The 64,527-nt window shown below is 36.6% G+C and overlaps 2 protein-coding genes and 1 pseudogene across 2 annotated transcripts; all 3 read right to left on the bottom strand.

The window, feature by feature from the left end:
- Window positions 1–3,921: 3,921 nt before the first annotated feature.
- On the bottom strand, window positions 3,922–12,760 carry VIP (vasoactive intestinal peptide). Its single transcript, XM_024747996.1, has 7 exons — window positions 12,584–12,760; window positions 11,267–11,383; window positions 9,042–9,164; window positions 7,999–8,103; window positions 7,096–7,227; window positions 6,187–6,274; window positions 3,922–4,763 (listed from the first exon to the last, which is right to left on the bottom strand). Exons 2-6 carry the CDS (start codon window positions 11,371–11,373, stop codon window positions 6,229–6,231), a joined length of 513 nt encoding a protein of 170 aa, XP_024603764.1. The 5' UTR covers window positions 11,374–11,383; window positions 12,584–12,760; the 3' UTR covers window positions 3,922–4,763; window positions 6,187–6,228.
- A 16,396-nt stretch (window positions 12,761–29,156) lies between these two features.
- LOC112401558 (mitotic checkpoint protein BUB3 pseudogene) lies at window positions 29,157–36,262 on the bottom strand (annotated as a pseudogene).
- A 4,164-nt stretch (window positions 36,263–40,426) lies between these two features.
- Window positions 40,427–57,207, bottom strand: MYCT1 (MYC target 1). Its single transcript, XM_024747841.1, is given in 3 exon segments — window positions 40,427–42,940; window positions 57,025–57,087; window positions 57,090–57,207. Coding segments are annotated over 3 exon segments (693 nt in total). The 3' UTR covers window positions 40,427–42,428.
- Window positions 57,208–64,527: the final 7,320 nt, after the last annotated feature.

Raw genomic sequence — 64,527 nt, 5'->3', positions numbered from 1 at the left:
TATATATATATATATATATATATACTTTTCTCACATCTTCAACATCTCCTCACTTATTCTTACTCTCAGCTATTTCTCTGAAAGAAAAGACATAATTAAAAGAGGCATTCCATAGGCTTCTATCACTTCATCTGTTCATTCATCTGCCTTTGACCCAGACACTGTGCCTGTTGCTTTTGGTGAAGAGTATTTGTGCCATGCAAATGTCAATGTCTACTGTGTATCATCCAATTTCTCTTCTCAAGGATATCTCTCAAGCACAATCTCCCTTTACCTACAGCGTCACCAGATTTCCCTTTGTTGGATCTTTCCCTTTAGCATGCAAACATGCTCTTGATATTTCTTCCACATAAAAACAAATTATTTGACCTCTTTTTTTCCCCACCAGCTCCCTCCTCTTTTCTTTGCTCCTCTATGCAGGAAAACAACTCTAGGAGTTGTAGATGTTCACAGTATAGACCCCTCCCTCCCCATTCTCTTGGGACCGTACTGACCTGGCTTTCACCCACATCGCTGGACCAGGATGATTATTGTGAAGGTCACTGGTGACAATCAATTCTTTTAATGGCTTCCCATCTCATTCAAAATAAAAGCCAAAATTTTGCTATGACCTATAATGTCTTATTTGGCCTGGTTCCTCATAATCTCTCTTTCTCTCTTACATCTTCTCTTAATCATTCTGTCCACTTCTGCCAAACTGGTCTCCTCTCTGCTCCTCACAATGTTAGGATCGCCCCACCCCAGGGCTTTTTTTTTTTTTTTTTAATTGGAGTATAGTTGATTTACAATGTTGTGTTGGTTTCAGGTGTACAGCAAAATGAATCTGTTATACATATACATATGTCCACTCTTTTTTAGATTCTTTTCCCATGCGGGCCATTACAGTCTTGAGTAGAGTTCCCTGTGCTAAAAAGACAAATATCATATGATATTGCTTATATGTGGAATCTCCAAAAAAAAAGAGAGTACAAATGAACTTATCTACAAAACCAAAATACAGTTACAGATGTAGAAAATAAATTTATGGTTACCAGGGGGTAAAGGAGGGGGAGGGATAATTTGGAAGACTGAGATTGACATATATACCCCAGGGCTTTTGCATCTGGAGTTCCCTCTATTTAGAATAATCTTCCCATAGAGACTCACAGCTGATTTCCCCACTTCTCTCAGGGCTAGTCTCAAATTCACCTTTTTGTGAGACCTTCTCTGGGAACCCCATCTAAAAGTTTAAACTTCTTTTTGAACACTTCGTATCCTCTTTCCCTGCATTAATTTTTCTCCTATCACAATCATTTTCTAACATAATATGTGTTTTACTTACCCATTTGGTTTGTCTATTTAGTTTGTTTCACTCAATAGAATGCAAGCTCCATGGGGGCAGGAATTTGTGTCTGTTTTGTTCACTCTTATATCATCAGACCGAGAACAATACTGGGCACATAGTAGATTCCTTATAAATACTTGCTTAAGAAATCAATAAACTAATCTTATTTCACATAACAGCAGCATTTAAATCTGTTAAGGATGCCTTCTTCCTTGAAAGGTTTTCTTCACTTGTTTCCCAGATTTACACACTTTCCTATCTTTTCTCCTATTTCACTAGCTTCTCTTTTCAGTCCTTTTTACATCATGTTTTCCTCAACACCTCAGCCTATTAATGTTGGCATGCCTCAGTGTTATGGGTTGACTTGAGTCCCCCAAAATCCATATGTTGGAGTCCTAATCCCCGGTCCCTCAGAATGTGACGTTATTTGGAGACAGGGTTTCTACAGAAGTAGCCAAGTTAAAATGAGGTCATTAGGAAGGATTCTAATCCAATATGACCGGTGACCTCATTAAAAAAAGGGGGGGAAATTTGGAGACACACAACACAAAGGGAGAACACCACATGAAGATCAAGACAGAGATTGAGGTAATGCTTCCACAAGCCAGAAATTGCGGGCAAACCACGGGAGGCCAGGGAAGAGGAGCCAGTTCTCCTTCACAGTGCTTAGAAGGAACCAACCCCGCTGACACCCTGGTCCAAGACTTTTAGCCTCTGGAATTGTGAAACAATCCATTTCTATTGCTTAAGGCTCTCCATGTGTGGTGCTTTGTTATGGGAGCCTGAGTGAATGAATACACCCAGGGGTCAGGTGTTGAGATTCTTCTCTAGCCTCATTCAGTCCCTGGGTGATCTTACTGTCTTGTGCTTTTAAATCCCATCTGCATGCTGAAGTCTCCCAGTAGTTTATCTCCAGCCCAGCATCTCACGGATATCCCCAACTCTACACAGCATCAGCTTTCACCTGTCCAAAATGGACCTCATCTTCACCAGGAGCCTCCTTACCCACAATCTTCTTCATCTCATTTAATAGAGACCTCATCCTTCAAGTTGCTCAGGTCATTTACCTTGGAATCATTCTGGACTTTTCTCTTTCTTATCTTCCATTTATCAGCAAAAAACTTGACTCTACTTTCAAGATGTATTCAGACTCCACTTCTCACTACCCGCACTGCTGGTGCCCTGGTAGTCGCATCATCTTTCGTGTGATTTATAGCAGTAGCCTCCTCATTTGTGTCCCAACTTCCACCCCTAGAACCCCTTCACCCTATTCCCAGTGTAGCAGCCAAAATGATCCTGTTAAAAAGCATTTCAGAAAATCCAAAACTCTGCAATGTCTCCTCATCTCACTCATCAAGTCCTTGAGGTGGCCAGTGAAGCCCCACAAGTTCCGACCTTTGGTAACGTCTTTGACCTCATCTCCTCCTCAGCTCTCGTCCAGCTCATACTGCTCCAGCCATACTGCCTTTCTTGTTGTGCAGATGTGTCAGGACTGTTCCCTCACTTGCACCTGCTCTTGCCTATGCCCAGAACACTCATCTCTCAGATAACCACCTAGTACATCATAGTCATTCAACAAATGTTTCTTGAAGGAAGAGGAAATCAGTTGAAAATATTGCCATTAATAAGATAAAATTAAAACTCTTTAGATTCACATTCACATTGCACTACAATTATGCCCCCATTTGATCTTGATAAGCTCCTTGTGTGCAAATAACATCTAGATGTTTTCTGTTTTCACTGCAGTGATTCGCATAGAAAAGTCATTTAACAAAGATCTAATAATTTGCAGAATCAGATATGAACAAAAGGTATAGTCCAATTCACTTCAACTTGTGTAAACTGTTTTATAATTACTAGTAGTTCTAGATTAGTCTCTCCTTATATAGTCATTTGTTCTAATTCTAGCAAATGAAACCAAGCAAAGTTTTGCCTGTGATGAGGATTCGTCATTAATAGTTAGGGTCTACCTGACCCCCACTTTCCTTGTCATTTCATTAAGCTTTTTTGGTGACAATTTAAGATGCATAGCCTGAGATTTTCAAAAATCCCTGTATGCATCTCTTCTTTCCTTGTTTTATATTCATAGAACCCCAGTCTTTTGCTGAGCACATGACCATCCAGAAAAAAAATTCCCAGCCTCTTTTGCAAATGACTGTGACCATAGAATTCTATTATACTCAAGTAAGATATCAGTTAGGAGAGAACCAGCATGTACTCTTTGTTCCCTTTTCTTCCATGCCCCTTCCTCCATCCTGCTGCCTGAAATGTGGGTATGATGGCTGGATCTCTAGCTGCATTTTTGGATCATGAAGAAAAGAGCCTTGTCCTAGGAAATGAGGGGTGATCTGGAAGCGGTTTAGATTACTGAGGACTTCATGGAGCAGAACCATCATACCAACCCTTGACATTTTACTTCTGGCCTTGTATGAGAAAGAAATTTCTCTCTTATTTAAGTCACAGTTAGTTTAGGACACACCCAAAATCAAACATAATCCTACCTCAAACATCACAAAAACTATCTAGTTCCTGGAAACTTAGAGCTAAAATGAAGTACTGCTGCATCGTTTAAAAGAATCAAAACAATAGACAGTGTATGCAACGATAACCAAAGGTCTTTATTTTCTATATTTAATTTCTTACAATCATTTTGGAAAAATAGTTGTTTCTCCAAAAGTGCTTTCACTGAAGAAAGCTGATATGACCTAAGCATTATTTGAGAGATTATGGAAAAAATATTTATCACTGAAAAACAAATGTTCCTTTCAGTTTACATGTTACACATACTTAACACGAGCATAAATGAAAAGTCCGGTGTCAGAAGTAGAGGCCATTCTCCTTAACTGAAACATTCGATCTGAAGAGAGTTTTTGGCAATAAGAGATCCAAAATTGAGAGATGTAAAAATCTCATTCAAAATGAATGCTGCCTAAGAATGCGGAAACCTACAACATTTTCTGAAAATCTTTTTTGAAGAATGTCTCTTTGTTTTTGGTATTCTCTTAGACACTCTGAAGTTTATTTAACACAGCATCCTATCTGCTCAACATTCAAATTTAGATGTGCTGATTCTCTGCTCCACTCTTTTGAATAGTTAAGTATGTCCTATAAATAAACACATCAATTTTGCTCTATTACTACCCTTCCAAAAAGCCTCATATAATTGGAAGTAACTTAGTATTTACTTATCATTAAATATATTTTTGTTAGAAAGGATACACAGCATATGAAATCACAGGATTCTCATGAGTTAAAGACAAATTTTAGAACTCACAAATAATATTTACAATGTAAACATCACAGTTACTACATCAGAGTAAAATAAATCACAACATTCACAACACGGCATATCTTATTTGGTTTTGATATTGAAGTTGTTTTCTTGAATTACTTATGTAGAACTCAGAATTACTTTGCTTATCGTTTTCCTTCAAGAATTCTGAAAAAGAAAGTAATGGTGATTCAAGCATGAAAACATTTTTATTTACAGCCTCTTACTTTCATTTACTTCTCCACTCATTTGATAAATATTTCTCCTAGCCCCTCATCGGCAGCTTTTGAGAGGGGATCGCGTTTTGGGATATCAAGAGAGACTCTTCCAAAGGACTTATTGTTGCAAAGGAAGCCAGAATGTGAAGGGGTTCTCTAATTAGTCATAAATAATTACCCATTTGTAATTTTCACAACTGGTTGACCAACAAAACTTCCTGTTAAAAGAATTTGTCCAATGTCACCCATTCAAAAAGGCAAAGAATGAAGGATGGAAACTCATAAAAAGACAGAGTAATTAATCCTCCTTTATATTGTAGTGCCTATTGTATTTCTTAATTTATTGGAAAAACCTTATTTTTATAAACATTTTTTCGAGAAGCTATATGTAACTCACTTTCTTTTTTGAGCATTTGAGGAATTTGTTTCTCTGAAATGTCTGTGCATGGTGAGGAATAAGCACATATAGCACCCCTGACCATGTATCTTACAGGTTATCTCTCATGTGACAGTAGCAGAGTTGAGCAGGTGTTACAGAAACCATAGGATCCACAAAACCAAAAGTATTTATTTGGAGTCCTTTAGAGAAATTTTTGACAACCTGATATAGTGATGCTATAAAATTTCATTAAAGGCTTACCAAGCATTATAAAAATATTTTATGAGCTAATGTAAACAGTAATGTAACTCAGGAAAGAAATATGCCGTGTATCCATGTTCACATAAAAACAATTTTGATAACAATCTTATCACTTAACAAAGGATAAAATCTATTCGTGTTTTCTCTACTCAAAAAATGTTTTACAGTGAATATTATTAGAGTCGTTGTACCTACATTCACTTCATAGGTAAAATAAGCTAAATTTGACTTTCACTGCATGAGGTTTACTATGTTTTAAGAAACACAGTGAGACCCAGACTCTCTTGGTATTTTCACAATAATGAGCCACGCTGTAATTTTATGGTATTTCCTTATACTTAAATTAAATGAGACGCTAATAGTCAATCACGGGACTAGACCTTAAATTAATAGAAGCAGCATGGCTTGACTATCAAAGAGAAAGCCAGTTTTTCTCATTAGTGTGAGTCAGTCTCCTTTTTTCATATCTCATCAGAAGGATAGGAATAAGTCTGTGGAAGCTAGGAGATACCAAACTGTTTACTCATTGTGAGATTTCTCTCTCATGCTATCAGAACACTGCATGAATCGTTTCAAGCTGTTTACTAAGCTGGGGTCCACTTCAGATAGAAGCGTCCTTCTTAGATGAGGTCTCACTGAGAGAACTCTAAGATGTTTTTCACCAAGTGACTCTTACCTACTTAAATAGTTAGATGATTGCTACTAGAATATAATAACGCACAGTGATACTCACCACCGGGAAGCTGTCAGCAGCTTTGCTCCAAAGAACTTTTCATCATTTTTCTATCACTTCGAGAAAGTTAGGAGATTCTCCCTCACTGCTGCAGACCAGAAAGAGAGAATCGTGCATGTTAAGGCTCTTGGATGAGAAAGCTTCTAAAGGAGAGGTGATGTGTGACCCAGGTTGTTCTAGGTTCTCTGTAAAGTGCACTAAGAGCTAAACAATTCTCCTTCAGGTGAGTCATTACCTATGAATGGTTCTTCAATCTTCAAGTGTCTAAAAGTTTTCTTACAGAATTATAATCTGGTGGGCAAAAAGAGTCATCTTGCCTGATTTCACCCGAACAGAATTGTCCTTCATACTCACCATCTAAACAAAAATAATTGGAATAAAAAGAGAGAGTACCACATGTCCTATATATTGTGCTCCGATATTTACACACCACGGAGAGACATAGGTTTTACTGAATCTGAGAAGACAAAATAATTCATGGTTTAATTCGGTAAAATGCAGATATTAAATATGCAGGTAAAGGGAATTCCATGTGGTACCAAATTGCTAGTTGACTGCCCTTTACATGTTTTAAAAATCAGCACTTTTGATAAAACCTGTTCCCAGACTCAGACTAGATGTCTCTACAGTCATCCTTTTTAACCCTGGAAGCACGGTAGAAACAACTGGAGAACTCTTAAAAAATACCAGGGTCTAGAGCCGCATCCTTAGAACCACTAGTTTCCTGGCACTTGGTCTTGGGTTAGGCTCAGACATCAGTATTTTTTAAATTCTCCAGGGTAGTCTAATGTTAGCCAAGGTTGAGAACTACTGCTTCAGAGCTAGAGAGAGAGAGACATCTCCATATGCAGCTTCTATTTTGAAAGTCGTTTACAATTTCTCATTTTAGCAAGCTCTCTGTTTCTTTACCTCCGCTTTCCATTTAGAATTGAGTTCAAGTATTTCTTTACAGCCATTTGTTTTCGAAGGCGGGTATAGTTGTCAGTGAAGACTGCATCTGAGTGGCGTTTGATTGGTCCCTGGTCTTCTGAGATGCTGTTGCTAAGAAATGAGAGAATAAGGAGACCAAATAATTTTAACAAGAAATGATAAAGGTACCAAAGGTCTGAATTTCTTGGAGTCAGATAAAAATGAATTCCAACACCCAACTCATTTTCTATCACAAAAAGACTGAAAGAAAAATGCATCTAAGCCTAAGGATAGGGGAGCAAGGAATAATCCAACATACTTTGGCCTTTACTGGGAGTGCCTTTAGACACATTCTGTCCTAACTGAGCAAATAATTTATCAAAAAAAAAAAAAAAAATGGGGACTACTTGAAGTTGTGTTCTGCCATTGGAAGGAAAAGTTCTTTAAAAAATAAATACTTCTTTATGAAGCTATGCCACTCTGAGTAGTATCTTCTACATATTCAGTTATTGGCCATTTAAAGACAGAATCTTCCAATGTTTGCTTTGAGCAGGAAGTAAAACACAAACACTAAGGTTAACCTTAAAATTTGCTTCAGTTTGTACTATGTCTTATTTATTTTTTACTGTGTCTAGTTCAGTTTGTTTGCAGATTTATAAATGATTATTATTTAAGAAAAACAAGTGTGTCTGGAGCCAATGAGTATGATATTACTAGGAAAACTTTTCTTAATCCATGGGCCTGGTACATTTTATTGAAGAATATAAATTATTTGATAACTAAATTAAACATTATCAAGAGTTATCCATTTCAAATAAAGAAAATTAGTTGTTTACAGTGAAAATATAATTGTCAAATTTAATAATCATAACATGTTTTTAAAAACTAATAAACTCTCTTTACCTAATTCGTTTCCCAATAAGGGACTCAAGGTACTTTTTGGCAGAAAGTTGACTTAAGAGTCTACTATAGTCACTGGTGAAAACTCCATCAGCATGTCTGACGTTTCTGAAACAAGGAAGAAAGAATAGTCATTATTTTGTAAATAGTTTGCTAAAATATCATTTTGGCTCATTAGATACAAAAGAAACATCAACTTATTTGAGAGCTCCTCATGTAAACTTAAATCCAAAAGGAGGTTTTCTAACAACCCAATAAACAATATAATCTATTGACTTATTCTAATGACTTTTATCTATATTTCCAGCCCTACAGTTTGAAAAATTAAAGAAATTAGCTTTTTTAGAAGCATATCTCAATATTAAAATAATATTCTCTGGTAGAACCTATAAAACTAATTCTCTCCTAAGAAATACTGGTGGGAAAATATATTTAGTTTCTATTTATTTATGGTGTTTTATTTCTTCTATTCTGAATAAAGCTATATGCAAAGGGAAATTCTCCTGATTTTAGCAAAAAATCCTCTTATGGCTTTTGCTATTTCTTCTGCCAAAATATTTGGAAAGAAAATCTCTTAAGATAGAAGGGATCACAGAGCATATCAACCAAATTTTCCATCCAAATGAGAAATAGTTTTTGCTTTGTCTTTTGTATAGAGTTACCCTGTCTACACTGGAATGCTGCTCTGGACAAATGGTTCCGTGAAATGCATAGCTTTTATTATTAGACACCTTTTCTTTACATAGAGGTGAAACTCTTGAATGCTATAAATGCTATAGTTTTACAAGAATTGGCACACCTTCTGATGTTAAAAATTTATGCAACAGAATATAAGTGGATGAGTTTCTCAGCCTGGCCTGTTACAACCTCTCTATGTGAAAATCATGTACAGCAGCAAGAGCTTCAACAAATCAGGCTGAATGAAGCCATGATACATGGAAACTTGTAGTGCTATGCTGTGAGAGTAGCTTCATGGTGACACAAAAACAAAATGTTTAGATTTCAAAAAAGCATTTTCTAAAATAAAACAATAAAAATGAACTCACCTGGATACATCATAATAAGGTGTGTCATTTTCAGCTAATGCATTTTGTAAAACGTCAGTGTCTGCTTTTAATGAAATTTGATCAGGTTCATTTGCTCCTTCAAAAGGTATTCTGTCACCCACCCTGTTAGGAAAAAATACTGTAAAGTGTAATACATTCCTTTCTCAGAAGCTACTGCTTATGGCTTTACAAACATTTGAAATGAGTTATTCAAAATCTTAGGATATATCACCCATTCACAATATATGGATAGCATAATTGATTTAATGGCTTCTATGGTTTACGAGAGTATAAATAGTGGAATTTCTGTTTACCCCATAAAATACATGCCATACAACTTTTACAGGCTTTATGTACCAGAAGAGCTACTTAGTTCAGTCTTTCAGAGCATGAAGCAAAGTACACTTCCTTGGCAATAGCTTCACTTTGCAAAGTTCACAGGTAGAAAGATTTTATGCAAAATAGAAACTTTGGAAAATTTTTTATATTCAATATGAAAATTGGGAGCAATTCATGTATTTGTTGATGGTCAGTATTACTTGTCTCAACATCTCTCAAGAGCTGAGTATTAACTATCTTTCCTTCTCTAAGTCCCTAAACTTTGTTTCAAAGATCCACCTTGGTGCGATGTATTTCTATGTATTGACCAAGTCTGAAGACTTTCTCCATCTCTGAATAGTTACTCAAATTCAATGAATTTTGTCGAGCTTTTTTGTTTCAATTCTCACACAGTAACGCAATTTTAATAAGGGATATACAATGCTTTACTGGGAGACTAAGCATAGACGAGACATCTCTCTATAGACACGGAATATGATTATACTTGTGAATGAATGCACATTTTGAACACCAGCACACTGTAAAATTATGTGTGTGCATGTTTTCACTGTTGGGGTAAACTTCTAAGGAGTGTGTCGCCTGCCGGGCACTTGTGTATTTTTTGGTGAGGCAGTAGCTGGTAGACAGTAACAAGCAGCCCTCTTTGAGTATGAAGCCTAGCAATCAATGCAAACTTCGGCATTCTTGAGATTATTCATCTCTTGTGATATAACCATTCAGATAGACTCATTCTATTTAATTATCAAAGCAATGTATGATCTGGCTTTAAACAGACTTCACAGAGAACCACTAACAGCTAAGAGATTATTTACTCTATGGAGCATAAGCCTACCTTGAACAAAGAATTAGGAATAAGAAAATAAGCAAAGAAGTGATTATTTGTGCTTAGATATAGTAGTCCCTGTAAACTGGAAGGAAACTAATGTAGTTTCCATTTACTGTCTCCTTCCTTAGCATAAATTTATTTCAGATAAAGCTTTAAAGGTGAGTTATTATACTGTATGAACTTGAAATATGAAACACAACATAAAGAGCAGTAAAACTAAGGAATTACGATAAAAAACCAAGTCCCTTAAAATTCATTCATTGGGGGAGGATGTCTCAGTAGATCAATTACCCCACAATTCTTAATATTGACCAATTGATTCTGCCTAATATGTCCAACATGATTTTACGCATATTCCACTAATCAACTACTCATCTTATAATTATTTGCCGACTGATCTTAAAAATGAACTAAACCCAATTTTGAATTAGTTGATGAACTAATAGAAAGTATAATTATGCTGCAAATTTTCACTTTAATAAAAGTATGAAGGAGCAAATCCAGATTTCTTTACTTCCTGGGATCAGTTCATTTTTCCAAATCAGTCCTCTTAATCACCAATTGCTTATTCTTGATGATAATGGGAAGGGAACATATAAAGTACATAATCCCATAAAAGATTGTCATTCTCTATGAACATGAAATAAAATTACATTATGATAAAAAAATGAACTAAAATGAGGTAGGCAACTAGACACCTATTTTTCCAACAGAAACTGAACTGAACTGAGATGACAATGGAGAATAGCTCATTACTCATCTAAAACTGGTTTCGAATGAAAGGAAAGTCAAACCCTCCTTCTGCCTTGCTCGGAAATGTGATCCACGCTACCCATAAAACTAGTCATTGACACTGTCTCTCTGGCCCTGAGAGTGAATTCCAAGACTCAGAATAATCATGTGGACCTGAAGTTGAAAAAAACTTGCTTAACATGTCAACCAACAGACTTAAATAACTAATACCTAATGTTTTAAATTGAGCTGTCCAAAATAACATATAGGAAATTCCCATTTCCGTGGAGAAGGAATGTTCAACTGTCTGAATTGAAAGAGAACCTACCTTAGAGCAGAAGGTGCTCCAAAAAGAGGCCATGCCAGGGTCTGCGAGAAAAGCACGCTGAAAGATATCAGGACCAGGAGTAGCTGGGGTTTGCTTCTCGCTTCCATCTTTCTGCACCTCAAAGGGGAGAGAAGCACATCGGCTTGTCCAACCACAGATGTTCCAGTAAGGTCATTCTGAGTGTCTAGCAGTAAGGTCTTAAGGCTCTTGCAGAGTTTAGAAAAAGTAATTTTCATCATACAGAAAGAGTTAAACTGCAATATGATTACTTTTTAAATCAAAAAGGTTTTTGTGTGTGTGAATGGTGTTTGAATAAAAATTAGGATCTTTTTCAACTGCTGTCTCTCACTAGGCACAAGCATATACTGAATGCAATACTCTTACAGTACTGGAAGTAACTATAGGGACAATTTCCTTATAACAGAGTTGTAACATCCATGTCTAGTATTTTTTCTAACTAAGGAAACAACTTCAAGAAGCTAAAGTTTCTTCTTTTACTCTAAGTTTTTAGTATCTGATTAATATAAAACTGGAGTGTCATCTATTTAATAATGTATGTATATATGTATGTACATATCCTTATAAAATTATTTTGTATATACATTTTTCCTCTTTTAATTGTAGATGTTACAATTAACATGGAGCTTAATCTCCATAAAGAGTTTGGTTTTGAACAAACTAACTCAATTAGTAGTGAAAATTAATACAAAAAAATCATTGAACCACATATTACCACTGAAATAAAAGGAAAAATATATTAAATACAAAGCCTGTATATTTTTACATCTAATACACTTACACATTTCATTTCTAAATAGCTTCTAAATAGAAATTTAGGAGTTTGATGTCTGTTTCTTGTGCTGTCTGTAAAACTCACAGCATTTAAATTTAAAGAGGAAAATAAATGCTTTTTAAGTTCACATAACTAACATTGAAATAGAAAGAACAGCACTAAAAAACAAGTTGAAACTTCCAAAACAAATGTATCCACTGAACCTTCTGTCAAAAATTTATATACAAGCCAAAAAAAAAAAAACAAAAACCCTACTTTAACACATTATTTTTAAAGGGGCATTGAGTAAAAGAAAAAGCAAGGTAAAGCATTTTCAAACTAAAGAATTCAGAAAACCCATTCATATGTGGGAAGTTGAGGCATTTCTATACTTACCAGGTGACTTACAAACCTGTATTTTTGTTGTTGTAAAGGAGGAACACTGTAAAATTCTTTTTCAAGAGAAAGAAAAACTCAATATATCCTGAGAAAAGTTCCAGAGGCAGGGGGAGAAAAAAAAGAAGAAAGGTAAAGTTTTCACTTACCTTGTTCAGTAGTTTTCCTAGGGAGCTTTCTGTTCCAAGGAGAATATTAGAGCTGTCTCAGGTGCTGAAGCCCCTTGAGGCCGACAAAGTCTCCACCAGGTGCTCTTGCCCTTAGAGCTGAACCAGAACTTGGTACTGGCTGAGGGTTGGCTACTATTGCCAGCAACTGCTTTTCACTCTACCCTGACCAGCATTTCAAAGCCCATCATTTTATAGGGCTTAGGCGCAGGGCTGAGCAATCACAAAGCTCTCTGAAAGACGTCACAGTAATATTCTCATGGGATGAGTAGGACTTGAAGTTCTTATTAAATTGTCATTATGCCTGATTTATATAAATTTATAGTGAGTAACTTCAAGATGTAAGCTATAAAGAGGAAATTTACTTTCCTTTAAACAAAAAAAAGGTACCAAGCTTAATGTGAAATATTTTCATCTCTAATGAGTAGCAATGAAATAAAAGACAGATTAGTGTTATGGCCAAGGTCACTGGAATTCCTTCAGAAAATAAGAATTTTATGTGCAAGAACAGATGCAGAAAGCAACAAATACTTAGGCTCATATGCTTACAAACATAATTCTCCTTTATTATAAGGCATCGATTGTCCTAAAGCCTTTTTATTTTTATACTATTCATGTAGATCCTGACTTAATCTTTCTTGAGATCTATCCTAATTTTAAAAGCATCCAGAAATAAGTTTCCTTATTCTTTCTATTACTACTTTTTCTTTATATTGAAACAAGTCCCTGGATAAATTTTCAAAAAGCCTCTAAGATACTGTAATATACACACTGTTGCTTAGAATAGTAGCAGTACTGCTGTTTCACATTAGCATAAAAATGTCATAATTCCTAATGCATTTTCACATACATGACCTCAAATTATCCCAAAAAAAAAATTATCGTACTGGATAGTCCCAAAGGTTCATTTTTTTCTTTCTTTTTGAACATTATATTTATCAGTTTTTTAAAGTCTTGCACTGTGTGGAATTATATATATCCCTGAACACACACCACATGCATACCAGCTTTTAATATTTCCAGCACAGTCACTTGACAGGTGACTACAAAGAACTAGTTGGCAAGCATTTACGGAGTACTTTGATAAACACTTAATTTCTATTTGTGGGTTTTTAATTCAAAGTAGCCTAGCATCAGAGTTTAAGGTAAAAATGCAGCTACCTGAACAATTTCATGGACAACAAAGTAAAATGTTACTCTCCCTTTTGTTTAAAAAAAAATGGCCAGGGTGTGTATTCTTTTATATTTTTCTTTGTAAGTCCCTCAAGGGGTAACAGCTCTAAAGCCCCCTTTCTTTCTTCTGCTTTAAGATTTCAGTATCTATTTCCTTCATTCAAAGTCAGACTGATCCAGTAAAAGAATATCCTGCTTTGCTTAATCATATTTTCTAATCCAGTTACAAGAAAAATTCAGTGAATTAAATTTCAAAACGTCTGGAAATTTGTTTCCCAGCTGACAGCTCTGACTTAAGCCAGAGTTCCTGTGGCTTAATTCCAGGAAATCTTTTTTTACCTGATAATTACAAACTAGAGGTTGAAATCATTCTCATATGGAATTTTTTTTATCCTTAGCTCTTTATCACCTAATTCCCAGTGAAGCAATTTTATCTGAGAACAGCAACAGCAAAATAAGTTGATTGAGAGTCACAGGGAACCCACCGCTGAAGGTAAGCAGAAAAATCTAAAAGAAAAAAAGACATGAAGTTGATTATTATTTGGTCTAAGCAAGTACTTAGCATTCACACAGAGTGACTACAGTAGGTTTTCCAATGGTGAAGGCAGTTCCTCCCATTATAATAATAAAACACAAAAATAAAGAGAAATAATTAAAACTTATTACCTCTGAATAAAAATAAACTAAATCAAAGAACTGTGTTTTTTCCTATGAATTTAAATTAGAAATCAAAACTGAATTTCAAAATGGGATCATAGCACCATCTTCAGGTTGAAAAGCCTTACTTCAGAAATTTTTTTTAAAATGTGTTTCTTCTGTTTTCTTTCAAGGAAATGGAAGTAAACCAGAGGCTCTTTATCCAGATAAATTATGGAATCTTCCAGAGAAAGAAACATATTAAAAACTACTATAGCTGAGTTTATTCTGAATACTTTGTTACTATAAAACTCAGTAAATACAAAAATACAAATGTGAATTTACTGTTTAAATCTGCTTTTTCCCCTACTTTGGCATATCTTTCCATAATGTTCCCACATCTCTAGCAGAACTTATTTCCTACCTTAAGGCTTCTCATTAAAATGATATTTATAAAAAGAAGAACCAGTTGCTCATACAACTAGAACAGATCTCCAAGACCCTTCTTTTACAAGTAAGTAAACTGATGTCCCGAGAGTTTAAGTAATTTTCAGGTGGTAGTTACAAAAAGGGGATGAAACCTAGGTCTTCTGATCTTGATTAAGTTTTCTTTCCATTAAGGACTGGTGGTTTTCTGTAACTGTTGTTATCACCATTACTGATGATAAAAGGTCAGATAAGGAAAAAAAAACCCTCATAAAAACATTGACATCTCCTTTTTTCACCAACTGGACCAAAGGCAGAGAAAGAAAACTGGCATTCTAAACTAAAACATACTGAATGTAGGAAAATCAGATGGAAGGGGTTTTCAGGCTCAGAAAATAGGCAGAAAGCCAGAGTCACCCTTTTTTCCTTAGTGAAAAGAGCTAATAGAAGGTCCTTATTAAAGATGATAAGCTAAAGCTGTGCTCTTCTGCGTCTTGATGTGACAGCTTTGCCTGCCTAACTCAGCCAAACTCACACTCAGCCCTGAGACCTGTCCACTGTTTGCCAGGGTCATCCTGAGGGTCTACATGAGAGTTTTGCAAACCACTGGCTGTGAGCCGCATCTGGCTCAACTCTCTGGGTTTTGTCACTCAAGCTAGGAAGGATGTTTACATTTTTTAAAGGCTGAAAAATGTTAATAGAAGGAAAATACTTTGTTTGAAAGTTATATGAAATGTAAAATTTCAGGCCTCATAAATGAAGTTTTATTGGACCATGAAAATGCTTACCACATATGTATTGTCTACAGCTGCTTTTGTGCTACAATGGCCAAGCTGAGTAGTTGTGACAGAGACCGTAGAGCCTGCAAAACCTAAAATGTTTACTATTTGGTCCTTCACAGAAAAGAAGGGCCACAGAAAAGCCGTAGACATCTGGTCTAGAGCTTCCCATTTGGGAAGATATTTAAGAAGTCATGTTTACCTTAATATTCTTAAGTCTTTGGTTTTCAATAACTTGTATTAGGAAATATATATGTGTGTATATATATTTATGTGTATATATATATACACATATACTTTTAGTATATACTATGTATAATATCCATGTATGTATATACATATGTGTAATGTACATAATGTATACGTATATCTAAAGCACCCTTTCATTGTAGCATTGTTCATAATAGCCAAGATATGGAAACAACCTAAGTGTCCATAGATGGATGAATGAATAAACAAGATGTAGTATATACATACACAGTGGAATACTATTCAGCCATACAAAAGAATGAAATCCTTTTTTGAAATGAAATTCATTTATGACAACATGGATGAAACTTGAAGATACCATGCTAACTGAAATAAGTCAGATGGAGAAAGACAAACACTGTATGATTTCACTCATATGTGGAATTAAAAAAAATGAAACTAATAAACAAAATAACACAAAAACAGACTCATAGATCCAAAGATCAGGTTAGTAGTTGCCAGAGGGTAAGGGGGTTGGGAGGGTAGGTGAAACGGGTGAAGGGGGTCAGCTGTATGGTAATAGATGGTAACTAGACCTGTGCTGGTGATCACTTTGTAGTGTACCCAGTAGTTGAAAAATAATGCTGTACACCTGTGACATATCATAAAATAAATAAATGTATTAAAGATTTAAGAACAAATTTCATCTACTTCACAATGTCATGATCATACATATGCCCCTCCCTCTACCATACACACATTCCATGTAACCAGCCTTTAACTCAGTGACCCCCACCTCGACTTAGAGATCAGAATATACGAGTCCACAAAGAGTGGAGGTGTTACCAGTGGAGGAAATGGGAAGCAATGATGTCTAACCCCTGGCTCTTGACTTTAAGAACTCTGAAGTCTGTATGTTAGAATGAAAGATTTGGCAAGAGTATTTACTGAGTGAGTTCGCACAGTGTCTGCACCACAATACCTATTCTCCCCAGACCAGGAAAGAGCCTCTGAGATGGGGAAGAGAAGAAATGATTAGCGATGGAGAGGCAACCTTCTGTCCCTTGTCGGTAGTAGTAGGTTTATGGTAGGAGTGAAACGTTGCATGACAGAACCCTGCCTTATTAAGCTTGGGGACTAAGTAGTAGAGGCTAACTTGGCTTCTTTTCTCATCTTATTGCCACAGCAAACAATGGAGAAACACTCCGCAATGGTAGAGGAAGCAGATAGACCTGTATGACAAAGAAAAGTCTGCCACTTCCTGCTTGGGAGGACCCTAAGTGCCTTCCAGGTGGTAAAAAGTTGAAAGGGCCTACCAGTCTTTAACCAAGGGCCAGACCATACCCAGAGACCAGAGGGGACTGCACATCTCAGTGGACAACAGCAAGGCACAGAGCATCCCCCAAGGACCCAGAGGAGGCCTCCTGGAATTTCATGTTGTTATGTACACGTGCTCACAAACTTAGATGCTACTGTGAGGAAAAAGAGGGAGAGAGCAAATTCTGAACTGACAGAATGTTAAATCTTAAAATTACTGTGTTTACCCAGAAATGACTAAGAATACATTTTCTGTGAACTGGAGGAAAATAGAAGTTGAGTTAGAGAAAACATTTTAGAGCTAAAGGTTTTGCACATGACGCTATGTGGCCTGTGAATATTTGTAGTTGCTATTACTCTAAGAATGATCTTGAGTTTGTATGATCATGCTTTGGCTAGGAGAAGACTGCACAGGGCCCTTTATCCTACTTAGTATCAACATTAACTTTAAAAAGACTATGATTGCCTTGGCTAGGACTTGCAAAACTATGTTGAATAATAGTGGCAAAAGTGGACATCTTTGTCTTGTTCCTGAACTTAGAGGAAATGCTTTCAGTTTTTCACCATTGAGAATGATGTTTGCTCTGGGTTTGTCATATATGGCCTTTATTATGTTGAGGTAGGTTCCCTCTACGCCCACTTTCTGGAGCGTTTTTATCATAAATGGGTGTTGAATTTTGTCAAAAGATTTTTCTGCATCTATTGAGATGATCATATGGTTTTTATTCTTCAATTTGTTAATATGGTGTATCACATTGATTGAAGATGTGATACGTATATACAACGAAATATTACTCGGCCATAAAAAGGAATGAAATCGGGTCATATGTAGAGACGTGGATGGACCTAGAGACTGTCAAACAGAGTGAAGTAAGCCAGAAAGAGAAAAGCAAATATTGTATATTAACACGTATATGTGGAATCTAGAAAAATGGTACAGATGGGGGTGGGATGAATTGGGAGATTGGGATTGACATATATACACCACTAGGTATAAAACAGATAACTAATGAGGACCTGCTGTATAGCACGGGGACATCTACTCGGTGCTCTGTGGTGACTTAAATAGGGAGGAAATCCAAAAAGGAGGGGATATGTGTGTACATGTGGCTGGTTCACTTCACTGTGCAGCAGGAGCTAGCACAACATTGTAAAGCAGCTGTACCCCAATAAAAATAAATAAATAAAATAAAAAATAAAAAGACTATGAGACAGAAGCCTGGCAATGTTGAGACCCATCCTGGAGTAATGAGCGCTTCCCTCGGGTCTTCCTCCAACCCCTTGTCCTTCAGTCGTTCTTGCTGGTCCCCAGCTTTGACATCTGGTTCCCTTTCTAGGCTTCCCCAGCCCACTTCTTGGCCTTCGTGTTCTCAGTCTGTTTCGTTCATTTTGCCTCAGTCCTATATGGCCCCCTGGGAAGCCTGAGTTTTGACTGCTCTCAGGACAGATCTGATCCCACAGTTTACAAACCCAGATACCCGCCTCTGCTGAATACTCTCCAGGTGCTGCTTCGGATCTGCTCTCCGCTCCTCTCCACTCTGCTTTTTGTGCCCTTGAAGGTGGACCTCCAGATTCATCCATGGCCTGTGGTCCTCTGGTCTCTGGTTGGGTTTAGCCAAAGTGAGGCTCTGGTAGGAAACTAAAGGGACCAAAGATTAGAAGAAAAAATATTCTGAATTTTTTTTTTTTTTTTTTGCAGTACGTTGGCCTCTCACTGTTGTGGCCTCTCCTGTTGCGGAGCACAGGCTCCGGACGTGCAGGCTCAGTGGACATGGCTCACAGGCCCAGCCACTCCGCGGCATGTGGGATCTTCCCGGACCGGGGCACGAACCCGTGTCCTCTGCATCGGCAGGCAGACTCTCAACCACTGCGCCACCAGGGAAGCCCTGTTCTGAATATTTATTCTCCATAGGCCATGGTTTGGAAGAGACTACATTCCTCCCCCAAGACCCAGAATATGTACGGTGGCCCCTCTCCTGCAGCCCTAGAGATGCTGAAAGCTTGGGTGCTGAGGCTATTGCATGAGTCCTTTGCCACCTCATTGGTTCTCAACATATTTATTAAACTCTCCTCAATCCTTATTAAACTCTGCTATATCTTTATTAAAGTCTGCTCAGTTAATGTCTGAAGAGAGCCATGTGTGTCCTTCCCAGACCATACCTCATGCACTCCCACTCCCAAACCCAACCTCACACTTCTAAGAATAACTGCAGACATTTAATTTTAGGATTCAATAGCTTTAGAAGCCATGCTCATTTTTAAAGTTTTAACATTTTAAATTTAAGTTGAGGGAATTCTTAGAATAATCAATGTGGAATCTTGAAGGAAGGTCACTCTAGCCCTGAGCACATCTGTTGGATTGGTGAGCAATTGGTTTTTAAAGGTTGTAAAACACAAAAAAACGAGAAGTCCTTTCAGACCCTTGTTGTTACTCAAGTCCCCCCAGGAAAAGAGGCTGGATCTATTGTAACACATGTCAGGAGGAAAGGTCAGTGTACTATCAGCAGCCAAACACCAAACCCTGATGGGGGTCTCCGTGGGGAGCAGCACAATGGCCCTGGGAAGGAGATCTGAGGCCAACATGGCCTCTACCTCTCCAGGGCTCCTGGCGCCTCATCCTCAGGAAATAAACTCTCACTGTCTAGGAAGCAGGAGATGTGGCTATTTGATAAATTTGGTTCTTTAGTTAATCATCATTCTAATATCATGCATCTGTGGTCATTTCACTGGACTTCCCAGGCTGAGCGACTAATGTTCTAATTTCTGACTCATAAAACCATAATTTTTAGCTAGAAAGATAATGTAGTCCTGCCTCTTTGTTTTGAGAGATTATACGGATTCAATATCCAAAAGAGGCATTGTTTTCTATTTCATTTAGGGACACAGAATTGAAAAGCCAAACACTGTCTCAGCTCTCAAGGAGAGTAAAATCAGTACAGACATTGAATTCATAATTATAAGGTGAGTTGGCCTAAGAAGTATGATGTATTATGAGAGGTAGAGCAGGTATTTCTGAGGAAGTTATAGCAAAGTTGAGATTTATGGAGTGCATGAACCTTGGCTTAAAAAGTAAAAGAGGGCTTCCCTGGTGGTGCAGTGGTTGAGAGTCCACCTGCCGATGCAGGCGACACGGGTTCGTGCCCCGGTCCAGGAGGATCCCACATGCCGCGGAGCGGCTGGGCCCATGAGCCATGGCCGCTGAGCCTGCGCGTCCGGAGCCTGTGCTCCGCAACGGGAGAGGCCACAACAGTGAGGGGCCCGCGTACCGCAAAAAAAAATAAAAGAGAGAAAGATGGAAGAACATTCTAGGTATAACAAAAAAATATTTTAGAAGACCTGGAAGTATGGCATAAATGAGAAATTAATATGGAGCTTGATCTTAAGGGAAAGGAGAGCCAATAAGTAGGGGTATGATATGAGCTTGTGTTTGTTTTTCAGAAAGATCACTCTGGCTGCTATATGGAGAACAGGTAAAGTACTGGGTGTAGAAAAACCAGAATGTCAGTCTGCCAAGACTAATGTTCTAGCTCCAGAGGACAGTAAAGCAGATTTTGTCTCTCAGAATGTCTATCTTTTATAGACACTTTGATTTACAGAGTATGAGGGAAATACAAGCAAATAACGCTACCTCACAACGCACAGAAGGAATAAAAGGAGACACAGTTTAGTCAAAAAGGGGATTAAGATGCAGGCTGAGTTCAGTATGCGGTGAGGGTATAGCGACAGGGCAGATCTGAGTGGGTGGGCATTCTCTTAATAACCAGAAAGTTGGGTCCTTTGTCTGGTGGAAAACATTTTTAAGATGTACAACAGAATCTTCTGAGGCTTTGTGTGTGTGTTGGAGAGCTGCTTGATTTGAAGGTGATTGGACATTAAGAGGTTAGACTGGCCAGGAGTTCAGGGTCTGGAACACCAGGGCAAGAACAATTCACCATCCTCTAGCACATGTCTACCATGTCAGTCAACACGCTCACATATTCCAAACCCATGAATGGTGCCCACATTCAAGCTGCTCTCTTTCAGTCAAACTTTGTTAGCAGCTTTTATAGCTAGTGATTGTAGGATTTGAATACTTTATCCACCGTCTTATAAAATCATGAAATAACATTTCAAGACAACAGTATTCAGTGGTTGTATGTGTGGATGGGGGTTGCTTAAAGGTCATAAACCTCAAAGTGGGTTTTTTCCCAGCAATTTCTATCAAAGCAATGAGTTAGGAGGTAGTACAAGTGAAAATATAAAAGTGGCTTTGTTTAGGTGGTAGCAGTGGATGGGCTACTTGGGGACTGTTGAGGTATGAGGTATGCGGGAGAAAAGTCAAGGGGTTTTTCCATATTTCTAGCTTGAACGAGGTGGGTCTTATAGCCTCTAGCAGAATAGGAGATAAAGAAGAAGAAACAGACTGACTCTTCATCAGGTTGGGTGAAGAGGATGAGGATAAGTTAAATCTTGGACAGGTTGAGTTGAAGGAGCTATGTCAGTCACCCAGAATAATGGAGGGTAGTTAGAGGGATGTGTGACTTGGGAGTTCAAAAGAAACGTATGGGTAGGAGATAGATTTATCAACTTGAGTAAGGTAAAGGAAACCATAGGACTAGGTTGGATTCCCCTAAAGGGGTGCGATAGGGAGGGTGGGAGGGAGACTCAAAAGGGAGGAGATATGGGGATATACGTAAATGTAGAGCTGATTCACTATGTTACAAAGCAGAAACTAACACACATTGTAAAGCAGTTATACACCAATTCAGATGTTTTTTAAAAAGAAAGAAAGAAATAGCAGGTTTCAAATGCATGAGGATTTTTGTGTCTTTACAAAAATCCTCCAAAGTCAATTCATCTATGAATTGTGATTTAGAGTGTAAAGGATCAAGATAATTCCAGGATCTAAAATCTTCCATAGTGGGGTCTATTTAAACTAAGAGTTTTCCTTAGGATAAGTGAGCGTATTGAATGTGAAAACTACTTAGTCACTTTACCTAGATTAGAAGCACTACCAGTGCTGGGATGTTTTTTCCTTTGCCCTCTGATATAGCTTCAAGTTAATGCACCAAACTAGGAAAATATTATTTAATTTGGGCTTCAGAATCGGTATACTTATTCTACCCATTTCCATTTCCACTCTTGGTATACATTTATCTCAGCAAGAAAAAATGGCCAGGGTGTTCCTAAAACCTCCCTCTCAAGTTTGTTAAGCCGAGAGTCATCAGGTAACTAGCTGACTTCTTAAGGTACTAAACTAATACAGACATGGAGAAGCCATATGCTTTATTAAGCCAGACAGAAAAATATATCTTAGCTGTCCCTAAATAGTTTTAATTTTGGATATTTTCCCTCATTCTTAGAAACCATTTGAAGGACCTAGAAAATGTCAATAGCTTGAAGAATAGTAAATAAACGGATAACAGGATAAATCATTATAATAGATTAAACAAGATAGTCACTAAATATGGAGAATCATAAACTGTATCACAAAAGCTACACCATATTGCATAGTCTAAAGCTAGTGCCTCAGAGTTGTAGGATGATTGCCTGCTTGCTGGTCTCCTTTTCTGGGGTAGGTGAGACGAAGATGAAGGTGGCAGATGGCTTGTCAGAATGGAAAGATCTAGAAAGGAGAAAACTTTTTTTTAACCTGTCCTTACAGCCTTAACCTATAAAGATCTTTCAAAATTAACTTTGTATCCCGAAAACTATTCTTCTAAAGAATGTGCTTATAGCTAAAGGAAAAATATATCTATAAATCAGATATGACTAAATATCCTTTTATTTTTATAAATAATATTCATTTTTCAAATGTGAAGAATATCCATCTTTTTGTTCTTCCTTCCCAGTAAGACACCTCAATCTAAAAATGATTTCCTCTGAGAGAAAGCTCACTTGTTTAAAATGACTAAATTTCAGCCTCTTTCGGAGCAGAGTAATTTACTAAAATGAAATCAATTTATTATGCATTTACTTCAAATTTGTACTTATAAATTTTACATCATTTCGTAAAAGTTAGAATTGCAAGCATACTTCAGAGATATTGTGGGTTCAGTTCTAGACCACTACAATAAAGCAAATATCACAATAAAGTGAGTCCAATGATTTTTTGGTTTCCTAGTGCATGTAAAATCTATGTTTACACTATACTATAGACTACTACATGTGCGATAGCACTATATCTTTAAAAAAATGTACACATTAATTAAATAATACAAAACAAAAAAACTTACAACAGTAATATCCAAGATCACTCATCACAGGTCACATAAAAATATAATAATAATGAAAAAATTAAAAATATTTTGGGAATTTCCAAAACATGACACAGAGACACAAAGTGAGCAAATTAAATGCTGTTGGAAAAATGGCATCAGTAGATTTGGTCAACACAAGGTTGCCACAAACCTTCAATTTATAAAGGACACAATACCTGCAAACTACAGTAAACTGAGGTATGTTTGTACTTAATTTCTTTTTGTTTATTTTTCAAGTTTAAGTTTCTATTTCCATATTACATCTACTTTTGATTATTTAGGGCTGTTTTGTCAATTTGCCTAAGATTCCTTCTGACTAAGTAGTAAGAAAAGAAGCAAATTTTTAAGCATTTATCAGAAAATAAGGACATTCTAGAACTTTCTTCCAGTTACTCAAATAAAAGATTTTTTTAAATAAAAGATAAGGGAAATAATAATTATAACATTTCAGAATGAGTCATTTCTTCTTTAATTTTTTTTCTTTTTACTCTTAGGAAGTCAAGAATTCTAAAGGGGAAAGAACTTAGAAGTGAAAACAGGACTTACCTGGTGGCTCAGTGTTTAAGAATCCGCCTGCCAATACAGGGGACGCGGGTTTGAGGCCTGATCCAGGAAGATCCCACATGTCGCGGAGCAACTAAGCCTGTGAGCCACAACTACTGAAGCCTGCATGCCTAGAGCCCGTGCTCCACAACAAGAGAAGCCACCACAATGAGAAGACTGCGCACCACAACGAAGAGTAGCCCCCGCTCGCTGCAACTAGAGAAAGCCCGCACGCAACAACAAAGACCCAATGCAGCCATAAATAAATAAATAAATTTATTAAAAAAGTGAAAACAAACACCTTCCTCTGATAGGAAATGAACATGAAGCAACTGAATTCAGTTTTCACCAAAATAGTTAGAGACAAATAAAAGAAACCGAATGATGGCGTAACATTTTTAAAAAATATAGAATTGAATATTTATCAAGTTTATAACGTTGAAAGATGTAAAATTTGAAGTGAAATTTAAAAATTACAAAAGAAGTCATAGACACTTTTGAAAACATACGTTTAAAAATTTTGTTTGATTAAAAATATCAAATTTAAAATGGAAAGACACTGGAGAAATACTTGAAGAAAACATGCTAAAAGGTAATAATTTTCTAAATGTAAGCATTCATATAAATTGGTAATGAAATATGAAGTGCCTAAAAATAAGTGTGTAAGCAATATGAATATATAATCCACACAGAAAAACTAAAATGATCAATAAATACGGCAAAAAATTCTATCATATGGTTATGGAAGATAAAAGAGACAAGTTTAAATAATAGATTCATTTTGCAAAATGTTTTTTTTTTGTCTTATTCTTTATTCATTCTTTGCCAGCAATGTAGTGTATCATTCTATATCAAAATCGTTACAAATATTCATGATTTAAACCAATATTCTACCTCTAGAAAACTATTCTAAAGTAATAATGAAATAATCCTAAAACCCAAAAAAGGTTTATGCAAAAAAAGTTCATTATAGCTTTATTTTTTAATAGTGAAAAACAAGGTGCACTCGAGTAAAACATTTTAATAAATTATACTAGCCAATCAATATAACATTATGTTGCCATTTTACTATTCTGTTTATAGAAACTATCTAGCTTTAAAGCAAACCATTTCTAGTGGAAAGAGAAATACAAAATTGCAAATATAACTGTATTACTTTTGGAAAAGTATCCTATGTATAGGAAACAAAAAGCTGAGAATAAACCCTTCCAGTCCCTAAATGTTAATAGGAGCTATATTTTTGGAGGGAGCCATAAAACCATGTTTCATCTTTTTCCTCTTTTTCTCAAGTTTTCAAATTTTTTTTCATGAGTTTTAGCTTCTTTTAATTGAAATAACCTTTTTTCCTTAAAAGATAAAAAAAAAAAATGAAGCTGTGTCTGATACTTGGTATTTTATGATTCATTATTTATCCCAAAGCAGGGTTAAAAACAGAGTAACTTTCATTCTGACCTATTAACGATTTCTCTCACCATAAAATGGTAATGTCCCACACATTAGTGTGAAATTCTGAACACTCAGCAAAATGGTAGCTGAGTTTCCTTATCCATTTGGGCTCTTTTGGTTTTTTAAAGCACATACTGTGTAGTAGGAAACTGTATTAAACACTGTCTCATTTGACCTAAACAATCCTATGAGCTAAGTGTTATTTCCTCCATCTTCAGCAGGGGAAAAAATAATGCAGTCTAGAGAAGTTAATTAATTGGCACAATCTTGTCCACTAATTAGTCGAGGAGCCAGTATTTAAAAGGGAGGAAGTCCATTAATGACTAATGAAATCCTGAAAAACTCTAATGAAAATGCAGGAACTTGTCAAGGAATTTTTGAAATATTTATGAAATAAAAATCACAAGATTAAGGAAAGAATGACAAATGTTTATAATTCCAACACAGTATGACTATTTCCATTTCTTTCACATTTCTTTTTACAAGTATATCATTTTAGTTGTTGAAATTATAATGGTTGTTAAGTATATGTTTATAAAGTAGCATTTTGCTATCCTTGATGCTTAGCCAGACGTTTTCCATGATTTTATAAATTTTTATAATTATACATAATATTTTTATAATATTGCATTGTGTTGATATAGCTGTCTTTATCCCCCTTAATATAAGGTCTTTGGGGTGTTTTCTTCCCAATATTTTCTTATATTCTCTTACAAATAAAGACATACTGGATATCTTCATGAATATAGCTTTTTTGCTCTCCCTAAGTAATTTCATTGGGATAAACCCCTAGAGTAGAATTGCTGTGTCAATTCTGGTGTAAACAGTCATAAAGCTGGCTGGAGAAATTTGAAAGAATGAAGAACAAACCATTTTAGTGGACACTCTTAATTCATACAAATGAAACAATACTTCCTACACTCAAACAGTAGCTGCCTAAAAGGAGACATCCAGCTATTGTATTAGCTGCTCTAGACTTCTCTCAGCTGTGAAACCTTAAATAAAATGTTCACTATACAAATGCTCTTTTTTTTTTTTTTTTTTTTTTTTGCTGTACGCGGGCCTCTCACTGTTGTGGCCTCTCCCGTTGCGGAGCACAGGCTCCGCAGACATGGCTCACGGGCCCAGCCGCTCCGCGGCATGTGGGATCTTCCCGGATCGGGGCACGAACCCGCGTCCCCTGCATCGGCAGGTGGACCGTCAACCACTGAGCCACCAGGGAAACCCCATACAAATGCTCTTGACAGAGGAGTTAGTTGTTTCCAGGTGAAAATAATAGGGATAGATACTCCTTTCATACTAACTTGTTCTTTAATAATTGAACAGCATTTTGAGTGCAATAGATGCATGGCTCCTAGACCAGACACAAACAGTGGAAAGGTATATTCTTTTATAAGCAAATAGCATGACTGTATTATTGCATATGGAGGGACTAGCTTAATGGCCAAAGAGTACACTCTGGACATACACTGCCTTGGTTTGAATCCCACTGCACCATTTACATACAGTGTAAAACCTTAAGCAAGTTATTCAATCTCTCCGGGATAGATATAGATATAGATATAGATGATATAGATACAGATAGATATAGATACATAGATATAGATATATAAATACATAGACATATTTTGTATAGTTTATATATTAAGAATATATATACACATGTATGTATATATATACATATGTATGTAAGAATTAAGATTTCATATAGTATATATTTTATATATTAAGAAAAATATATTAAGGCTATATATGTAAATATAATATACTTATATATAGTCAATATATATTTTCTTAATATATAAAATATATGTGAAATCTTAATTTGTACTCACACACACAAGATGCATAATAAATTTTTATACTTATGATGTAGCTAAGACCTCAAGAAACTTCTGGCCTGACTCATTACTGCCAGAAAGAAAATTTTTAATTTATTTACAGCTAAAACACCATTCGGCAAGGTATCTCATTCAGTTACAGAGGGATACATTTTTCAAAGCAATTTATGTTAGTACATTGTTCCAGGAAATTGCATCACTCAAAGCCAGACTGTCTATGGGTGATTTATTTAACTGTTATTTTGTAATGTTTAAGATAAGCTTCTGATTACACCAGCTTTAAAAATATTCGTGTTAAACTTATCAATGCAGTACATGAATTTTTTTTTCATTTCATTTGGAGTATACACAAAATTATTTTTTATAACAACCTTCATCTTTCCTGAAAATACACACTGGCCTTACCTCCAGGCATATATGAAGCAGGTTTCTCTACCAATCAGTCCTAAATCAGTGCCTCAGCTTTTATCGGTGGTCCAGCCTGCTCTGGTGAGCTGACTCATGGGATATATGTTTTCCTCTTTTAGAGGACATGCAGAATTTTTTCATTCTGAGAAGCAGTCAGAGAGCACAGTCTAAAAGCTTATTATCATATATATTTTTGAAAAGCTCATCAAGAAAAAGATATCCCTAATGGATGTGTAGCCTCTTTATTTCTATAAATTAGTGGTTCTCACTCTTTTCTGAAGCAAAGATCCTTCTGATAAAAGCTAAAAAACCTATCCTCAGAAAAATGTGTTCATGCCCATTCATGCCCGCTAACATACACAACTTACAGGCTCCCTAAAACTCTTAATGTTTGTCTAGCAATTCCCTGTGGGTTCTTGAAACCGCTTAAGAAGGTTTGTTCAAGATGCTCCAAAAATCTCTCAAGACCTCTGAGTTGCTGCTTACCTGCATGATGCCATGGTATTGGCCCTGATAGGTTTATTTTCAGTGATTATTTTTTTGTCATAATGACAACTGCCTACATTAAGACACACTCCCCCAAAACTCCTTTGCTGTAGTTATCCTAAGCATATTGTTTAGGGCTTTTTGTTCATTATATCACACAGATCCTATTTAGGATAAACTTCAAACCAGAAATTTTTGTGCTTCTCCTGGGTGAATAATTTGCCTTTATTTTATGAGCACTCTGAATGATATAACTGTTCATATTCCTGTTTTTAAACTTATACCTAGAAAGCTAAGAACCAAATCTGTGGCCCTTTGCTGGTAAACGTTTAGGATGTAAGACTCTCTTTTTCGAGCAATAGTCTCATTACTGGCTCTACTTTACTGTTTCGTGGCCCTGACTTTACTGTTTACTTCTTATTTATGTTATCTCGTTTAGAAACCTTTTATAGAAATTGTATCACATTGCAAAGAAGGAGGAAAAAAGATAGAATAAAGAAAAAGATGAGAAACAGTTTTTAGATGAACTGTTATATTCCTTTATATTCAATTACTTTCAAAGCAAGCAATTAATCAAATATTTGATTCTGATTTATATTTTAAAGTTTTATAAGGCTTTAGAAAATTTAGAAAAAAACAGAAAAAGGTAATAAAAATTTTGCTAATCCACATGTTGCAAAATCTCAGTTGCCAAAACACTTTTTTCAGCTACAAAACATTTTTTAAATTATTATTGAAACTTTCAAATATATAGAAGAGTTGAGAAAAGGGTATCATGAACACTCCTTTATGTATCCATCACCTAGATTTTAAAATTTTGCCATATTTGTTTCTTTTAGTTTTCTTCTGTCGAAGTATTTTAGAGTAAAGAACAAATACAAAAGAAACAAAGAATCGTCATTCTACACAAAGTCAGTATGGAAAGACACACAGACAAGATTTTCGTAAGACAGAAAACAGAGAAATCCATACTAAATAATGTAACAGCGATGGCTCTAACACATCCAGGGGGTAAGTACGATTTGTAGGAAGCAGAAAAGCTTTCCGTAGAGAAACTACTTTCAGGAGATGATTAGGTGGACTTAGGTTTTTTTTCTGCATCTGTCTCTTGGCAAATGAGAAGATGCCATCTTCAGGATGTCCCATGTCATCGTTTTATACATATATAATGACGCTATTGCAAGTGTAGTCCCATCATTACTGAAGAAAAGTGGTGTGATGCTGGTGGGGTATCTACAGAACCAGCGCCGTCGCTTCTTGTTAACTGGACCCAAAATATTTACAAATCCATCAGAACCACCCATAGCAAACGTACCGTAGATGTTGTTAAAAGAAATGGCATTGACAGGACAAATCTGCTCAATATTATTTTCTTTGACACTTGAAGACATGCTTCTTCTGTATCTCAGGGCTTGGGAGCAAGTACTCAGCTGCCACTTGGCCTTCAACTGAGCTTAATACAAAACTGCTTATATGAAAATGTTCAAAGGCAGCGAGCCTGGTACGTCAAGTTGGACACCCGGCACTGCTGCACGTAACCCGTGTTCTGTAATTCCCACATTAACACTTTACTGCCCACCTTGTCCACAATCAGCTGATCTCCAAACAGAGAGGGTGTTACTCATAGACAGAAGGTCACAGCATTACAAGGAGTTCTGGGATGCCACAATTTAACTGTCTGATCCCAAGGCCCAGTAACTACCACATTCACTTCTGAACAGTATTCAACACATCTGGTAGGGGCATCATGGGTTCCAGCCAGATCTCCCTGATCAGTGCTGGAATCATGTGTTTTCAGTCGAGGGTTTGATCCCCCCACTCCAGGCATGTGTCAGACCATTGAACGCACATCCGAGAGAGCGCTGGGTGCTGGTACTTGAGCTGAATGGCCAGCCCATGGTAGAGATGCACCACCACATCTCAGGAGGAGACCAGCAGGAACTGGGATGTGTTGGGGCTGATTTTCGCCAGGGAGACATAACCCTCAGTGGGTGGTTCAGCTTGAACTTGTTAGAACCGAACGCTTCGGGCTCCACTCAGAAGTAACTTCACCATCTCCTCTTCGCTTCCCTCAGATGTTACAATATCTCACCTCTGTATATTTTAGTGTGCACCCCTGAAAAGTAAACATCTATTTCTATATGATCACAGTGACATTTTTCACACCTGGCAAAATTTATAATAATCTCCTAGTGTCACCTAATTAATACTCAGTCTATATTCAAATTTCCCAGGTATCCTACACCCACCCCCCCAAAAAAAACCTTTTATAACTGCCCCAAATTCTTAACCTTAGAATATATAAGGTAAGCATACTCTAAGTTCCTCTTCACCCCCGCTTAGCCATTTTGTTTACCTCTAAATGCCAACATGCCTGAGTATTTCTAAATGCTTAAGAAAAATAAAGTGATGGAATTGGTCATATTGTGATCCCATTCAGCAGCAAGAAATAACTCTAGACTCTTTAAGTCGCTAATAAAAATTATCTGCCAGGAAAATTTCAACTTTCAATATTACTAGAATCATTTATTATGAATTATGCAAAGGTTCTATTAATAAAAACCATTATGCACTGATTTTCAAATATAGGCACGCTATGCCAAAAATCGTACTTATTTATATTTATAACTTTGAAATAAAGAGAAACTTCCCAGTCAGTTCTTTTAACAATGCTAAACATCGTCACCCTTTTAACATTTGACTATGCTCTCTGCCTCCCTTTTATTTTATTTTATTTTTTTGGCCGCCCTGCATGGTTTGTGGAATCTCAGTTCCCCAATCTAGGACTGAACCCAGGCCATGGCAGTGAAAGCCTGGAATCCTAACCACTAGGCCACCAGGGACCGCCCCCCCGGCTTTTAAAAAACTAGATTCCATCCTAATAATTTACACTATTGCTTGTATATTTTCTGTTCCTATTCAACGCAGTCTTGCAATTTTATGTGCTTTAAAAACAGATATAAATTTATTTTTTAAATTTTCCTTCAAAAGCATTATCTCATAAGCATTGCCTAATTTTATAATGCATCTGTAGGTCATGGATCTGGCCTATGTTGTTTTATTTTTAAAAACAGATTTCCAGTAAATGCAGTTTTCAGTTTACACTTATGAAGTCAAAATGTCAAGATGACTCAGAAACAATACGTTAAATTGCAAGTGAACTTTACAGATTTGATTTGGTAAAGATAGCACAAGATTCAATGAGACCAGACCCTGTGTCTACAATACGCCTGAGTGCGCAATCAGAGAACATTCAGGAAGATAACGTCAAAGGCCAGACCCACACCACTTATGCAAATACCTTGGGGTGGAATTAACCTAATAGAATGAAACATTTTCCTCAAAAAAAAAAAAAAATGTCAAAGCATGTGGGAAATGTTGCTAAATTGTCTCCTCTGATGAGAATTTCAGTGTGGAAAAAACTGCGGAAAAGCACACACTTAGAGGTAGAGCCGAGGACAAAAAGTCCCTGCACACAAGTCTCATCAAACTATTTCTACCACTTATGGCTGTATTTCCCTCCAGTGAGGTGAACGGAAGTGTCTAAACATAAAGATTGGGACTTCCCTGGTGGTGCAGTGGTTAAGAATCTGCCTGCCAATGCAGGGCACATGGGTTTGAGCCCTGGTCCGGGAAGATCCCACATGCTGCAGAGCAACTAAGCCTGCGAGCCACAACTACTGAAGCCCACGTTCAGAGCCTGTGTTCCACAACAAGAGAAGCTACCGCAAGAAGAAGTCTGAGCAACGAAGAGTAGCCCCTGCAATCCGCAACTAGAGAAAGCCTGAGCAACACCACCAAAGACAAATGAATAAAATAAATAAATTTTAAAAAGCAAACAAACAGATTGAAATTATCTCAAGCAACACCTTTGATCTTGATGTTTATCACACATGAGCATCTCTTTACTCCAAGACATTTGGGGAAGGGATTTTTTTTTTTTAATGTTGAGCCTTCTTTTAATTAATTAATTAATTTATTTGTTTATTGGCTGTGTTGGGTCTTCGTTTCTGTGCGAGGGCTTTCACTAGTTGTGGCAAGCAGGGGCCACTCTTCATCGCGGTGCGTGGGCCTCTCACTGTTGTGGCCTCTCTTGTTGCGGAGCACAGGCTCCAGACGCGCAGGCTCAGTAGTTGTGGCTCACGGGCCTAGTTGCTCCGTGGCATGTGGGATTTACCCAGACCAGGGCTCGAACCCGTGTCCCCTGCATTAACAGGCAGATTCTCAACCACTGTGCCACCAGGGAAGCCCTGGAGAAGGGATTTGAACTATAAAATTCTACACTTGTCCAGAAGAAATAGGTTAAATGAAACTGTGGAATTAACAGGAGAGTTGGAGGCCTGAAAGGCTTGGAAAAATGGTCCAGATTCTGAAACTAAGATACAACGAAGCAGTCTTTTAGCCAACAGTAGGCATTCCACACTCTGTTTTAACTCACAAGAGATTCATGGTGGAGGAGGGCTATGCCATTAAAGTCAGCCAGCTCCTCCCAAAGGATGGTTAACTCTCACCTGTCATTTCATATCATAAGAAAAGCAGAGCCAGGGGGAATCACTACAGTATATCTCTGTCTCTAATTTTTAGAACCTATGCACCTTATGTCAGTAGATTTTTACAGCACGATTGTCTAAATTCCAAGATAAGCAGAAGCACTTCTGGAGTGATGGAATGAGGACCTCTGAAAACTTTCTTCTTCATAAAAACAATGAGGACATTGGCCAAAATTATGAACTTTTTCAGTACTCTGAAAATTAACCAAAGACTTACAACAACCCAAGGGGAATTTATTCAAAAAAAACAAAAGCCTTGGTAAGAACAGTGAGCTACGTGGCATTTTTAACTTGCCTGTTCCCAGCTCCTTCTTGCCAGTTCCATCGTAGCTTGAAAATCATCAGCCTTGCAGCCATAGTACCAATGAAAACCAACAGCCTAAGAGTCACCGGAGAAGTCAAAGTAGGTTTTGTCAAAGATTAAACAGAGCTGGACAGTAAAGTGGTAAAAGCAGGTTTTATTCAGAAAAACTAATAACATAGGGGAAAAGAGACCTCAGTATAGAGAACTGGGCTCAATTCTGAATACAATAAGGAAAATTCACAATTTACAGTCAGGGAGAAAGGTGGGGGTCAGTGGATGGAAAATTACTAAGAGGAAACATCACAGTGAAGAGGGGATTCTGGCTAAATTGGCCTAATGAGATTCTTACCAAAGGCAGGCCAGGGTGACCAGACATCACTTGGGGGATGGTAGAGGAGGGGGAACCCAATTAGATACCAAGAGTGATCAGATATCGAGAACGGAGGAATATGGCTAAACTGACTTAGTAGGGTTCTTGCTAAATTTGCACAATGCAGAGATGAAATGGAAGCTCAAAAGTCAAAGTCTAGTTGAGAAGAGAGTTGAGGGGAGACTGAGTAGAATTTCAGCAAGGAGAGAATCTTTGTCAGTTTAGAGTTCCTGAGAAAGCCCCGTGTTCACAGAATAGTCACAATTTGACCTGACTGCCAGCTATCTCCCTGAGAACCCCATTTATAGGGCATGTCTTCATATTGCCTCATTCAGAGCTCACTCAACTCTTACCCTAACCCAGCCCTTTGCTTTAATTAGGGACGGCTCTGAAGGACCATGCTATATCTCCACAGGACTGGCTGAGACCTCTATTGGAAAAGCCACTCATTTTCCTTCTGCCAAGTCCTGCTTCCCTTGCTCATTTATAGATATTCTTCCCGAGACTGCGCAGCCCCCCGTCTATATTTTTCACACAAATCACTGTTTCAGAGTCTGTTTCCAATGATCTCAATCTAAGGTGGAAGTATTGTTAATACCAGAGAGAGAAGGGGTATGTGAAACAGTAAGATCATTAAGAAGGAAAGAGGGAATGAAACTAAAAGCACTAGTGGAATATTGATTGAAAGAGGGGTGTTTTCTCCATTTTGATAAGCAGGGTGGTAAGCATAGGGACAGGTGGGAAATGGTGGCTGAGAGTTACCATAAGATCGTGTCGAATGGAAGAATAGATTCCCTAAGAAAATTAAGTACGCAAAAATGGACAAGTGTGCTAGACAAGCAAATGAAATGCTTGTCCGTTACAAGTAGAACTCAGGAGCACAAAATAAATCTCAGAAAAGGCTGGAAACCAGAGAGCTCGGTAACTGGGGGGAAAGCAGGGAAGATTCTCTCGTTCTCTGTCTTCCCACTCCAGTAATCTTTCTCTGGTAATCTGCTTCTCTTTCTCTCCTCCTGCTTTGTTTATTCACCCTGGCTAAATTTATACTACCCACTTCATCTTTTATGTCTCCACAACTTCCGGTTCTAGCTCCTGCCATTTACTTGTAACTCCTGCTTAATACCTACTTTGTTGGAGGCCACCAGGCTTTTCTACTTGAGCATTTGCAGAATGTGACAGTTGTCTGGGATCAGAGATTTTGGGTTATTTTGCGTGGAGTACAGTGAGACCTTTAAATTTGCACTCCTCCCCTCTCTGACTATAAATTCAAATCCCAGCTCATCTCATCAATCAGATGATGACTGAGCAACCTCTAAGTCAAGAGTGCATTCTTAGTCCAGTGGAGATGTAAGTGGGTTTGGGTTTGGGGAAGAGGATTGTTTTGTATGCTGTCTATTCAGCGGAGGCTTTGGTTTAATAATCATCAGGCACCAGAGGAAGTAAGTTATTACAAAAAATTTAAAGCAGCTAGCTAGAGTTACTTTCCCAGAGCAAATGCATGTAATCTTCAAGGAGTATTTATATTTTACATTTATATGGCCAAAGTACACTTCAGAAACGTAACTGTCAAGGCCATGCCAGCTATTTTTATATTTTTATTTTGCAAATTATCTGATCCATTGTGCATCTTCTATTGAGATATTTTTCTATTTTAAACAGTAGACCATTTAATCCATACTAAGGTTGTTAACTCATTGACATGTATATGGCAAAAATTACTCACAGTTCATAATTTGTCTTTTAATAGGGTTTAATAGCATCCCCTGCCCAGGCAATGTTTAATAATTTCTTTATTCTTAAAAAATATCATTTCAGAGACTTCTACCTCCAGCCACAATAGATAAAAGAGACAAGATTTACCTTCTGACCACGAACAAACTGTAAAATTGAGCATATTAGGCAACAGGTAACACATGAGTTGGATTCCTGAAAGAATGAAAGCAAATGAGGTAAGCTTTACAATCACATCACGTTTCATTTTTGGGAGACACATTACAGAGCAGGGAGAGGGATCCCAAGCACAGCACATTGGTCTTACCAAGTTGAGGGGGGAGTTCACAGTTCAGGAGGGCTGAGGTAGCTACAAGTTGCTACACAGTTATTATACATCAGGAACAAACTAGTTGCAAAATCCTTCTGACTCTGGGGCAGATAGATATCATAAAACATTAAAAATTGATTTCATCAAAATTAAAAACCTGTGTTCTTTGAAATACACATTAACAACATAAAAGGCAAGCCAAACTTGGGAGAAAACATTTTTTAATACACATATCTGTTAAAGGACTTTTACCTAACTACGTAAAGAACTCTCAGATCTTCACAAGAAGACAATTCAGGTTTCTTTAAAGGGGCACAATATCTGAGAAAGTACTTCACAAAAGAAACTATACAAATGGACAAAATAAGTACGATGAAAGTTGCTCTGATCTTTAGTCATCAGAAAAATGCAAATTAAGACTATATTGAGGTAACATTATACACCTACTAGAATGGTTAGAACTAAACAAACAAATGAAAACAGAGAATAAGAAGTGCTGATGAGAATATGGAATACATGAAACTCATTTATTGCTAGTGAAAACTGAAAAGGGTGCAGCAGTTTTGGAAAAGAATTTAGTGGTTTCTTATCAAGTTAAACCTATACTTACTACACAATCTAGCAATGATATTCCTAGGTAGTTACCTGATAAAAATCAAAATTAAAAAAAAAGAAAACTCAAAATGTACTTCTTGTGTTAGTTTCCTATGGCCGCTGTAAAAAATTACCACAAATAGTGTAGCTTGCTATAACAGAAGTGTATTCTCCCACAGATCAGGAGACCAAAAGTTCGAAATCTTAGCACAAGGTGTTGGCAGGCCTGCTTTTCCTTCAGGAGTTCTAGGGGGAGAATCTGTTCCTTGTCTCTTCCAGGCACTGGTGGCTGAGGACATTCCTTGGCTTGGGACAGCATTACCCCAATATTCACAGCCAGCATCTTCAAATCTCTCTCTGCTCTGTCTTCACATCACCTTCCCTTCCCTGTATGTCTAATCTTCCTCTGTCTGTCTTCTAAGGACACTTGTGATGGCATTTAGACCCCATCTGCCTAATTCAAGCTAATCTCCCCATCTCAAAATGTTTAGCTTAATCATATCTGTGTAAACCCTTTTCCCATAAAAGGTAACATTTATGGGTTCCAGGGATTAGGACCTGATTTTTCTGGAGGCTATTCCTCAGCTTACTATAGATCCCTACAAAGATTTGGACACAGATGTTCCCAGAAATTTTATTCATAATAGCCAAAAACTGAGAAAGGAATGCCCCCAACAAATAAAGAAGTCATCATATATGCATTCGATGGAATATTACTTGTCTGTTAAAAAAATGAATCCTTGAAACATGCAACAACATGGATGAATTTCAAATACTTATCTTGAGGGAAAGAAGCCAGACACAAAATAGCACATATTGTGTGGTTTCATTTGTACAGAACTCCAGGATGAATAAACCTCATCTATAATGATAGGAAGTACATCCATGTTTGCTTCAACCTGGAGGTAGAAAATGAGGATTGACTGGGAAAGGAGTAGAAGAGAACATTTTGTGACGATGCAAGTGTTATGTATCTTGAATATGGTGATGGTAACATTGGTGTGTACCTATGTCAAAATGGGTCAAATTCAGCACTTAAAATGCTCTGCATCTAATTGCATATGAATTAAGTCTCATAGAGTTGGTTTCAAATATAGATTTTAAATAGTAAGATTTATTCATTAAAAAAAATTAACCTTCGAGTTAAAAAAATCTGATCTCCCACCATCCAAACTCACTTAGAAAAGTTATTTCTAAGTATATATTTTTAAAATATTTTTCTATTTTTATGGTATGCCTTTATTTTATTTTAATGTTTTATGTTTCTTATTCATTTTGAACTTCTTTTTCTTTTTTTTTTGCCTTACGCGGGTCTCTCACTGTTGTGGCCTCTTCCGTTGCTGAGCACAGGCTCTGGACGCACAGGCTCAGCGGCCATGGCTCACAGGCCCAGCCGCTCCGCGGCATGTGGGATCTTCCCGGACCGGGGCATGAACCCGTGTCCCCTGCATCAGCAGGCGGACTCTCAACCACTGCACCACCAGGGAAGCCCCCACTTATTTTAAGATAAGTGAGAGATTTTTCTCTATGGCCATCCAGTTTTCCCCAAAACATTTGTTAATTTTTTCATTCATTAGAAATTCTACCCTCATCATAACTAATTTTCCATACATACTTTGTTCTATTTCTATGTTGTTTATTCTGTTCGGTTGAGTTGTACATTATTTTTCTTTTGATTTTTTTGGTGAATGACTACTTTAGCTTTAAGAATATTTTGATATCTAATAGACCAAGTCTCTTCTTATTACTCTTCTTTCTCAGAATTTTGATGACTTTGTCTCTTAAGTTTTGTTTCCAACATGACTTTCTATCTTCATCTAAGTCAAAAGACAAAAAAAAAAAAACAGATACAAAAACAAAACATAAATCTTTATGGAAGGAATCTGACTGAAATAGATTGAATGTATAAATTAATTTAGGTATAAAATATCTTAAAATATTGAGGCAAGGGATATATACAGCCAGCCTTCAGGAGCTGCAAGGACTAAGAATTTCAAATCCACTGGCAATTCCATTTCTTTTTTCTATTTCTCAATGGAATTATTGTACCTAAATTAATTATGTATATCTTCAAATAATGTATAAATTAATTTAGGCATAAAATATCTTAAAAATTAAGGCATGTCCCCCATATATATTCAAATACATCTTTATATCCCTCATTGTGTCTGTAGTTTGTTTTATGAAGACGTTTCTGGGGACTCCCCTGCTGGCACAGTGGCTAAGAATCTGCCTGCCAATGCAGGGGATATGGGTTCAAGCCCTGATCCAGGAAGATCCCACATGCTGCGGAGCAACTAAGCCTGTGAGCCACAACTACTGAGCCCATGTGACACAACTACTGAAGCCCGCACGCTTAGAGCACGTGCTCTACAAGAGAAGCCAACGCAATGACGCACTGCAACGAAGAGTAGCCCCCACTAGCGGCAACTAGAGAAAGCCCGCACACAGCAACGAAGACCCAACACAGCCAAAAAATAAATAAATAAATTTATTTTTTTAAAAAAACATTTCTTGTGCTTTGCTACTTGCTACCTAAGACTCAAGATAATTTATATCTTCATTGGGATTATGGTCTTTAATATTATAAAGCAATACTCTGTTCTATTCACATATTTCATCTTGAGTTCAACTTTTTCTGATATTGATAATAGGTATACTTTAATATATCTTTGCCTATACTTTCAACTTTTCTGAATCACTTCATTTTAGGCAAGATTTACAGGTGGCTTGCAGCTGGAATTTTTTTCATCCAATAGAAGCTGTTATTTTCTGTTGTGTTTATTTCATCTGAATTAATTTTCTAAAGAATGTAATTGATTTTATTTTAATTCTGATCTTATGCTTTCACTTTTTAGTTTTCATTATTTCCTCTGCTTTCTACCATTTGCTATATAATCTGTTTTTTGTCTACATGCCTATTTTCCTAAGATAGATACTCTAATTTTACTAGCAGTTGCTAATATAATTTCTCTTCATATGCTTATGCCCATATTTGGCAATTTATCAGTTTCAGAGATAAAGCAGTATATATTAAATATCTGTTTAGTTAGAAAACTTTTTGGCAAGTTATTGTAGTCTAACCCAATTTGGTTTATAGAAAAATGAGAATTTGCTAGAAAACTGTTGTGATATTCAGTCGAATCCAAGAAAGATTTCATTAGCCATGCCTTAGGAAGGCAAGGGGTGTATACAGCCAGCCTTCAGGAGCTACAGGGACTAAGAATTTCAAATCCATTGGCAATTCCATTTTTTTTTTTCAATTTCTCTCTGTGGATCAGTTTGATTTCTTTCCTACCATGTGGTAGAAAAAATGCTTTTAAATTTTACTTCTTACAGTTTTAAGCATCTGAGAGATATTGGCCTCTCTTGGGATCCCTACCACAAAATCCTTTGCAAAGGACCACTGGATTTGCTTCTTCAGATGCCTTTTCCTAGACCAATTAATGAGGTTACATTTGACGCAGTGATTGTTCCTGCCATGATCATGTGGATAGTCAGGGAAAGGAATATGGTTTTCAGACTAGCAGAGGGTTTGACAGACAAAAGAGTGTGTTCTGTACTCTCACACTATGAAAGATAAGCAAACTGTCTGTCTTTTGCTCCCATTACCCAGAAGCTAATTAATTTTGGAAATTTCTGGCTTGATTTTTCTCTTCCTTATCTGTAAATCAGCCACCACTTGCAATAAAACTAGACACTTCTATAGCTCTTCAGCTTTTGCTTGTGGTTTTCATGTATTGCTAGGGTTCTTTTTCTTAGTTTCAAAAAGTTTATTCCTAGTTGCTTCAAGACATGAATATATTAGGCAAAATTCCAAATGAATAAATGGGACTTTCTACTGATATCAGAGAACAGATTGCCAGACATGGGAGGCAGCGGAAGGGAGGAGAGATCAAATGGGTGAAGGTCATCAAAAAAGGCATAAACTTCCAGTTCTGAAATAAAATAAACCCCGGAGATGTAATGTACAGCATGGTGACTATAGTTAATAATACCATATTGTATATTTAAAAGTCTCTGAGAGTAGATCTTCCAAGTTCTCATCACAAGTAACTATGTGTGGTTATGGATGTTAATTAGATTGGACTGTGGTGATCATTTTGCAATATATATGTATATCAAATCTTTATGTTGTACACTTAAAACCAATATAATGCAATATGCCAATTATATCTCAATAAAAAAGTTTATTCTCTAAAAAAGTTAAATAATTTTGGAATTGTTTACCTAGCGAGGTAAGAATCTAATGTTTTTAACAAATAACTTACTTATTTTTACATCTGTATTAATACATTGAAAATTCTGTTTCTTTTATTTGTGATGTTACTCTTTTTCTGTTATACGTTATTAGATAAAGTAAGGTTTGTGTCTCTGGAATAGTTTATAAAGAATGGTCTTAACTGAGTTAAAATACCAAATAAATAGGAAATTGTCACAGGCTATTCAATAAACAAACTCTGAATCGAAATTGACACCAGTTTAATTTTATTCTGTAATCAACTAAATATTTCAAATAATACAAATACAACTAAAAAAGTCTCCAATTTTTGCTTTAATTTCACATTTCATACATTGCACAATTTTTACAAGATACTCATTTTGATTGTTTCTTAACTTGGGGAGAGAGGAGGCAATAATTCTGCCAGATGCAGAAAACCCAGGGGATTTCTGCTCTCATTTTCCTCATTTGAGAGACATAAAGCAGTTTTTACTCCCAGCATAAATTCTAGACAAAAACCATACACTTTCCTTACTTCTCATGTTAAACATTAAGGATGACTCACAAGCAAAAGATAGACTTGTTACTAAATTAATGATCTCTTAAAACCTTACGTGGCTATAAGGTAACTGCCAAGTTTGCCCAAAAACAGCTTACAACAAATTCGTTACCCTGCGAGCTTTTTTTTCTTTTCTTCCTTCCTTCTGCCCTCCCTTCCTTTCCTCCTTCTTTCTTTCTTCTTTCAGGTATATTGCATTAGAGAGCATCTATTTATAGACATTTACTATAGACATCTTTTAGCATAATTGTCCTTGAAGAACAATGGAAAATGTAAGCTAAATAAAAAACAAAGAAAATGCTATACAGAATCCTTTATTAAGTAAAAGTTATTCCACTCTTGAGCCATATTCAGACACTATTAGCTGGGACAGCTGCATTGCAGAAACTACAATGAGAGTACATTTTTCTTCACGGAAAATTCCAATGTTCAGAGAAACAAACAGCAACATAAGCTAAATATTCATTATATCAGAAACAAACCACAGGTCTTCTGAGTAATAATCCTGTGAACTCGTGTCCTTAAATGAAAAAGGGCAGCCACAGGCATCTGGCCACTGAAGCTCTCTTCCTTTAGGAGGGTGGCTACCTGTGGAGGTGGACTCCTTAAATAACTATCTGCACCAAGGACCATTTGACATAGTTTAACCTTTGTGCAAGGACTCTTCACAGAAGCTGAAGTTGTAATTCATAGAGAAGCAAATAAAAGATGATGACCAATGAGTCCATCCAGGAAGGAGGATTCTTCATGGTTATAACACCTATTTGGCTGAAAGACTGTCTCCCCACTAACCCTTCTGTCTGTGAAGTTGCAGAAGATCCCTAGATAAGGTGCTTTCCCAGTTGCTAGTTTTAAATGTAAGAAATAAAATTTATCCCTTAAAAAAATGTAAGCTCGGTGTTAAAATTTGTTTTTAGATCAAATGAATTGGATTTGCTGTTGTTGTTTTTATAACAATATAAGCACAACAGTAAAGAAATGTTAAATCACCGTGTGAGTAAAAACAAGGATTTTGCCTCAATGATGTGGATAACTATTCTTGGGGAAAGCACAAAAGGAGTCTGGGGGAAAAATAAGTGTCAGAATTACTATAGTATCTGCAACACCCACTGAGTTCAGCTTCCTTTACTTGCTTCCCTCACTTCTCATAAATGAGTGGAATCAAGGAACTTTAGAATCTCCTACGTTCTGTCATTTTGTGTCCATACAATCCATTAAAAATCCAAGATGGTAATGTGGTGCACTTGTCTTTCTAAAGAAAATTAAATTAAAATGACTTAGGATAGAAATTTTTTTTAAAAAAAGTTATACACTTTTAAGTGATTTTTTCCCCCTTTATAGTCACACTGGACAGCAAATGAGGATTGTAAACTACAGATATCTAAAGTTTTTATTTTAGTCTAAAATATATATACTGTATCCAGCTGATTCTTAGGTAAGAATCACTATCTTTAATAATTCTCACATCGAATACAAAATACATAAATATACAACTATTTGGAAACATATTATTCTTTTGTGAGACAAAGAAAAAAGATGTGTTCAAAGAAAATGTGTTTTACATTGTAATGTCCAACTTGTGTGTGCTCGTTTCAGGTTAGAAACTCATTAGGCATTTGGGCCATGTCTTCAAAATTCTGTTTAGCCTATTTGTGATTTCCTTTCAATAAAAGACAAGAAAAAAGAGAAACAAAAGCACCCTACTCAGGAGTCCGGGAAAGCCTTTATGATTGACTCATAGGCAGGTGGGGCTGGTGTTGAAAGGCCAATCCGAAGACTGTGATTGGACCAGTGGAAATCAGGACGGCCCAGACTGTGGGAAGTGTTGATGGTGGAGGAGGTATTGGATGAAGGGAAAGTCACCATGTGACTCTCAGTTTCCACGGGAAGTGGTGGACTTTGCAGAAACGGATGGAAAGTTGAGCCCCTGAAGCTTGATTTTCTTGGAAAGGAATTGGCTTGTTCCAGGGAAGCTTGGCGCTGGAAAGTGAGGCTCGCCAGGCTGAGGTTGCTTCGACGTTCACAACCACTGTGGCGGTAAAATCCAGTTCTGTTGAGGCCGTGGGTGTAAGAAGATCTAGATCTCCGGCTTGAACTCCACTGTGAGATGGGGGCACTGGCTCTTCTTCGAGAGAAACAAACAAACAAAGCCCAAATAAATCCTCCAATTACAAGTACAGTTGCCATGGACACTGTGAAGGACATTATAACACCCTCTGAAACAAAGAAAAGAAAGAGGCAATTTGCTTTGTAAATAGGTGTCCAACTAAATACACAGGCAAAATACAAATGGTTACTATGGATTACATGATTAACTTCGATTTCGGATTTGGGAAATAGAAGATGGTGCTAGGTGGATATGAATAAATGAAGCGGATATGCTTCCGTTTATCAAAGCAAAAGAATAAAGGATACAAAATGAGATTTTTTTAACTGTAGCATTCCATATTGCTTATGCTATTTTATTATTTTTAAGAAATTAGTAATTAAAAAGTCTCGTTTTTTAAAAAAGGCTGTTCTTTAGCTCATAAATTTTATGGAGTTGCAAATATAGTCCAGAGATTATTTCCTTTAGAGTTACAGTAGCAACTAATGTGCCAAAAATTGATAAAAAATGTCATAGTCACATTGACTTTGCCTTTTCCTCTGTCTGCTTTCATCATCCCCACCAATGTCTTCCACCTGCAGGCTGCATGATGCCTCACTTCCTGTTCTCATTCTGAAACAGGAAGTGCTGGGCTAGAACCACCTGGGGGGCTGACTGATTTATGTCGTATTTCCAGAACTCCTGGACTCTCGCCTATATCTTTGACTCATTGATGACATGACCTATGCAGACTACTGAGCTCTTTCTTGGTTCCCAACCTGGTTCATGCTGTTATCGTGCCCTTGTGATCGTGAAATTCCTGTCCCCTGAATCCCCATGGAATCTCTGTTATAACACCAGTATCCTCCAACTCACAGAACTTGTATTTGTCCAGATTTCCTGTTGTGAGGAGGGGAAACTGCCATTCCCAAATGGAAATTCTACCTTATCCCTTCTTCTTGTGAACTAAAAACATATTCTTGAATAAAACTGGGTAGCAGAGACCCTGCATTGAATCGAAAGACATGCTGGATATTAGAAGACCCTTCTGGCCTTATCACCCACCACACTTACTGACCCTCTACCCCATGATCTAACCCACAAGCCATGTTGATTTTCCCACTATCCCAAAGCCTGTCTTTCTCTCTCAAATTCTATGCATTTCAACATATTTTTCCTGATATCTGGATATAATTTTTAAATTTCTCTTTGGAAAAGTCAGTATGCATTGAACTTTAAATATAGTCAACCCAACAACTGAGTGTGGTCCATGAAAGAAGACCAGCAGAAAATCCATCAAGCTGACCCCAGCCCAAGTTGCCAGCCCACAGAATTGTGAGCTAAGTAAATGGCTGTTTTAAGTCACTATGTTTTGGGGTGGATTGTTACACAGCAAAAGATAACTGATTTAGGGTGCCAAACTCAGCTCTATTCCTAACATACTGCGTGATTTTTATAAAATTTATTTAGACTCACTTATTTTATTACTTTCTTCAAATGAAGGAGTTAGATTTTATGATTGCCAAAGTTCTCTCCAGTTTATTGTTGTAATCTATGATTGTATACACAAAATCTATGATGCAGAAATAACAAAACAAACCAATATTAACAAATACAAAAGAATAATCATTGCTCCTTAATTTTTAGATATGTTTTAGTGTCTTTCCACCTTATATTGTCACATTTATCTCCCATGATAAGACTATATTTATTATGTCCTATTTTCACAATTATCACAAATGCTTATATCGAAATCCTCTAAAACAACTATTTATGTCAAATCTAAGCAATACATTCTTTATACTAAGAAGATGACTTCTGAAATACAAGATGATTTATGACAGATCTTCTAGACCCAGTATTGTTCTTCAAAAATGTCTCTCATCAAAATAATATTGTCATAGCCTTAAAGTGCAATCTCTTGAGACTGGGATTTCATAGAGTTAGGCTTTCTCTGGAAAAAGCAATAAACACAGTCAGAACCTAAAATTAGCCTTATTGATAATACAGTAAAATTCCACATTAACTTGTACTTACCAGTGCCCCAAAATTTGGAACCTAAAAAAGGGATTATAGAAAATCTGGGCTGCCAAGGCAGTGAAACCATGTAAATCAGAATTTTCCAAAGTTTCTTCTAAAACACAATAGAGAAAAACAAGATGACCAAATAAAAATATACAAAACCATGCCTTCAGCATAATTAGAAGACAGAAAAAAAATTCAAATTTCAATTTACCTAAACAATAAACAGTGGGGGACTTCCCTGGTGGCACAGTGGTTGAGAATCTGCCTGCCAATGCAGGGGACACAGTTTCGAGCCCTGGTCCAGGAAGATCCCACATGCCTCCGAGCAACTAAGCCTTTTCACCACAACTGCTGAGGCTGCATTCTAGAGCCTGCGAGCCATGACTACTGAAGCCTGTGCACCTAGAGCCCGTGCTCCGCAACAAGAGAAGCCACCGCAATGAGAAGCCCGCGCACCACAAGAAGAGTAGCCCCCGCTCTCCACAACTAGAGAAAGTTCGTGGACAGCAACAAAGACCCAATGCAGCCAAAAATTAATTAATTAATTAAAAATAAGCAATGGAAAATAGAAATCAGTAAATTAAAAATGATGGGCCTTCCCTGGTGGCGCAGTGGTTGAGAGTCTGCCTGCCGATGCAGGGGACGCGGGTTCGTGCCCCGGTCCTGGAAGATCCCACATGCCACAGAGTGGCTGGGCCCGTGAGCCACGGCCGATGAGCCTGCGTGTCCAGAGCCTGTGCTCCGCAACGGGAGAGGCCGCAACAGTGAGAAGCCCACATACCGCAAAAAAATAATAATAATAATAAAAAATAAATGATGGAAAGCAGAAACCAGTAAATTATCTCCCATACTTCTACCACAAGCTATCATGGAGAAGAAGGGCAATTCTGGAAATACTGTAAAAATAATGAAAAGGTGAACTGGTCCATGAGCACGCTGACTATAGGAAACAGACTTACAAGTGAATATAGGTATGGGAAGAGGCAGTCTTGGAAAGTAATCTTCCTGTAGGGAAGAAAAGAATCCAAGCACAAAAGATCTCATATTTTATATTCTATTTACATGAGATGTCCAGAGCACACAAACTATATAGACGGAGAGTAGCTTAGTGATGGTCTAGGGCAAGGGGATGAGATGGAAGGGAATGGGAGGGACCTCTAATGGGGACAGGTTTCTTTTTGAAGGACAAAATGTTCTCAAATCAGATTGTGGTGGTGGTCACACAACCCTGTAACTATAAAAAAAAACCCATTTAATTGTATACTTTAAGTGGGTGAATTACATAGTCTGTGAAATATATCTCAATAAAGCTGTTTAAAAAAAGAAAGAAAAGGATAGGTGCTTTTGGGGAACCACACAATAAAGGGGAAAAGAGGCAAGACTGAGGGGAAAGGGCTTCCCTGGTGGCGCAGTGGTTGAGGGTCCGCCTCCCGATGCAGGGGACACGGGTTTGTGCCCCGGTCCGGGAAGATCCCACGTGCCGCGGAGAGGCTGGGTCCGTGAGCCCTGGCCACTGAGCCTGCGCGTCCGGAGCCTGTGCTCCGCAGCGGGAGAGGCCACAGCAATCAGGGGCCCGCGTACCGAAAAAAAAAAAAAAAAAAAAGATTGAGGGGAAACTTGGGGATCCTTCAAAACAAAAGAAAATTTAAAACAAAGGACATACAATCCCTCCCCACCTTCATCTTCTAAAAATGAAAATCAACCAGTAAAAACCAACCAAACACACACATACATGCACACACACACACACAGTCAACCAGTAAAAAAACCACGCTTTGCTACACTGAGGAAAGGATGAATCTAGAATGACTCCCAGGTTCTGGCGTGGGTAGGTGAGGGTGGATAGGTGGATACTAGTATCATTCATCCAAACAGGGAAGAAATGTGAGAATGTAGAACTGGGGCTGAAGCTGATATTAGGAAGATGTTGAATTTGTGTGTCCCTGGGATATCTATTTGGAATTCAGGGTTAAATAAATATGGAGCTTAAAGAGAAGCAAAACTGGGAATCTTCATGCTACAAGAGTTCAACCATCCATGGAGAGCACTTCTACTAAAGGAAAGGAATATGTTTATAGAAGCCGAGTTGAGAACAAACTTCCAGGAAAACCAGAATTTAACTGGTGGTGGAAGTCAACACCGGGGAAGCAAAGAAGGGCTAATTAGGGTGGTCCACGGAGACAAGAGAGATTACTAGCTCTGAACCAAAGTGAGGAGAGAATTTTAGGTAGTACTGATTAGCAACCAGATGCCCCAGAGATATTTACTATTCACTTGTTCACACATAAAGCACGCACTAGATACCAAGTACTGCTAAGTACAGAGAGAGCAGGGAAGAAAATAAAGCCTCAGCCCTGGTAGAGTTAACATTCTAGAAGACTTAAAATAAGAAAAATGTCCTTTAGATGTGGCAATGAGTGGGTCATTGGCCACTTTACCTGCAATAAGTTGGGGGTCAGATGATGGAAGACCATGAGTACTTCTCCAAGAAGTTCAACCTCTCCACTGTGGACAAAGAAAAGGCTTGAGCAAAATTACCCATTAGGAAGGATGAAGATGGAGCAGGTAGCGATATCTGTGGTAGACTGAAAGCAGAGAAACAGGGAGGATAGTGAAGCAATGATTCAAACATGCAGTAATAATGGCTTAATCTGGGAAGTTGTAGTGAGAATAGGAAACAACCTGGTCATGAGAGACCCAAAGTGAAAAGAATGTAAAAATTATTCTAAAGTATCATACCACCTAATGTCCTAGAAATAAGACGTTGAGGGGGGTAGTGGTGATAAACTGAGGCTTAGATGCTCTTGTCCCATGATGTAAGTGATAATGTTATTTTCTAGCAGTAATTTAATAATCAGATTAAATTACGTTTTAGAAATTTTAGCATCTGCTTACTTTATTATACTTACTTGTCTTTGCCATTTTATGCCATAATAGTTTATCAGAGAATAGATTTTCTGGATCAAATTTTAATTATTAGTATAATCATTAGAAAGTTCCTTTAAGTTTTGTGTTGCTTATAAAGGCTACCTAAATTCTGGATTTCACTGGAAAAACTGTTTTAGTTGCTCTTAGAAAAGAGCTAAATAAAAATCATGAACTACTCAAATACTTCATAAAACCCAGTCCTTTCTCTTCTTTCCAAATAAGTATGTGAGTCCAGGCATTTTGCTAAATTTGGTTCTTTGGTTAAGAAAAATACCTAACTTTACCATATTTCAGTGAGTTGTCGGCCATCTTTGTTTTTGTGTGGCATATTGCACTAACTTGAATAAGTTATTATCGTACATTGTCATCAGTTGTCCCTGAAAGAGTTTATTCATTAGTTTATACTCCAGAGATTCCATGAGTTGATTACCGTGAGAAACACTTTAATCAAAGAATATGAATAAATTCACTCAGATATTCTGTCTTCCTATTTAGAATAGATGAATGAAAGATATATTATGATCCATCTTAATGTTATTATACCTTTGAGTAGGAAAATAATGCATTAGGTAGACACTTCACTGGTAAACTATAAGCTCCTTTTAAATTTGAACTTCTATTATTCCAAGGTAGAAAGGTTTCACTAAAACTGTGATTAAGAAAATTTTGATGTTTGGAGGAATATAGTTTATAAGATGCATTTTTATTTTATTATTGTGGTAAACAGTAATATGCATTTCTAATTTGATTAATTTAATTTATAGGTCTCGGGCACTATTTTAAGTGTACTATATCACTTAACTGTCAAACAACCCAATTAGGGACATGCTTTATTTCTTTGGTGTGTTCTAAGAAAATATTAATCTAAAATGAAAGTGAAAATGCATAAAAACTGTATCAATTTAATACCAGATTTAGTAGCCTGTTACGGACAGAAATACTTGGGGAAAATATGGTAAGGCAGTATTATGTATTCTACAGTTATACTTTCCTAAATCAACAGCCTCCACTGGAGAATTTTAAATATCAACAACTTCAGATATAGAATCAGAGATACAAGGTTCCAATGAAAACAAACTCTTAAAAATGTTTCAGCTCACACTCCTAATTTTATTTTTTATTTCTTACTTTTTTGGGGGGGCTGCACTGAATGGTGGGCAGGATATTAGTTTCCCCACCAGGGATCGAACCCGTGCCCCCTGCAGAGGAAGTGTGGGGTCTTAACCACTGGACCGCCAGGGAAGTCCCACAGTCTCCTAATTTTATTGATATTGAAACAGAGTCTAAGGTTTATGTTGTAGAACTAACACAATTTATTTTAATAATTGAATATTGACAACTAGCACTGGTCAGGGGGGCTTTCACTCAGGTATGACATAAAGTAAAAAGACAAATACTCTGGTTTGCAAAGTACATGTCCTTGCTTTTGTGTGTAAACCAATGTAACCACTAGGGTCTGATGGAAGATTCTAAATATCTCAGGATATAAGCAGATACAATAGATAAGATTAAAGAGACATATTTACTTTATTTCGACTATTTCAATTTAAAGTTTACAAGCATTCCTATACATGGTCTCAGTGTATATGCCCTTTGAGCCTCTCTACCACAGTCTCTTCTGACAAATAAAATATTCCAAAAGGTTAATCTATAGAGAAAAGTAGCATAAGGTTCATTTCAAGAAAAAAAAGAAAATAGAAACTTTTAAAATGTAGAATCAAGAGGAAATAATTTTACTTCACGTAATTACAATATAACGCAACTAAAAAGACCAAATGATTGCCTTAGAAAAGGTAGATCTCCCTTAAAGGAAAAAAGGAACAAACTCTAACATTAGCAGGGCATTAGCGTATAAATTAAGTGTTGTTATCCTATTTTGTAACCTGTGTCTATACAACTACCAAAGGGCCGGCACATAAGTCCTCAATAAATGACAGCTATGATTACTAATGGTCGTATAACTTTCCCAAGTCATTTGACCCTTCCTGGCCTAATGATAATGGTCACTATAGTCCCTTCTAATTCTAAGATTCTAATATTGAATCTGGTTTTCAATAAATCTTACCCACACCTAGAATTCTGTCCATTAGTGTCAAAATTTAGTAGAGGTCACCATCTAGTGGCCTTGAGTTGAATCGTTCTGATATCTGAAAAGTGATTTCATCTTTGACAACAGAACCTTGATCAATTCACAAAATCTTTTCCAATTGTAAGAATCATTAAGCTTAGCTATCACTGAAGTAGGCTATGCTGTTCTTGGTGCCCTGGAGTATATAGGAGGATGGTTCAGACAATAAGACTTCAGTAAAAATCGTTTTTAGGAAGAATTATATTTAAGGTTCAGAAAACTTTTAATTACAATAATTTAAACAAAGAATAAATATTTCCTATGTGTATCTCATCTCCTGGAAAATCCTATTGGGTCTGTTTTCAGAATATATCCACAATTCAACTTTTCATTCTCTACTCTGCTATCTCCCTGATGCTCCCAATTTGATCTCAATTATCTGTGCTCGTCACTACTCTTCCCCTGGCTCATTCAGCTCCATCCACACTGCCCTGTTTGCCATTCCTTAAACACATCAGCTCTGCTTCCAGTTTAGGGCCTTGTGCTTGTGGTAATCTATTCCTGAAACTCTTTCATCAGCCATCTACAAGGGTGACTTCAGGTCTTTGTTCACATGTCACCTTCTCATTGAGGCTTACCCTGACTGCCCTATCTAAATTTTATCCTGCCCCACTTCTGATGCCTAACTGCCACCCTTGATTTTCTTTTTTCTTTCTGGATTACTGGAAACTAGACTCAATTGTAGGGCAAGTAAGGAAAAATCTGGGAGATTTGGAAGTAGTTTTGACCAAAGTCACGAGGCATAAGTCATACTCTGAATATAATTAGTCAACAGTATTGTTAGAGTAGAAGGTAAGTTAAATTATGTTCACAAGGAACACGGTAGACCATCATTTTCTGTGTGTGATAAACTAACATGTATCAAACCACTGGGACCAATTATAAAATACAGATCAAAAATATGTTTTTAAATCTGGTTGAAGCCATCAGAGGCCTACCTAAACTTTGAGGGAGCAAATTCTAAGAGAAAAGAAAATCTCTCATACAGTGATCTGTAAAGAGAGGCAAAAGAGGCAAAAAACCTGAGTAGAACTCTGCAATCTCAGTAGGCTTAGAAAACAAAGACTGGATTTCAGGGGATACCAAGGAGGATAGACTCTGGGAAATATTCTAGACTCTGAGTTGGACTTCCAAAGGGCTATTCCCTAAGAGTAATAGCAAATAGGAAAAAAAGTAGACCTCACAAAGATAGAAACACAGTTGACCCTTGAACAACACAGGTTTGAACTGCATAGGTCCACTTATACATAGATTTTTTTCAATAAATACATATTAGTGGTTTCCTCTGGGGATGATGTAGACAGAGATTGACTAGGAAGTGTCATTAGGGAACTTTTGGGTTGGAGATAATGTTCTGTATCTTGATCGGGGTTTGGGTTACTCAGGTGCGTATGTATTTGTCAAAATTCAGCAAATGTTCAGTTATGATCTGTGCACTTCATTTTTGATCATTTTACACATTTTATTGTATGTATGTTTGACCTTAAAAAGAAAAACAAATATTGAATTCCTGTTAATAAAAAAATGCTGAATTAATTAGGGGGAAGTGTACTGATATCTGCAATTTACTTGGAAATATAAACTAACAGATTGGTAGATAGAATGAATATTATAAAAATGTTAATAGTAGAATCCAGGCGGTAGGTATATGGATATTCCCTGTAAAATTCTTCAAATTTTTCTGTATATTTGAACACTTTCATAATAAATTTTAGAAAAACATAGGAGAGAAGACCATGAACAACTTTAAGTTAACACATTTAGAAATTTACTTCAAAAGGGCAAATTCCTAGAAAATACGATTCCTGCCCTAAAGCAATCAAAGAAGCAGTAGAATATCTGAGTAGCCCAATATTGTTAAACAAATTGACTTTTCATTTAAAACCTTCCTATTAAAAATACTACCGATAATTACACTGGTGAATTTTTTCAAACATTTAAACAATAAACAATGGCACTCTTACACAAATGTTTTCAGATAATAGAAAACAATTCCTACCCTGTTTTAGGAAACCTGCATAACGTTGATACCAAAACCTGACGAGGCTATTATAAGAAAAGACTACTATAGGCAAATTTCTCTCATTAATATAGATGCAGAAGTTCTAAAGTCAGGAACCTATCAAAAAATACATTCTTCTAGGCTCTGCTCCATACCTACTGAATTATAATCTCTGAGCTTGGAGTTCAGTGAGAGATGAATCTTCAAACTTCTCTCTATGGAACTGAGATACAGCAGTTTTAAAGAAAAGCATTTGTTATTCAAACATCCTAAGTAACTGATATAAAGGAAGTAATTAGAAGGCTGTTAATAAGAAGGGTCCAAGGGTTTTTAAAATGGAAAGTAAAGATATGAATTTGAAATATAGTCAGTATTTGTTTACAATTTGGGAAGAGGAAATATAAAGAACATCTTTGGGGTGCATGGCCAGCAAAGCTTTCTCCCTCCTCAACCTCTCTGGAAACAACCTACTGCCGTCTGCTGAGGTAGGTCTCTAAGTGACATATTTTTCCACAGGTTAAGGAATACAATTTTCAGCTATTAACCAAGGTTTTCTGCCCTTGACTGCACTTGATTGCCCAGCAAATCAACTAACGATCCTCCATTTCAATTATATCTGGTAGAGGATTAGGGCTGTTATCAAGGATACCCAGAATAAAGAAAAAGTTAATGTTTACAATTGGTAATAGGATTATTAAATACATAGAATAGATGACAGTCTTGAAAACCAATTGTTTTACTGCAATCACTAGACAACGTGAGACAGAAGAAAGTGTTTTGGTTTTTTGTTTGTTTGTTGCAGTTTCAAAATGCTAAGAGCCTAAAGGACTCAAGAACATACCTTTTTACTATAATGAACTGTATTGGGAAAAATAAACCATGGTCTACGAGTCATGCCCTTGTCAGTTTGGGCTGCCCTTTAAATACCATAGACTGGGTAGCTTAAACAACAGATGTTTATTTCTCACAGTTCTGGGGTCTAGGAAATCCAAGATCCAGGTGCCAGCGTGATCAGGTTCTGGAGAGAACCCACATCCTTTCCTCAGTGCATACACGCAGACAGAGAGACAAAGAGTACTATCTCTTCCTCTTCTTTTAAGGCCATTAACCCCATCATGGCGTCCCCACCGTCTAATTTAACCCAAATTACACCCAAAGGTCTTATCTCCAGATAACACTGCATTGAGGGTTAAGGCTTCAACATATGAACGGTAGAGGAGACATAAACATTCAATCCATAACAAATAAACTTTCAGAAGCAGCGTAAAGAGGAGATGTTTAGGAGAGAGAAGAAGGGCTATAAACTATGTGACCAGTAAGAGTCCTGGAGAAGGGGCCATCACTCCATCTCTGCCTGTGATGAGCTACAGATTGATTTAGGGAATGCCAGAGAAATTGGTATCCATTCCCAGCTTCTTAGAGGGATCCAGATGGGAAAGATGACAATCCCCTCTGAGAAACTCTGGGTCCCTGAAAGGCAGAGGAGGAATGAGGAAGTGTGGACATTAGTATATCCAGGTCTAGGAGTCTGATATACAGTCCAAATTCCCACAGCTCCAGGGTGATGGGAGAGCATTCAACATTGTTCTGTGCCACTGAGACAGAAGGAAAAGTACGTGAATAAGAGCCAGTAGACCAGAAAGGAAAAATCATGACATTAGCAAATATTGCACAGACCATACGAGGCAAATTTTATGGTAAGAGCCTTCAGCAGCAGAGGCAAGAAAAAAGGGCAATTCCCCTAAAGTAGATGAGAAATACACATCTGTAGTCAGCAGAGACCAGAACTTGATCAAGAACCAATGGCCCTCTCCTTCCAATAACCTTAATAGTGTATAGCTACCACCACTGTCCCTTTCCAACTTTAGAGAAAAGTCCTAAGGAAGAGGAAAGTGGGGAGACTTGAAGTAAGTAAATTGAAAATAATTATGTTAAATCAGGTCAAACTTTTACAGTGACTTTCAAAACTACACAAATCTTTCTCAAGTCGTTCACACTTTTCCACAAATATGGCTTGGGTGTTTTTACTTCTCCATATCTGCTGATAACACTTCTCCTGAACTCCCTGAAATTTCCAACGACGCCTTATTTATCTCACTAACACCTGACGCATTGACTAATATATAAGTAGTGGTCAGTCAATGCTTCTGAGTAAACTAATGAACTGGATAGATAAACGGATGAAAGGATGAGTTAATAAGTTAATGTAGGAAAAATGAATGACTACAATGTTCTTCCTACAATTGTTTCCCTATTTGAAACTCACCTGATTTATAGGAACAGATAAAGCCTCACTTTTTTTTTCTAAGGAGGATTTAGGGACCATTTCTGCCACATTTGTCTTTCTAACTCATAACGATCATTGCCATTTTAATGTACATTATCTTGTATTATTCCATGACAGTATAGACATATATTTACATATTTATGGACACATAATCTCCTCCAAAGTGTAATCTTCTTGAGGACAGATATTATAGTTTTGGTGAGGATTAAATGAGGTGAATAAATGCAAGTTCCTAAGCCAATAAATTCCCCAATTTTTCACAATGCTAGCCAAAAGGGAAAAACACAAGTGGTAAGGCAAGAAGTATAACCAAATGGTTTTCTTTAAGATTCTGAATACCAAAAAATAAACCAAGTTTAACAACACTTGTCTATTTCATTAAAGCAGAGTGCAGCAAACTTTCACAGGTTATGTTTCCTGCTGCTTTCATGGGGGATGTTTGTAGGGACGGGAAATGCATCAAAGAAAGCAAAAGTGAGAAATGCAAGGTGGTGATCTTCAGGTGTGTTGTCACTCTCAGGCCAACTTTATTGCCCACCTTTGCACTAATTACTGTAATGTTTGCACAATATTTAATAAGGTTTAATGGGTGATCACCAAAAAAATTCAAGCTATCACTATTGGTAATAACCTGGTATCATTATCTTATTTTTCAACATTCATTAAAGTAAATCAGGAAAATTATATTTGGAAAACAACTTTTATACAGCCTAAGTTTGGGGAATTCATATGGTTAAATGTACAAGTTTTGCTTTTCTAAACTCTTCTTTCTCTATTCTCTGAATTCAAAGTGCCAAGCAGACAATTGATTTTGGAAGCAATAGGCAATGTATTGCACTGTACCTTATAAGATTTTCAAATAATATTTTTGCAGAGACAGTGACGTAGATATCAATTTAGATACAAAAAGGAAATAAAAATTTAAAAGATCAACATTTATATTTTAGGAAATTTTTACATTTCATATATTCACATTTACATTTTTGCATTTTACACTTGATGTTTTCTTGAACCCCAGAAGAATTAATGTGATCTTTTATATATTTTCCCCATATCATCAAACGTTATAACATTATATCTACTCAACATATTTGTTTGGCTTTGTTAATGCTTATCAAGGTAACACTCCCCTTCCTGGTTTTCATTATTTCCATCTATTTTCTGTTGTATTCACAAAGTAAGATAAAGAAACACTAGGAACTATCTTTGGAACAATAAGTTTGAATTCTTTCTTAAGCATAGATTTCTATATTAAAAAATAAATTTCAGGATTGGTAAATAGACTCCAATTAAACATTCTGTTTTTAATTGAGGTTTATTTTATGATTATTATCCATGTTTTAATCAGTAGATAACGATTTTTTTCCCTTAAGTCTTTAAGTAAACCTGAAATTTAACTTTGAATGGCCTGAAAAAAATTGATTTTTTACAGATTATTTTTTGCAGTAAGAATTACTTTACTTTTGAATAATCTATATAGTTACTTATTTTTGCAGTGATGAATTTAGGGTAAACACACGCTAGCTATTTTTTAGCGTGTGTTTAGCACATTCACTTTCTCTGTAAAGGAGGACAGCAAACTGTATTGTAAGAAACCTATATAAGTAAGACTCCCACAATTCAAAGATTTATTGTCTATTGGTTTCCACGTAGAATAACTTATTACCAAAGCCATTCTTTACAATATGCAAGTATAATTTACTTTCTTTTTCTTAATTTTTAAATAATTACATTATGATGTTTATTAATATCCCTCATTTTCAGACTTGAAACAAACATAAATGTTGATGGTAAAAAAGAATTCATTAATTCCTTCCATGCAGATTACTGTGATGGTGGACGACCAGGTAGGTTGTTCAGAGCAGGCAGCATCGCTGCTCATTTTTCACGGGATAGTTCCCCAAACGTACCTTGGAATCACAACGAAAAGTCTGAAAGAGTTCTCTGTGAAGATGAAACATTTGTTCGGGACAGTAAATAGGGCTATCGATCTCTTCATAAACTCCATTATCTCCTTTAAAGTTTTTTTCTGGATTTAACTCAACTTGCCGCCGTTATTTTTAAAATTTCCCTGAACCCAAGCATCTGTGTCAATTTCATGTCTCAGCCCTTCCTCCCTGTGTCTCCAGCCTTGGAAGACTCGTGGTTTTGACCTCAGCTCCATCCTGCTGCTGCTAACTGACTAGAAGCCAGGTCTGAACCCAGCCAAAAGCTACTATTGTATTGTTCCTTTTTTTCCCCTTGTTAGGCTTTCTTTATAACGTTATTTGTGGTATTAGTTCCACTTGTTCTATTACAGTTTTTTTGTCTAATTTCATAATATGATTTCTTATTTAATCATGTCATCACACTCCTTCAGTACAGATTTATTATTTAGATTCGCTTTGGAAATTAAAGAATATAACATTGACGATGTAAGTTAAAATAATCTCTATAGAAATTCTCAGTTTCATTAAAAAAGATACATAATCTATATAACCGTAAGACAGATAAAACTTAATTTTCTAACAAATCAATTATCAATTTCCAAACAGCAATGACTTACAAATTTTTTCTGTTTTATTCTTATTGCTTTCTAATTAGCACTTCCTATTATTTTCTCATTATTTTGTAACACCAGCCATAATCTATATGTGTTGCCAAGATTCTCCTTGAACGACTTCATAGCCCACTTTATGGATATTTTATATGAACAAATTTTTTGTAATAAATTTATGAAAACTTTAGGTAATCGATTTACCATAAACAAAATGGCTCAGAGATTTCCAATGTTTCAATAACTTTTAGGCAGTACATTTCTCTGCATCCTAATTTTAAATTAAAAACAGTTAAAGAAAATCTTACCCCAAAAGTTTTCTGGCCATGGACTCCCTAAACTTGTTGTGTTATTAGCCATGATATCCACAGGAAGAGAAGAACGAGAAGAAAAGCCAGTATGTCCAAAAGAAGCACTTTGATTTTATGTCTTTGTGGTTCAGCAAGAGAAAAATAATTTTCACACAACCCCTCATATACTTGTGTTTGCATAAAAGGAAATAAGTATATCATGTTTCCTGCTTTTATACTCAAATTAGCAACTGTTTTTCTTATCTTGGAATTCCACACAGTTCCTGAGACACAAAACAATTTCCTTCTCGTCATTTCCTCAGCTGAATTGCTAAGTACCCTCCTTTCCACCATCTCCAAACTGCTTTGGGGATAAGAGGCTCCTTTTCTTGTTCTTTCCTCTTCTCGTACTGATACAGAGGAAGATTCCAAACTCTCAGCTACAGCTGAGATATAAATCTAACTGGGGTTAAACTTACATCGGATAAAGAAATAGACTGCTTTCCAATGTTTGAAAGCTATACTTATGTAGTAAGTCGGGGGGGGGGGAACTCTTCAGAAATCCATATTCTGTTCCAATACAATTAATTTTATCTAATACCTATTCTATAACTCAGTTACTTACTAAAATTCTTAATGTCTCTTGCTCTATTTGGGATATTGATTTTGAAAAGTCATTTCTTTATTTCATAAATACCTCTAGAATGTAATTTATATTTAATTTTTTATGAAAATTGGTAGGTAAATATGAGAAAAAACAGTTTCCACACTGAAGGGCCCTACTTACAGCCAATTAGGGGCTACGTAAATGCAAACATTCAATTACAACAGAATGGTAAGCCCTATAGTAAGCAGTACAATGATAACAGTATGTTTTTCTTCATGGAGGAGTGATGAGTTTGGTACTGTGTATGACAGTATGAAAATAATTTTACCAAGTGGAGAAAGAGTAATCAGGTAGAAAGAACAACATCAACAAATGTAGAGGAGGGACTTGAGGACACGGGGAAGGGGAATGGGAAGCTGGAACGAAGTGAGAGAGCGGCATGGACATATATACACTACCAAATGTAAAATAGATAGCTAGTGGGAAGCAGCTGCATAGCAGAGGGAGATCAGCTCAGTGCTTTGTGTCCCCCTAGAGGGGTGGGATAGGGAGGGTGGGAGGGAGACACAAGAGGGAGGAGATATGGGGATATATGTATATGTATAGCTGATTCACTTTGTTATACAGCAGAAACTAACACACCATTGTAAAGCAATTACACTCATAAAGATGTTTTTAAAAAAAGAGAGGAATCATGACAATTCATATTGTGGGTATTCTGGATGACTATAGTGGAAAGTGCACTATGGGAAAGAATTACATGAGACTTCTCAGGAGACACAGATTAGTTAAAATTTCAAGAGTCTTTGTCTGCAAGCTTAACAAGCTTAGCCTGGATCCTCTGAGCATTGGGAAGCCATTGGAAGTAGGAGTAACAGTGCCCACCCGTGCTTAATAAATGCACTAAACTGCGTTCAAGAATCTGGTTTCCTCCGTCTTTGATCATTAACTCTTGTGTAACTTGCATTCAGCCTAATTGTCATCACAGCATGATTTATTGTGAAGCAGTAAATCATCTTCATGAAGTCTGTAATATATTCCTGAGTAGATCTAGGAAAATCTGAAAAAAAACATAATATGAAGTTGATCACATATAAATTTTTGCCTTCCTAATTCTCTAAATATTAGGTTGTTTCTGCTCATTTTCTTAATTTTGATATATTTACATTATCTTTAAATTCGTTGGAAATTAAAATAGAGACACCTAAAGGAGAATAGTGGAATATTATGAAAAATTTAGAGATTTCACTGAGCACATATGAAAACTTACCTCTATAATATTCTTGCTAAGGTTTATTTACATATAATTGAGTAAATAAAATACTTATCTTTTGCTTAAGAAAAACAAAAAAAAGGGACTCATATTTCAATATTTATCTTTACAATATTTTTGACAGAATTTATAAAAATAGAAAATTAAAAGACTATCTTATTCCTGGAAAAACATAATCTGGATGAAAATATATTGTCATACTTCTAAATTCCTGTGGGATTTGTCAATTATTACATGTATTTTTAAGTACACATTTTGTACTATAGGCTACCTGATTCAATAAATACTAATTTCAAAAATGGATATATTTTTATAAAGAGTTATACAGAGTGCATTTGGCCTAAAACCACAAACCAGATGAGTGGAGTGGATGAGTCTAGTTTGGTGGAAATGCCTTCTGTGCAGAAGCAGGGCTCACTCTATCTCAGGGCTGGGATACAGCCTTTCATTGTTTAGTGTTTAATCATGCAGATTTTCTCCCAGTTTTCACTTTTGCAGATGTCCAGAAGCCTGTCAAAACCTTCAAGAAAATTTGTTTTCTAGCACTTTGTGACCTAGGAATATTTTTCTTTTCTGCGAACAGCCTGTTGGTAGCATTCGCTCTTATCTGTGTACGTAATTTGCTTGGTAAAGGATTCATATTTTTCCTGGCAGAGATCCATATAAGAGGGTGTTTATGTCTATGTGATTTTCAAATCCCATGATTTGTAATTCCAAAACAGGAAGTTGATTTTTATCTTTCAGAAATGTTAGGTTTGTTCTTCTACTGTTGGTTATTTCACAAGTCAGGTCTTTAGATCTGGATTCTCCAGTAGTCATAAAATACTTCTGGAGGTTTGTTCTTCCCTGTCGAGGCAATCACACGGCTCCCTCCCTCCCTTCGTTAAGGTCTCTGCATCTTCGCCAGGCATTCCCTACTCACCTTGTCTAAAGCGTTTCCACTTGAGCCACTCTCTCCCTTGACTCCGCATCATCCCTGCCTTCAGGGCACTTATCACTCCCTGACATTATGCTATGCTTGCTTTTGCTTTTTTGGTTGTTTTTGGTCTCTTCCACCAGAAGTTAAGTTCCATGAGGACAGGAACTTTATGGATCTTGCTCATATCTGTAAATCCTGTGGCCAATATAGTGCTAGCACTTTGTGACCTAGGAATATTTTTCTTTTCTGTGAACAGCCTGTTGGTAGCATTCGCTCTTATCTGTGTATGTAATTTGCTTGGTAAAGGATTCATATTTTTCCTGGCAGAGATCCATATAAGAGGATCTTATAATAATACAGGCTCTTAATAACAGGCTCATAATATTTATTTAATAAGGGAATGACATAATTCTAAGGGATCTGAAGGTGAGAGTGTTACTGAAGCAGCCTTGTTTGACGTTCAGCCAGCCAAATGCTGACATCTGCAGCAGAGAAAAGGCTTACTCCCGAAGCAGCCAAGCAAGTAGATGGGAGAACAAATCTCAAATCCACCTCCCCGAAGGTGACGAGCTCCGGGTATTTATGGGTGAAGAGTATAGGTCAGGGGTTCAGGGGAAGGTGATTGGAGGCAGGAAAAAGGTGAGGTCATTGCTGCTTTGTGCAAGCATATCTGAGTTACATGCTTCTTCACGGGACACATGTTCAGAAAATGGAAGCATTAGCGCGATCTGAGGGTGGAGCTTTTGGTCAAAGTTTCCGTGGAAAGGTCATCCGTCGAAACCCAGCGTGGGTCCACTATCAGAGGTGTTATCTAAATGAGTAAAGGAGTCTAGTGATATGTCTAAGCTTGGAGGGTATGCAATTTGCAAGAACAATTAAAGTGAGCTCAATCAGTGAAGGCAAGTTACAATTTACTCTTGATTAGACAAGCGAGGTACAGTTTAATGGATCTAATCCCCAGTTTCAAAAGTATTTTGGACATCCCAAGTCAGGTTAATAAAAATGCCACTGCTCAAAAACCCAGGTTAGAAATCTTTATTAATGGACATTCAGTATATTGAAAGTTTGACTTATAACTTGATACAGAGTCAAGTGATACAAAGAAAACTGTCGCATTACATAAAACACGTTTGACTTTAAATACACATTTGACTTTAAACTTCCTTTTTTAGCTTCATCTTTTAAAACTATCATGGGTTTTGCCTTCCCCATATTAAATTGATCCAAACAATTTAGCTAAATTGACAGTACTTTCAGAACATACATGAATTACCCACAAAAACTGAAATTTTATATCTATCAAAAAAAATCAAGTTTTTAAAAAGTAACTTGGAGGATAAATTAAAATGTAAACATCTCATTTTAACATATTGATGCTCTTTTTTCTCCTTGTTTTCATGGTATGAGAGTTGGTCTTCTTTTTCCTTTCTTTTTAAACTCATTCCTTTGGTAGGGGGATGACAAAACTAGAAAAGACCAAAATAGAGGTCAGGTTATGTGTGTGAAAATCTTACTGCTAGGATTTAAGATTTTACAAACTGCAGTGGAGACAGAGATAATTTCCTGGGACTGGGGTAGTGGTGGTGGTATTTCTTTCTAAGTAATATGTCTTTATGAATGTCTTTTTGAGGCTATGGTAAAAGATGATCACATTAGAGAGAGAACTCCACTCTGAGATAAACACTGAGAAGCAGAGGTAGAGCCTCAGGGTCAGAGCCCTGGACTTCACGTTCACCCTGAGGATGGCTGTCAGCACCTACTGCTCAATCACCTGCGAACTGGACAAGAAGAAGAAATTATCCTGCAAAAGGAAATTCGCTCACCTTGCCTTTGACTCAGGCAGGTGGGGAAAGAAAATAAAGCTCCACTGAGAATTCCTCATCAAAACCCTGTGCCCGAGTGTGTGAGGGACCTGAATTTACAGCACCAACAAACATCAAGTTGAAAATGTGAAGTATTTAGCTGTATCAGCACTAACCAACACACCACGTGTAAGCAAGCTTTCTAAAGGAACACACTTTAAACCAAGATCTCAAAGAATTCCCAGAAATTCTTCTAGAAACAAGGGCTTATAAAAAAAAAACCAATAAGCACACCTGGTAAGCAGAATGCCCCGTCCACACCCTAATCCGTGGAACCTGTGAATGTCATATAACAGGCAAAAGAGACTTTGCAGATGCGATTAAGGGAGATTATCTTGGATCATGTGAGTGGGCCCCATGTGATCACATAAACTCTTATAAGCAGAGAACTTTCTCTGCTTAGAGTCAGAGAGATGTGATGGAAAAGAGGCAGTAGAGATGCAGCCAAGAGGAAGTCAGAGAGATCCCAGACTAATATGGATTTATCACGCTGCTGCTTGTTCTAAAATGTAGGCGTCGGGAACCAGAGAGGCTTCTAGGAGCCAAGGGCAGCGCTCTGCTGACAGCCAGCAAAGAAATGGGGAGCTCAGTCCTACAATCTCAAAGGACTGAATTCAGCCAATAACCTGAATGAGCTTGAAAGGAGATTCTCCCCCAGAGCCTCCCGTTAGGGATGCAGGTCTTCTGACATCTTGATTTTAGTCTTATAAGGCCTGGAGCAGAGAAATCAGCTAAAGCACACTGTGGCCAGATTTCCGACCCAAGAAAACAGATTATTTCCAAAGTAAGTCAATTCCTCTAAAAGCTGAACTGCAGTGGTAACAGTGGAAACCAGAGACAATGCAATCATATCTTCAAAGTTCTGAGAGGAAAAAATTAACCTGTCTACCTAGGCAACTGAGTATACAATGAAGCCATTTTTCAAATACACCCATTTTCAGGAAAACAATAATTGAGTGATTTTTATTATCCTAAGAATTACGAAAGACTTAAGGTCAGAAAGAAGGAAAATTATTTTAGAGAGCAAATTGGATGTAAAAAACTGGCAAGTGTGTGGATCAATCCAAAAGTTTATATTATGAAAGCGAAAACAATAAATTCTAATTGTTGGACTAAACAGATCAAGACAGAACTAAAATCCTGTAGGAAAGTACAGCCTATAAGTAAAAGGTACAAAATGAGCTAAAATATTCAGGTGCTTTAATTGTCCAAAAAGGGGATAAAGATACTGATGATTAATTATAGTCTAAAGAGAAGAATGAAACTTTCTTAACCTGAAATATAGTATGAATTAAAAACAAATTCAGTAAACATTATAAACTTGAAGAAATATTAAACCATTCCCTTTATAATTCCTTTAAAACGTTCCCTTAAGAAACAAGACAAATCTGACCACTTTAATCATTTCCATTCCACATGGGACTGCACAGCCTTGCCAGGACAATAAGAAAAAGAAATAAATATACAATGGGAAGATAGAAATGAAATTATCATTTTTCTTACAATCTATGTATGATTGTCTATATTACCACAAACAATATAAAACGTACAAAAGAAAGAAGTTATTAATAGCAACAAAATACAGAAAAGAAGAAAAATATAACAAATTGTGCAAGATTCATATGGAAAATGATAACATTTTATTGAAGGATGTGAAGGAAGACTTTTAAAATGTGATATAATATATTCATGGATAGGAATACTCAATACTGAAAAGATATCAATTATTTTCAATATACATATATTTTTCAGACATATAGTTTTTTAATTCCTAAAAAAATCCTAAGAGCATTCTTTAATAAATTTAGCAAGCTGATTCTAAAATATATATGAAAGACCAAAGGGCCAAAAATAGCCAAGACACTTAAGAAGAAGAATTAGCTTAGGAGACTTATAAACACATTGTGATGTATTATAATGTATTGTACCCAGTACAGTATAGTTTTGACTCAGGGGTGAAATAACAGACCAATTACGCAGCATAGAGAATCCAGAAATGGATTCGGGATAAATAGAGGATCCATAAATGGATCCCAGGTAAATAGAGAATCCAGAAATGGATCCTTGAGTTATGACAGCAACAAGGGAGAAAGATGGTTTGTTCAGAAAACTGCGCTGTCGTACAATTGAATAACCACATAGGAAGAAAATGAACCCCAAATTTGTACCATACAAAAATAAGAGTTCCAGATAGATACTTTTAGAAAACAAAGTAGGACTTGTTAAACAAAATGTACCAAAAACACAAACCTAAGAGAAAAGGTTGACTAAATGGAATATGTTAGCATCAAGAATTTATGTTCATTAAAAAAAGTCAGAAAGAAAATGAAAATACAAACCACAAACTGGTGTAGAAACTTAATCGATTTTGTATATTTTGTATATTGATCCAGCAAACTTTTGTAAGGTTCTTATTATTTCTAATAATTTGTCAATAGATTTCAGAATTTTGCAAATAGACACTCTATCTGCAAATAATTATAGTTTTATTTTTTATTTCCAAAGACATTGTAGTATATAATAGAATGTTACATGTCAGGTGCAAGATGCAATAACTCTTTCTATCCCTTCAAAGGAATATCCCAGCCATAGGTCACTCTGTGGGAAGATTGAAAGAAATTGCTGCTGTATAACTCTTCCCATGGCATTATAGTTTCTATCCTCAAGAGGTCATAGACTCCACTGTATTTGATAGACTCTGGGTCTAAGACTGGCTCAGGTCTGGAATCTGATTGTGATTTTTCAATAGCAGCTATCAGCCAAGAGAATTAACTGTTAAACTATGAAAAGCAATAAGAGTTTGGTAATTTTACTGAATAAAACACCAACACACTAACAGTCAGCGATTTTCTTATATATC

Source organism: Neophocaena asiaeorientalis, unplaced genomic scaffold (assembly GCF_003031525.2).
Source record: "Neophocaena asiaeorientalis asiaeorientalis breed wild unplaced genomic scaffold, Neophocaena_asiaeorientalis_V1.1 scaffold123, whole genome shotgun sequence".
In the NCBI taxonomy this organism is placed as follows: Eukaryota; Metazoa; Chordata; class Mammalia; order Artiodactyla; family Phocoenidae; genus Neophocaena; species Neophocaena asiaeorientalis.
This window is presented reverse-complemented; position numbering and strand designations above follow the sequence as displayed.

Coding starts and splice junctions, on each gene's coding strand:
- VIP (XM_024747996.1), bottom strand. CDS start 11,373: ATGGAAGCGAGAAGCAAACCCCAGCTACTCCTGGTCCTGATATCTTTC. Junction 9,165..11,266: donor GGAGCACCTTCTGCTCTAAG/GTAGGTTCTCTT, acceptor TTTTCCTAACAG/GGTGGGTGACAGAATACCTT. Junction 6,275..7,095: donor ATTCTAAATGGAAAGCGGAG/GTAAAGAAACAG, acceptor TCTGGTCTGCAG/CAGTGAGGGAGAATCTCCTA.